This window comes from Conger conger, chromosome 12, assembly GCF_963514075.1.
Source record: "Conger conger chromosome 12, fConCon1.1, whole genome shotgun sequence".
NCBI lineage: Eukaryota > Metazoa > Chordata > Actinopteri > Anguilliformes > Congridae > Conger > Conger conger.
Window position 1 is genome coordinate 15462366 of NC_083771.1, and position 66059 is coordinate 15528424.

The 66059-nt window shown below is 43.5% G+C and overlaps 3 protein-coding genes across 3 annotated transcripts; 2 read left to right on the forward strand and 1 right to left on the reverse strand.

Annotated features, from left to right (window-relative positions):
* The first annotated feature begins 6685 nt into the window (after window positions 1-6685).
* LOC133141505 (protein turtle homolog A-like) lies at window positions 6686-35101 on the forward strand. Its single transcript, XM_061262075.1, has 19 exons — window positions 6686-6746; window positions 7038-7229; window positions 15895-16041; window positions 17758-17885; window positions 18481-18625; window positions 19187-19328; window positions 20542-20687; window positions 21250-21392; window positions 21914-22054; window positions 25192-25308; window positions 26281-26431; window positions 27250-27361; window positions 29174-29349; window positions 30929-31170; window positions 31532-31616; window positions 32065-32232; window positions 33473-33509; window positions 33771-34726; window positions 35097-35101. Exons 1-19 carry the CDS (start codon window positions 6686-6688, stop codon window positions 35099-35101), a joined length of 3294 nt encoding a protein of 1097 aa, XP_061118059.1.
* Window positions 34784-39450, forward strand: LOC133105479 (uncharacterized). The gene is made up of 3 exons (XM_061215614.1): window positions 34784-36470; window positions 36592-36740; window positions 37195-39450. The coding sequence occupies exons 1-3, from the start codon at window positions 35101-35103 to the stop codon at window positions 37290-37292; spliced, it is 1617 nt and encodes a 538-aa protein (XP_061071598.1). The 5' UTR covers window positions 34784-35100; the 3' UTR covers window positions 37293-39450.
* A 3926-nt stretch (window positions 39451-43376) lies between these two features.
* Window positions 43377-48113, reverse strand: stc1l (stanniocalcin 1, like). Its single transcript, XM_061215630.1, has 4 exons — window positions 47999-48113; window positions 47427-47569; window positions 44405-44616; window positions 43377-43665 (listed from the first exon to the last, which is right to left on the reverse strand). The coding sequence occupies exons 1-4, from the start codon at window positions 48111-48113 to the stop codon at window positions 43377-43379; spliced, it is 759 nt and encodes a 252-aa protein (XP_061071614.1).
* Between the last annotated feature and the right edge of the window lie 17946 nt (window positions 48114-66059).

Consider the following 66059-nt stretch of genomic DNA (forward strand, 5'->3'; position numbering starts at 1 on the left):
CAATGCATTTATATACTGCAGAAAAGTGTTGGAAGTTAATGTTTACGTTCACGTGATCTTTTAATGGTCGGAAATGGGAAAAAGGGAAAAAGGACCTTTAGGTATTCTGCTCCTTCTGCTTGGAACATGTTGCAAAATAACCTAAAACTTAAGGAGCGGGTCTCATTACACGCCTTTAAATCCCATATGAAGGATTAAGAGGCAAACTCAATTGTCTTGTCTCTGTTTTGACTAGCCTATTTTGTTATATTCTAAATTGCCCTGCTTAATTACCTAGCTTAAGTATTGTATTTATGCTTGTTGGTGAAATTTGTGTAATTTGCTGTTTGTGGTTTGTATGAAACTTTAAAATGTAATGTTGTCAGATGGGTTCAGTCGCTGATTTAAGATCAGTATCTAGTCTTGGTTCTAGATTTTTGATTGCTTTTGGAGTCTGTTATGGGCTGTTAACCCCAATAGATCCTTACAGTCCTGGGGTGTTAACCCCAATAGGTCCTTACAGTCCTGGGGTGTTAACCCCAATAGGTCCTTACAGTCCTGGGGTGTTAAACCCAATAGATCCTTACAGTCCTGGGATGTTAACCCCAATAGATCCTTATGGTCCTGGGCTGTTAAACCCTCAATCTCTCAATGGGTGGAATTACACCAGTAAGCAAACCTTAAGGTAAGAAGAACACGCTACTCTTATATTAAGGTTTACTTGAAGGTAATCAAGTGCTACTCTTGGGTCACCATTGACATGCTCCACCATGCTTTGGGAAAAGGGGGAGCCCCCAGAATATGGAACTCTAAAGTGCCCTGCTTTGCAAATACCAATTTTCCCAGGAATTTTTACCATGACTCACTAACTGCTATATTGTGGTCATAGTGATTAATTTCATATGATATCATTAGTGTACTTTGATGAATGTGGATGTGTGTACAGTGTTTGAAGCTAAAATGGCTGGCCAGTGGTTTGGAGCTGTGGACATATGATTTAGACAGAGCTCTGACAGGATCAGACTGCGTGGGGGACTGTATAGTAGTGTAGTGGATTTTTCACAGCCATGTGAATTTCACCGCATTGAGATGTCTCTCCTCTATCCTGACCCCAAACCTTTGCTGATTTTAAGAGAGTGCAACCTGCGAAATAACCATTGAACTCTTCTGTCAGGTTTGTGTCACATGCTTACCCCTAATACGAAAAGTCAAGGGCTAAAGGTTGTTTCTTACCTCCATGCTTGTTCATATTGACTACATTGATATTACCATAAAGGTGGTATGTGTGTGTGTGTGTGTGTGTGTGTGTGTACACAGATGGAAACAGTTTTTTAAGAAGCTTGAATCCAAAGGAAAATGTATTTACAGGTAACTAGTTGCCTGTACTATTTACAAGTGGACCAGTGTCTGTATACAAGTAGGTGTTACTAAAGTTTTTGTACAGGTGTAGTTTTGTGTCATTGTGTTTTGTGAGCAGGCAGGCCGCCTCACAGATTATAACGTGTATTCTGAGGGTGAATGTGTGCGTGATGCTGCAGTGGATGTCAATACTAGTGCTCAGAGAACTCACTGCTTACTCAAACACATTTGTCTAATGACTATATCAGCTGAGAGTCACCACCTGCTCCAATGCATTAGGGGCCAGAGTGGGGGTCATGAGTATGGCTCTCTGTTATTTATTGTTGGGTTTAATTTATTTTCTATTCAGACTAGCAGACTGGCTGTTCATGTTGGAGATCAGTGTCTGCTACTACAAAGACGAAATTAGACTGTAGTAAGGAAGAACTGGGATTGATGTGTGTGTTTGTCATTCTTTTTTCTTTTTTTTTGTGGATTCTCAAGACACAGCGATGAGCTGTGTGCCTCTCTGGTCATGGAGCGTCAGACTGGCAGCAATGCTTTAGTAGTGTTTGTCTTTACACATCATCTCCACTCCCATGTGGGTTTCCTCTGAGCGTGCTGCTGATTCCCTGGGGGTCGACTGTGTTTCTTCAGTAGTAAAGGGATTGGCGGTTGCCAGGAAGCGTGATGTTGCTCAGTGCAGCCAGGCTTCCACGCAGCGCTCTACACTCACACGTAACACCAGAGACTATTTCAGGGCCCTGGTCCTGATTGGCCACATTACCTACAAAGCTGCTCATGCTAGATCTTGCAGGGGCTCTCCACTCTGGTCCCGGAGGACAACAGAGCCTGCAGGGAATGGATTCCACCAAATATAAAGAAATAGTTCAAAGGCAAAGTCCAGACATTGAAGTTGAAGAGAGGGTATTCCAGCAAGAAAATGAACCAAAGCATACCCCGAAATCAACCATGAAGTACCTCCAGGAAAGACGAATGAAGGTTTTGGAATGGATACCACTGTCCCCAGATTTGAATATTATTGAAAATCTGTGGAGAGATCTCACATATGCTGTAAATGCAAGGAGGCCAAAGAATATTTATGAGCTAGAAGTGTTCTGCCAGGAAGAATGGGGAAAAATTGCAAAAAGTCAAGAATTGAAAGATTCTTAGTTGGCAACAGGTAGCATTTACAAGCTGTTATAGTTGCCTGAGGAGGGGTTACTAGTAATAACTGACAGGGTTACCAAGCTTTTGCACAGGGCCTTTTTCCTTTTTTAAAATAATTTTTTTACTTTCAAATTTGAAGAAATGTGTCATTTTTAACGTTGTATCATTTAAAGATCAGGTTCACTTCTGTTCACTTGGATATTAATTGTAAACGGCTTTTTGACTAGGGATGCCCAAATCTACCATTACTAATGGTTGCTACACTCATTGAGCATTTTATTAGACTTATTTTTAGACTTCTTCGGCTGTAACCTATCTACTTAGACTTATGATGCGTTGTGTGTTCAGAGATGCTCTTCTGCATACCACTGTGGTAATGTGTGGTTATTTGTATTACTGTCACCTTCCTGTCAGTTTTGACCAGTCTGGCCATTCTCCTCTGACGTCTCTCTTATTAACAAGGTGTTTCTGTCTGCAGAACTGCTGCTCACTGGATTTATTTTTGTTTTTTGCACCATTCTCTGTAAACTCTAGAGACTAGTGTGCTGAATCCCAGGAGATCAGCAGTTTCTGAGATACTCAAACCACCCTGTTTGCCATAAACAATCATTCCACGGTCAAAGTCACATTTCTTTCCCCATTCTGATGGTTGATGTGAACATTAACTCAAGCTCCTGACCCGTATCTACATGATTGTATGCATTTCACTGCTGCCACACAATTGGCTGATTACATAATTGCATTAATAAGTAGGTATAATAAAGTAATAATGTGTTCCTAACAATTTACCCTGCTCAAACCCCCTAATCTTTATTGATTGTTGACTCTGATGCTTGGCAAAATTTTGTTTTGGTCTGATAGAAATATTTTCTGTGACGTGCTTGTTTTTTTAAATTGTTTTCTCATGCCAAGATCTTGGTGTGACAGAAAAAGCACCACACTGTGAGTAATAAAATACAAGAATTTCCCTTTTCATTACAGTTCACATGCATATAATACACTTAAATGATTGATTGTAGATGAGATTATTCTGAAAGAAATGAGCCATTGCTTGATGGTAAAGGTGAACTACATTTAAAATGAACTGAGGGTTAACTGCCCGAGACTTCAGCGGAGTGGCTCTGATGTTTATTTACCAGCATTTTACTCTCAGCCCACCTCATTTTCCTTCATCACTGATATCTAACGTGCTCTTGCAGCAGACCATTCAGCTGGTCACAGCTGCACAGCTGCCTTCAGCTTTCTGAAGTAACTGCCCTTATTCTGTTTCATCATCCAAGACATACGGAAGCACTGAATTTGGACTCAGCTGCTGTTTTTCCAGTCGTTGTTTTGTTTGCTTGCTCTTAGTTAATAAGGTTTGATTTAGCTGTTAATTGAATTGAAGTGTTGATAGGGACGCCTGGGTCCAGGAGCACAGTGTTAATGTAATTACGTGGCAGATGCCTGTCTGTTGTGCTCTCCGGTCTAACGACGCCCCCTCCTTCTGTCAATGCCGAGATGCTTCTTTCTGCGACCTGATGATGACCATGTACTGTGATGTCCACAAAGCAAAGTGATAAAATTGCTTTATCAATGCAAGGCTGTACAACTGCAGTGTTTCAGCAACTTTCGTTCAAATTCTCACCCCCACTGCAAGCAAGTAAGCGGTAAAATTATCCAATTTCTCATCAATAATCTTGATGTTGTTTCTGTGTGCAGCTCTGTTCTGACAAGGACCCAGTAGCATACTTCCTGACACACAGCCTATCCAACGCCCTGCCCCGTCCTACTCACGTCATGAAACTATAGCGCATCTGAAACCCCGATGAGACCTCGCTATCAGATCAAGATTGAGAAAGGCTGACGAGCTCATTGAGCAGCGTTTAGAAATTCGACATAATATCAAGCTCGAAAATATTATTTTTGCTTTGTAGCTAGTTACGGATTGCTTGAGTAGAGGTATCTACTGTAGGCTACTCAAGCCAACAAATGTGACTGGTGTAACACTGTCAAATTCATGTTGTGTGTCATGTAGGCTAGAAATTCACTGTGGCAGCATAATTCAAAGCTTCTTCCTAAAAATGTTCCTGTGTAAGCTCGGGCCTACACACAACTGTGAGCATACGTTAAAGCTAGGCTATCTTTATAATTTACTTTTGTCAGGCCGGAACTAGCCTTTAAATTGCAAACGCAGTCTTCAGGGGGAAAAAAAGCAACAGCAATATCCTGGACTGATTTATTATCATCCAAAGTCGTATGATCAAAATACCAATGGGAGTTACAGATTCTCTTGAAAACCTATAATCGTGTGATACAGTAAAACCTATGATCCTGTGCTACATTAAACATATAATCCTATGCTACAGTAAAATTAGCTATAGTTTCACATAGAGTTGGCTGTGCTACAGTAGAATTACCCATAGTTCCACATAGTTGGCGATGCTACAGTAGAATTAGCCATAGTTTCACATAGGCTTGGCTGTGCTACAGTATAATTACCCATAGTTTCACATTGGCTTGGCTGTGCTACAGTATAATTACCCATAGTTTCACATAGAGTTGGCTATGCTACAGTAGAATTTGCCATAGTTTCACATAGGCTTGGCTATGCTACAGTAGAATTAGCCATAGTTTCACATAGGCTTGGCAATGCTACAGTAGAATTAGCCATAGTTTCACATAGGCTTGGCCTGTGTGTTAGCATTTTAGCTAATTGTGAAAGACTCTTCTAGAATGAATGTCTTTTTTGGGTGCGTATATTCAAAGGTCTAGAGAAGGGCTGTGAAGCACTTCTCCAGAACTGTAATTAGCAGTGCAATGAGGAAGTATTTTAAATCACTTCATTAGTTTATGATGAAACTGTGATTATTAATGTCCTTTATATGGATGTGATATCATACTAATAAGGGCGTTATACTCTACATGCCTTATGAAGACTTCAGAAATACATACTCCTTACGGACCATTGTCAGTTTTTTAGGGGAAGAATTACGTCAGGTGTTTATGATCGCATGAGGCAGTTCACATCACCACAGCCAGCACACACACAACCCTTTCCAAACCCTTCAGTAGTCTGGTAGCAGCGTTACAAGATCCCAGCAGTGCAGTGCTATGGCAGTGTTATGGGGATCTTGTTTCTGTCACAGTTGCTCACTTAACCTGCACCAAGCACCTTTGCTGTGTTAACAGGAAGTTATATGATCTTCAGTGCTTGTCCTTTGAAATCCCATAAATTTCACAGTAAACTGGGTTGGAGATAAGAAATGTTTTTCACTGCTTCAGTTACATAGACATTGGAAGCTGTCACCCACCAGGGAAGGGTAGGGAGTCATGGCAGTACCTGCCATAATGGTACAGTCTGTGGCTCCCTATAAGTAGTTGGTATCGTCTACCTATGATGTCATGTGTAGAGCACTTGGCTGCTCGTGAGCGGTTGCCAGATGGCAGGTAATGAATACAAAGACACATGTATTGAATGTCAACTGGCATTGTTACAATTGATTCAGATCAAGTTACTTTTGGGACCTCCCCACAAAAAGACGAAACTAGGTCTGTGAAACGTGTCCTGAAAACGACGCCATTACCCACTGAAAAAAATGCTTAATTGGATAAACCAAAACATTTACTTACAATTTGTTGCACCTTTATTTCTTCTGTGCATGACCGATTTGGTGCCAATAATTCTGTAGCCCACTTAATGTTGAGTCAACTGCCAGGTTTCATTGGCCTGACTACATTTTGTCTGCCATGACAATCGCAGTAAGGGCAGAGCCATATTAAAGCAGAGGCTTCTCAAATGGATCATTGAGGTCATTGCATATTCTGTCATGTCAAAGGCCTTCCTGTACCTGAGAGAATTACAGCCCATTCCACCTGGAGTGTATCTACCTCTGGGGCTGGCTTGGATAACGCACCGCTGAAAGAGATATGCTCTGCAGCTGGCCAGTGCCATGTTCTGTTCCCCTTTTCACTGTCGCTGCTGTTCTTGTGGCTTCAGCGGCCATGTTACCCACACCGTTTACAGTCCTAAGATGTTTTACGTTTCTCTAGGAGGGGGTGACACAGGTAAAGGTTTGCAGTGGGGGAGGGGGTGACTCAGGCATCGGTTTGCTGAGGGGGTGGGGGATGACAGGTGTAAAGTTTTGCAGAGGGGTTGACAGAGGGTACTGTTGTGTCTGCAGGTTGGGAAATGCGCTTTGTGGAGTGAGCCGTTGCCATGGGACCTGTGAGGCTTCAGCTCTTGGTCGTCTGCGTGGCATGCGCCATCTGCATGCTCTGTAAGTACAACTTCACTTCACTTCACTTCATGCATGAGTGAAGAAACGCATTTTAAAAGCTGTAAAAATGCTTCATCTGCAGTCAGGTAAGACATGACAAGCATAGCGTATCCATATAACATGTTTGTGTTGATTTTTTTAGTTATGTCAGCATATTGCTTAGACCTTTATAAACACTGAGGTGCATTCCCAGTGTACATTCACTGTTATGCTGCAAACAGTAAAGAGCACTCCTGCTTCAGGCTAATGTGTAGTTATATCTCCCCATTCCCCCATCCCCCCGCCCCCTAGGTTTTGCCCAGGATCAGGAGTCAGCTGTCCATGCTAAGACCGGTGGAGCGGCAGAATTAGGGTGCAGCCTGTCCCTGCCGACCCCACCCCTCCTCCCACTGCATGTGGTGGAGTGGGTGCGGCGGGACTTTGATGTCCCGGTCCTCATCAAGTTTGGACCGTACGCCCCCCGCGTGCATCCCAGTTTCGAGCGTGAGTCCACACCGTGATCCTAATCTGACAGTGCAGCCCCGTCTCATTATTAGCTTGTGCTAGTAGGTGGAATCAAACCAATACATTGCATTGCATTGCATTTAAAGCATTTAGCAGACACTCTTATCCAGAGTGACGTACAATGAAGTGCAAATGGAACACAGGGACAAGTGCGATGAGGACCCTAGAGGAAAGTATGATTCCGAGGCCTAGTGTGACCACAAGGATACAACTTGAACCCTTGAAGAGTACATCAAATTACCAACTAGCATACCTCGGTTGGCAGCTAGAATACCCCGAATACTACAATAACCATACATAAGTGCTATTATAAACTATGGCATACACCAGACAGTGACGCATCAGGTGCGTAGCCATCATTATCAAAGTACTAGATACTGAATATAGAGCTAAAGAATGATCTAGAAAATGGAACTTGAATGGAATAACAAATGAGCAAAACTAGTCTAAAGAGAAAAAACTAAACGTATCACCTGGATGGCAGTACATGGCTTTTTTTTTTTTTCACAAATTGTCTTACGATTGATCTTTCATGGCTCTATGGATCTATGAAATTCGATTTTGTTAAACACACTATCACTGTGAACTATTGGGACACTACATCCTTCAAAATAATGTGGACTGTGGACTATGAATCACTGTGAACTGTGGAGGTGTTTAAATACAACTTTTGTTATCTGGAGCCGGGCAAGCAAACTGAAAGGGCATGTTGAGTCTCTGTTTTAAACCGGTTATGTAGCTTGCTCTGCAAAGTCGTTAGTTTTTTTATTGCTAACCTAAGCATACACAGTTGGTCAGGGCCCACCTTTTCAGATGCAGTACTATCGTACCGTAGGGCGGGCTTGTGGGTTCACCATAACCTGATCTTACCTACCCACAACCACATTGTGACCCAATCTTATCTTCTTTACAACTTCATTGGAACCTGATCATAGCCGCATTATCTCCGCTGAGGATGATGGTCTAAATTCTGAACCCCGGCTCGAAGCGTTTCCCCAAAACGGGACCCGTTTCACAGCACCCACTTTCTCTGTGAAACTTTCCCTGGGTTTAGGGTATCACTGGGAGGAGAGTGTGGTTGTAAATGCGGCCCTCTCTTTGTGAATGTTTTTCTCACTTTCTGTCACTCTTTTATCCGGATTCTGTCACAATAGTGCTAAGCAGGTAGCGCTTTGTGTCTCCAGACAATGAGCTGGAGCAACAATCTCAGATTGCAGGGCATTAACATTCTCAGGCTGTGGTCCTTAAAGGGGAGAGCTAAGTGCATATGGTGCAGTCGTCCAACCCTCTGTGCTATGAGCAGGCCTCATGCATTGTGTTTCAAATTAAAGAAGATCCAGAATTTCAGGGGAAACAGCAGGTGTAATAACTGTCAAAGCAATGGAGGCAGGCTGGTTCTCACATGTCTAACGATGGCTGTCTCTGAGATACAGTATGGTGATGAAATGACACATCAGATTTCGAATTTATTGCCCAGAATTGCTTATTTATATCAGAGTAATGTTGTTTTTTATATATAAACACCTGTGTGGATTGAAGGCTAGATAGTGCCTTATTCAGGCAAACTAGTCAACCATCCTGCCCAAAGGGGCTTATTTTTTTATTTGTAGAGGGCAAGGGCAGTTTTGCCTAGGTGTCATGTTTTATAATTTTTCATATGTTTGGCAAGCAAGACTCTGGAGACCATCAAGATAAGAAAACCATAAAACGAACATTGCAGAGTTCTGGTGGCGCAGGAGTGAGCATGCTCACTCACTTGGCTGCCCACTCGCTGGTTGGTTGGTGTGAATGAGAGACTGTTCTGAGTGCAGATTGTTTTATTGGCATGTCAAGAGAAATCTTATTTTTCTACGACAAATACATTTACAGCCAATCATAAAGTGAGGATAACAATAATTAAGTCATGATTCAATTAGCTAACGATAGTTAACTTGATACTATAGAAAAGAACAGCGATTAATGAATGATCCATACAGAGCCACTCTCTATATTCCTCTCCTGCCCCGCTTCAGTCTCTCTTTCTCAAGCTATGTGCTTCTACCATCCAGTAAAAATGCCTTTTTGAACAATATTATTTTATCGCCCAGTTGGAAACCCCTCCCCATTTTGCTGTCATGTGTCCATAGCAACTGAATTTAAATCCAAACTGTCAGCTGTGGGAATTCTCATGCTGGGTGACATACATACATACATAACATAAAATCATTGAATTGGAGACAGTCACTAGTGGTAGTCTAGATGGACAGGAGCTAAAGAAGGTTAAGTGAAACACTATACAATCCCCTTGCGCTGGACAATTTGCATTGTGCTTACAGCTGGACTTCATATCGAGGTGAGAGAATTTGCATGTGTTTTACTGAGCATGTGAGTGTGAGCCCTTCAGTAAATTCAGGTGTGTGACATTTGTCCTATTTTTTTCTGCTAACCTGGGTGTTTGGAAATGTGTACAGTAAAATGGTAAATGGTTGGCATTTATATAGCGCCTTTATCCAAAGCACTGTACAATTGATGCTTTTCATTAACCCATTCATACAAACACTCACAGCGATTGGCTGCCATGCAAGGCACCCACCAGCTCATCAGGAGTATTTAGGGGTTAGGTGTCTTGCTCAGGCGAGCGAGTGATAATTCCTACATGGATTGGCTAATATGGATGTAAATACCATAAAATTACAGCCGACAGTCTGCACTTTAACCTCATTGTTTTATTTAAAATCCAGTGTGCTGGAGTACAGATCCTAAAGAACAGAACTTGTACCACTGTCCCAATACTTATGGACTGCAATGTATGTTGTGGCCATTCTGCTGCATTTGCAGTGATCACCTGGGTAAATCAAAGTTCAACCCGGAAACCGTAGCAAAATGTTTTCCCATAAAACGGGGGGGCTGTATACAATGGGATATAATTCCTACATGGATCATCCTACAATATGGATGTAAATACTGCACTTTATAACCTCATATTAATTCTTACATTTCAAATGCAATCTGCTGAAGTACAGAACCAAATTAATAAACAGACCTTGTACCACTGTCCGAATATTTACAGACTGCACTGTACCTACTCACTTTGATTTAACCAGGTCATCACGCAAATGTGAAATGAGGGTTAAATGAAGGCAATTTGTCATTATTATTATATCTTTCAGAATACAGATCTGTATGATCTTAGTCAGTTTTTTTCTTTATGATTTCATGTTGAAATTGGGTGTTCAAAGTTTGCAGTGGATCACCATGTAAATCATTAACAAGTAATCAGTCAATATTTTGCGAGCGGTTTTCTTTTTGTCCCAAAAGTGACTACCAAATGTTTGTAACTTTCATAGAGTATGACCTGCCCTGACCACAGTACAGTGTCTTTCAGCTCTTCTGAGCAGTGAAACTATAAATGTCCCTGCACAATAGACGTGACTATTGTATTTACTTTCAAAACTGATGTGGCTGCCCTACCATTGGCAGGATCTGTGTTCAATAGACATAAAATACCTTATCATTGTAGAGGCTGTGTTTGAAAGGAGTGGCGAGACACAGACAGAGGGATTGAGAGGAGGGTGGAGATCTGTGGTCCAAAGACCAGGCTACAATTACCATGCAACCAGAGCTCATATTTCAAAGTCCAAACAATGGCTGTGTGTGTGTTAGTGCTGTTTTAGCTGTGTGATATGTCTCTGTCAGTGCTGATTTTAGTTGTGTGATATGTCTGTGTTAGAGCTGTTTCAGCTGGGTGATATGTCTGTGTTAGAGCTGTTTCAGCTGGGTGATATGTCTATGTTAGAGCTGTTTCAGCTGGGTGATATGTCTATGTTAGAGCTGTTTCAGCTGTGTTATATGTCTGTGTTAGAGCTGTTTCAGCTGGGTGATATGTCTGTGTTAGAGCTGTTTCAGCTGGGTGATATGTCTATGTTAGAGCTGTTTCAGCTGGGTGATATGTCTATGTTAGAGCTGTTTTGGCTGTGTGATATGTCTGTTAGAGCTGTTTCAGCTGGGTGATATGTCTGTGTTAGAGCTGTTTCAGCTGGGTGATATGTCTGTGTTAGAGCTGTTTCAGCTGTGTGATATGTCTATGTTAGAGCTGTTTCAGCTGGGTGATATGTCTATGTTAGAGCTGTTTCAGCTGGGTGATATGTCTGTGTTAGAGCTGTTTCAGCTGGGTGATATGTCTATGTTAGAGCTGTTTCAGCTGGGTGATATGTCTGTGTTAGAGCTGTTTCAGCTGGGTGATATGTCTGTGTTAGAGCTGTTTCAGCTGGGTGATATGTCTGTGTTAGAGCTGTTTCAGCTGGGTGATATGTCTGTGTTAGAGCTGTTTCAGCTGGGTGATATGTCTGTGTTAGAGCTGTTTCAGCTGGGTGATATGTCTGTGTTAGAGCTGTTTTGGCTGTGTGATATGTCTGTGTTAGAGCTGTTTCAGCTGGGTGATATGTCTGTGTTAGACCTGTTTTGGCTGTGTGATATGTCTGTGTTAGAGCTGTTTCAGCTGGGTGATATGTCTGTGTTAGAGCTGTTTCAGCTGGGTGATATGTCTGTGTTAGAGCTGTTTCAGCTGGGTGATATGTCTATGTTAGAGCTGTTTCAGCTGGGTGATATGTCTATGTTAGAGCTGTTTCAGCTGGGTGATATGTCTGTGTTAGAGCTGTTTCAGCTGGGTGATATGTCTATGTTAGAGCTGTTTCAGCTGGGTGATATGTCTGTGTTAGAGCTGTTTCAGCTGGGTGATAGGTCAGTGTTAGAGCTGTTTCAGCTGGGTGATATGTCTGTGTTAGAGCTGTTTCAGCTGGGTGATATGTCTGTGTTAGAGCTGTTTCAGCTGGGTGATATGTCTGTGTTAGAGCTGTTTCAGCTGGGTGATATGTCTATGTTAGAGCTGTTTCAGCTGGGTGATATGTCTATGTTAGAGCTGTTTTGGCTGTGTGATATGTCTGTTAGAGCTGTTTCAGCTGGGTGATATGTCTGTGTTAGAGCTGTTTCAGCTGGGTGATATGTCTGTGTTAGAGCTGTTTCAGCTGTGTGATATGTCTATGTTAGAGCTGTTTCAGCTGGGTGATATGTCTATGTTAGAGCTGTTTCAGCTGGGTGATATGTCTGTGTTAGAGCTGTTTCAGCTGGGTGATATGTCTATGTTAGAGCTGTTTCAGCTGGGTGATATGTCTGTGTTAGAGCTGTTTCAGCTGGGTGATATGTCTGTGTTAGAGCTGTTTCAGCTGGGTGATAGGTCAGTGTTAGAGCTGTTTCAGCTGGGTGATATGTCTGTGTTAGAGCTGTTTCAGCTGGGTGATATGTCTGTGTTAGAGCTGTTTCAGCTGGGTGATATGTCTGTGTTAGAGCTGTTTCAGCTGGGTGATATGTCTGTGTTAGAGCTGTTTCAGCTGGGTGATATGTCTGTTAGAGCTGTTTCAGCTGGGTGATATGTCTGTGTTAGAGCTGTTTCAGCTGGGTGATAGGTCAGTGTTAGAGCTGTTTCAGCTGGGTGATATGTCTGTGTTAGAGCTGTTTCAGCTGTGTGATATGTCTATGTTAGAGCTGTTTCAGCTGGGTGATATGTCTATGTTAGAGCTGTTTCAGCTGGGTGATATGTCTGTGTTAGAGCTGTTTCAGCTGGGTGATATGTCTATGTTAGAGCTGTTTCAGCTGGGTGATATGTCTGTGTTAGAGCTGTTTCAGCTGGGTGATATGTCTGTGTTAGAGCTGTTTCAGCTGGGTGATATGTCTGTGTTAGAGCTGTTTCAGCTGGGTGATATGTCTGTGTTAGAGCTGTTTCAGCTGGGTGATATGTCTGTGTTAGAGCTGTTTCAGCTGGGTGATATGTCTGTGTTAGAGCTGTTTCAGCTGGGTGATATGTCTGTGTTAGAGCTGTTTCAGCTGGGTGATATGTCTGTTAGAGCTGTTTCAGCTGGGTGATATGTCTGTGTTAGAGCTGTTTCAGCTGGGTGATAGGTCAGTGTTAGAGCTGTTTCAGCTGGGTGATATGTCTATGTTAGAGCTGTTTCAGCTGGGTGATATGTCTGTGTTAGAGCTGTTTCAGCTGGGTGATATGTCTGTGTTAGAGCTGTTTCAGCTGGGTGATATGTCTGTGTTAGAGCTGTTTCAGCTGGGTGATATGTCTGTGTTAGAGCTGTTTCAGCTGGGTGATATGTCTGTGTTAGAGCTGTTTCAGCTGGGTGATATGTCTGTGTTAGAGCTGTTTCAGCTGGGTGATATGTCTGTGTTAGAGCTGTTTCAGCTGGGTGATATGTCTGTGTTAGAGCTGTTTCAGCTGGGTGATATGTCTATGTTAGAGCTGTTTCAGCTGGGTGATATGTCTGTGTTAGAGCTGTTTCAGCTGGGTGATATGTCTATGTTAGAGCTGTTTCAGCTGGGTGATATGTCTATGTTAGAGCTGTTTCAGTTGGGTGATATGTCTATGTTAGAGCTGTTTCAGCTGGGTGATATGTCTGTGTTAGAGCTGTTTCTGCTGGGTGATATGTCTGTGTTAGAGCTGTTTCAGCTGGGTGATAGGTCAGTGTTAGAGCTGTTTCAGCTGGGTGATATGTCTGTGTTAGAGCTGTTTCAGCTGGGTGATATGTCTGTGTTAGAGCTGTTTCAGCTGTGTGATATGTCTGTGTTAGAGCTGTTTCAGCTGGGCGATATGTCTGTGTTAGAGCTGTTTCAGCTGGGTGATATGTCTGTGTTAGACCTGTTTCAGCTGGGTGATATGTCTGTGTTAGAGCTGTTTCAGCTGGGTGATATGTCTGTGTTAGAGCTGTTTCAGCTGGGTGATATGTCTATGTTAGAGCTGTTTCAGCTGGGTGATATGTCTATGTTAGAGCTGTTTCAGTTGGGTGATATGTCTATGTTAGAGCTTTTTCAGCTGGGTGATATGTCTGTGTTAGAGCTGTTTCTGCTGGGTGATATGTCTGTGTTAGAGCTGTTTCAGCTGGGTGATAGGTCAGTGTTAGAGCTGTTTCAGCTGGGTGATATGTCTGTGTTAGAGCTGTTTCAGCTGGGTGTTATGTCTGTGTTAGAGCTGTTTCAGCTGGGTGATATGTCTGTGTTAGAGCTGTTTCAGCTGGGTGATATGTCTATGTTAGAGCTGTTTCAGCTGGGTGATATGTCTATGTTAGAGCTGTTTCAGCTGGGTGATATGTCTATGTTAGAGCTGTTTCAGCTGGGTGATATGTCTGTGTTAGAGCTGTTTCTGCTGGGTGATATGTCTGTGTTAGAGCTGTTTCAGCTGGGTGATAGGTCAGTGTTAGAGCTGTTTCAGCTGGGTGATATGTCTGTGTTAGAGCTGTTTCAGCTGGGTGATATGTCTGTGTTAGAGCTGTTTCAGCTGGGTGATATGTCTGTGTTAGAGCTGTTTCAGCTGGGTGATATGTCTGTGTTAGAGCTGTTTCAGCTGGGTGATATGTCTGTGTTAGAGCTGTTTCAGCTGGGTGATATGTCTGTGTTAGAGCTGTTTCAGCTGGGTGATATGTCTGTGTTAGAGCTGTTTCAGCTGGGTGATATGTCTGTGTTAGAGCTGTTTCAGCTGGGTGATAGGTCAGTGTTAGAGCTGTTTCAGCTGGGTGATAGGTCAGTGTTAGAGCTGTTTCAGCTGGGTGATATGTCTGTGTTAGAGCTGTTTCAGCTGGGTGATATGTCTGTGTTAGAGCTGTTTCAGCTGGGTGATATGTCTATGTTAGAGCTGTTTCAGCTGGGTGATATGTCTGTGTTAGAGCTGTTTCAGCTGGGTGATAGGTCAGTGTTAGAGCTGTTTCAGCTGGGTGATATGTCTGTGTTAGAGCTGTTTCAGCTGGGTGATATGTCTGTGTTAGAGCTGTTTCAGCTGGGTGATATGTCTATGTTAGAGCTGTTTCAGCTGGGTGATATGTCTATGTTAGAGCTGTTTCAGCTGGGTGATATGTCTGTGTTAGAGCTGTTTCAGCTGGGTGATATGTCTGTGTTAGAGCTGTTTCAGCTGGGTGATATGTCTGTGTTAGAGCTGTTTCAGCTGGGTGATATGTCTGTGTTAGAGCTGTTTCAGCTGGGTGATATGTCTGTGTTAGAGCTGTTTCAGCTGGGTGGTATGTCTGTGTTAGAGCTGTTTCAGCTGGGTGATATGTCTGTGTTAGACCTGTTTCAGCTGGGTGATATGTCTGTGTTAGAGCTGTTTCAGCTGGGTGATATGTCTGTGTTAGAGCTGTTTCAGCTGGGTGATATGTCTATGTTAGAGCTGTTTCAGCTGGGTGATATGTCTGTGTTAGAGCTGTTTCAGCTGGGTGATAGGTCAGTGTTAGACCTGTTACAGCTGGGTGATATGTCTGTGTTAGAGCTGTTTCAGCTGGGTGATATGTCTGTGTTAGAGCTGTTTCAGCTGGGTGATATGTCTGTGTTAGACCTGTTTCAGCTGGGTGATATGTCTGTGTTAGAGCTGTTTCAGCTGGGTGATATGTCTGTGTTAGAGCTGTTTCAGCTGGGTGATATGTCTATGTTAGAGCTGTTTCAGCTTGGTGATATGTCTGTGTTCGAGCTGTTTCAGCTGGGTGATATGTCTGTGTTAGAGCTGTTTCAGCTGGGTGATATGTCTATGTTAGAGCTGTTTCAGCTGGGTGATAGCTCTGCGTTGCTGCTGTGTTTGTGCCGTGGCGCATGGCCTCTGACCCCCTCCCCATCTCCTCGTCTCCAGACCGCGTGTCTCTGTCCCGTGACGCCGGCCTGCGGGTGCAGCCGGTGCAGCTGCTGGACGAGGGCTGGTTTGAGTGTCGGATCCTGCGACTGAACAGAACCACAGCCGGGTCTGTTAATGGGACCTGGACCTTCCTGTCTGTCTCAGGTGAGAGTGTGTGTGTGTGTGTGTGTGTGTAGAGAAGTGGTGGCCACATGTAAAAAGTGAGCAAGGGTTCATTGAAACATGCAAACACATGCAGGGCTTGGCTGATATGGCCTGCACACACAACTGTTAACCCTTTCTTCTCCACTCATGTTCGCAAACATGACAGAACTGTGCTTGAGGGAGTGAGTGGCTAGTTACACTAATCCCAAAAATATGTAACTGCCATAATGCAGACATGGACCCACCCAATCAGTCTGGCCAAAATCGCTCTCTACTGGTATCTTGACTACCATGGGCAAGTTGCCAAACCATGAACTGTGGTTTGAGGATAAAAGGGGGTTTGAAGTGAGAACATACAGGAGGATTACAGCTCATTCATTATGTTATGGTCATGGAGGGTTTGTGTTTCCCTGTAGGTGATTGGGTGTGGAGGGTCAAATTTCTGCTGATTGCCTGGGCCTTGTCACAAGGATACAAACAAGGAAGGCAGTGTGTTTGGCTTTGGTGTTCAGTGTCTCACAGAGATGAACACTGTGATCGTACATCCCTGATAGAGGCCACGGAAATGCAGGGTGTTGTGGTCAGAATACAAATACAAACCAGGCAGAAATGGGCCGCTTAATTTTAATCCATGTTGCAGTTGAATAAAATTTGCATCATCTCACTTATACCTCATTTTGAACATAATCTATGCCATCTAAAAGGGACAAACACAGACTGCTCAGAATGCAGTAGTGTAGCCACTAAAGAGGCTATCAGTATGGCACACAAGGTTTGTGCTTTAACTGCTTTTGGGTTGAAAAGGACAAATCCAGCCTTGTCTTGTAATAAGGTCCAGTCAGCTAAACACTTCACACCAGTTACCTCTTTAGGTCGAAATGCGGTGTTGCCAACTCTCCCGAGACAAAATACCAAAACCTCACCATCAAGAACAAGCCCGAAACATAATGATCGCCCCGTTATAATTCTCTGGCCTCTGTCGGGGGGTTGCGGCCATCCCTCGAGGTCAAGGATGATGGACTTCCGTTAATCTATTCATGGGCTCTCAGGTGTGAGTCCGAGTCATTGAGTACTGAGCAGAATAGCTGAATTAATACGTTCGCTTATGTCTTTGAAATTGCAACCCTCCCCCCTTTTTTGAGCAACTTGAAATAACAAGCCAAGATATTTTGGTGCCTGACTCAGCCAGCCCCGATCAGATACAAAATAATAATAATAATAATACATTTTATTTGTGAATCGCTTTTCCCAAGCTCAAAGATGACAAACAATGTTGAATATGGTAGAATACATTCTTTTATATAACCTGCAAACTATATAAATAATAATAATAATAATAATAATAATAATAATAATAATAATTTAAAACATGATAACTCTTCACTAGTTCTTTAGGTTGGGGCACTCGGAAAAGATTCTTAACTTGACGTAAGGCACAAATGCTTAACTTGACGTAAGGCACAAATGCTTAACTTGACTTAAGGCACAAATGCTTAACTTGACTTAAGGCACAGATGCTTAACTTGACGTAAGGCACAGATGCTTAACTTGAGGTAAGGCACAGATGCTTAACTTGACGTAAGGCACCATGTATTAAGACTCCCTGAATGAGGGATTGGCCATAAAAACTCACCTGACTGAGGTCCTGGCTCTGTGATTGCTGGGCCTTTTTTTCCTGCTGAATCCCAGTTCACTCTGACCACTCATCCCCTGCAGCTCCGCCCAAGTTCACAAAGACCCCACCCCCTGTCATCCAAGTCATGCAAGGTGATTCGCTGGGCCTTACCTGCGCTGCACAAGGCAACCCTCATCCAACCATAACCTGGACAAAGGATGACATGGCAATCGGGAAGGGTCAAGAGACTGTGGTGAGCCTGGGAACCCTGGATCCTGTCCTACAGATGGTTTAACTATTATGATCTGTTTGCATACTAGCACATGTCAAGCTGTTAGCCTGGGTCAGATATTCTCAGGACAGATGGTTTAACTATTATGTTGTGTTTGCTTACTAGCCTGGATCATATGCTCTGGACAGAATTGGGATTGTAAAGGAATACAGAAATAATGCATTTTTTAATGCAAAAATGCTCAATATACAGTATATAGTATATTGTATATATCTGCTTGATCACATTTAACAATGAAAGTATCATTCATTTGTAATAAATATGAGATTTATATTTTTATAAATAAATAAATTGGAATTAATTGTATACATTTATATAATATATTTATGATTTAAAATTAAGTATAATGCAGGCATGGGGGAAAAAATTATATTTATTTGTGAAATAATCACACATTACAACAGTGGTATGCAGAAGAGCATCTCTGAACACACAATGCGTCAAACCTCTAAGTGGGATAGGCTACAGGAGCAGAAGACTTAATGAGTCTAATAAATACCTGATAAAGTGCTCACTGAGTGTATAATCTCACACGCTGTGTCCCTCTCATTCCCTCCAGGTGGTGGATGGCACATTGACTGTCGGGGCAGTGACCAGGCAGATGGCGGGCGCGTACAAATGCCATGTATCCAACACCGAGGGGAGCCTGACTCACGCAACTCAGCTCAAGGTCAAAGGTCAGGCTTCTTCTCCGTCCCCACTGTCTTGAGCCACAAGGTCCCTGGGTCCCTGGCACCTTAGGAGGAATTATGTTTGCGAACTTGCGAATGGGACAGCACTCAATGCCTTCCTGCTTTAGAAGACTGTCTAAGAAGGTAGCGTTTTTGCCATTTGAGATGTCGCCCCCGTTTAAAGACTGATTTATACTTATGCGTTGAATCTATGTAGAGGCTACGGCGTAGCCGATGCCAGCATAGCCTGACGCACACCTTCCATAACTATGTGTCGTAGCCTCTGCGTAGCCTATGGCGTAGGGGACGCAGCTACGTGTAGATTATGCCGTAGCCTCTGCGTAGATTCGGAGCAGAAGCATAAATCATGCTTAACAAGGGGTCATCCTCCCTGTAAAAGCTGAGGAGCCACAGGCCATGAAGTCAACAGCACTGCTAGTAACAGTGAAGTGCAGCAATGAAAACAGCTCAGTATTTTCTTTACTCCCTGCCAACATGTCAGCTTCTTGGCCTATACCATTACAGCTCCCCCATGGTGTGCATCCCTTCTCCCCTGCTACAAAACAGGTCCTCCAGCCATCCTCCTTCCCCCGAAGGACACCACGCTGAACATGTCCCAGAAGGCAGAGCTGCAGTGCCGGGCAGAGGCTTATCCCCCGAACATGACGTACGTGTGGTGGAGGCACGGGGAGAACGTCTACCACATAGAGTGAGTGAAAACCTGCCCTCTCTGACACCAAGAACACTCAGGGAAACGCATCATAAGCTGGGATTCAATCAACCGTTGTCCTTAGGGTGAAGCCAAGCTTTTGCGCCCGCAAAGTATTTTGGGATACCTGGAGATGCAAGGCGAGCAGGGTGAAGCCACTGGAAGATTAAAGCTCTGATGTTTAATTTGTCCCCGATTTATGATTTTTAAAATTCTTTTATTTTTTTCCCCATTCCATAGTTCTGTCAAGCAACACTTGTTATTTATTGCTGTGTCTGGATTTCTAAATACCCTGGCTCTAGAAATTAACCTCACCTTCAACATATAATTAGCCTACTCTCAACCTGTTTCCATTCACTTTTCCTGATCAATACGTACGACCAATGGGTCAATTTTCTTGTGCACATTTATTTGTGAATAAGCTTTGTGCTTTGAAGTTATTTGAAGACTGCAGTTTAAATGCTGGTGAAATTTGAGTGAATTTGCTCGTCTGAATTAAAGCCGTTTCACACCTGAAATCATTTTGATGAATTCAAGCACTGTGTTAAAATTAATTAACCTACGTTCAGCTATGTGATGAGAAGAAAACACTACAATGGGAGATAGAATTCAGAATTCCTTTGGGCTTTTTTGCTAATTAATAATTCAGTTTATAATTAACTCAATCATTATAGGCTACATATTGGTCTGGTTATTCGGTTTTAAGGTAATGCTTTAGCCTATCCACTTAGAAGTTTTTGTGTTCAGAGATGCTCTTTTGTATGCGACTGTTGTAATGCGTGGTTATTTGTGTTACTTTCACCTTCCTGTCAGCTTCTACCAGTCTGGCCCTTCTCCTCTGACCCCTCTCTGACAAGACGTTTTTGCCTGCAGAACTGCTGCTCACTGGATGTTTTTTTGTTTTTCACACCATTCGCTGCAAAGTCTAGAGACTTGTTGTGAAAATCTCAGGAGATCAGCTGTGACTGAGATACACAAAGCACGCTGTCTGGCACCAACAATCATTCCACAGTCAGTCATTTTCAGGCATTTAGTCTGAGAACTGCTGAACCTCTTGACCACGTCTGCATGCTTTCATGCATTTAGTTGCTGCCACATGATTGGCTGAATAAATATTTGCATGAATAAGCTGGTGCGCAGGTCTGCCTAATAAAGTGGTCACTGAGTGTATATATTCAGTCTGTCTGACTGCCTATGGGTCTGACTGTCACAGCTCACTGAAGTCCCGTGTGAAGATTCTGGTGGATGGCACCCTCCTTATACCCAACCTTATCCCTGAGGATTCTGGGAACTACACCTGTATGCCCACCAACGGGCTGCTGACTCCGCCCACCGCCTCTGCGTACCTCACTGTGAAGCGTAAGCATCAGTGTGTGTGTCTACATCTGTGTGTGCGTGCATGCATGCATGTCTGTTTGCATATGTGTGTACATCTGTGTGTGTGTGTGTGTGTGTACGTGTGTATGAATGTGTGTGTGTGTATGAGTGTCTGTGTGTGTATCTGTGTGTGTACATGTGTATGAATGTGTGTACACAACGTGTGTGTGTGTGCATCTGTGTGTGTGCACAAGTGTGTGTGCATATCATACTGCATCTACTCATCTCTGTGTGTGTGTCTCTATAATTTATATAATATTGGATGATATTGTGCTTGTGTGTATCAATACCAATTCTATAATATTGGATGATATTGTGCTTGTGTGTATCAATATGCTTTTTATTATATTGTATAATACTGTACCTGTGTGTACCTACATAGTTTCTATAATATTGTACTTGTTTTTATCTATGATTTCTATAATATTGCATAATAATTGTACCTGTGTGTATCGATATTATTTCTATAATATTGTATAATACTGTTCCTACATAGTTTCTATGATATTGCACTCTTTTATTGTACTCTTCTGTCTCCTATCAGACCCCGCCCAGGTGGTGCAGATGGCCCAGGTGACTTATCTTCCAGCAGGTATGGGGGGCAGGATCATCTGCCCCGTGAGAGCTGATCCCCCCCTCCTCTCTGTCAGCTGGACCAAAGACGAACGAGTCCTGGACCTGAACATGGTAGAATCTGAGCAACACCACCTTCCTCTGATACCGCACGTTCACCTGTCATGTCTTATAACAGAGCTGAGCAGGTAGTGAATCTGACTGAACTGTACTGGTTGCTCTCAGAACATCAGGTGAATTAATTGTGTTTTTATTGATTAGAGCTTTTAAGGTGCTCTCAAGTGCCTTCTGTTCACAACAGCTGCACCAAGATGAGTTTACTCAAATCTGGATTTGAACCTAATATTTTAATCCAAAATTTATGATAAATATAACATCAGCAGTTATCCTAGGTAGTAATATCAGCTGCTACAGAAAACAGATGCCTCAGACTGCACAGGTGTGTCAGAGCTCATAGGTCCGAGGTCATTGGCTCAGAGCTCATAGGTCCGAGGTCATTGGCTCAGAGCTCATAGGTCCGAGGTCATTGGCTCAGAGTTCATAGGTCCGAGGTCATTGGCTCAGAGCTCATAGGTCCGAGGTCATTGGCTCAGAGCTCATAGGTCCGAGGTCATTGGCTCTCTTTCCTCTCTCAGTTCCCTGGTTGGATGCTCATGGCAGACGGGTCCCTTTTCCTGGCAGCAGCCAATGAGGATGCAGTCGGGACGTATTCCTGCACGCCCTACAACAGCTATGGGACCTTGGGCCCCTCCCCGCCCACACAGGTGGTCCTCCAGGTGAGTGCCGAGGAGTTCCGCCACCTGTCACAGCTGCGTGGGTGCAGAGGCACTCTGCAATTCACACACTCCGTCTGCCAGTTAGGGCTGAATCTCACACGCTCTGTCTGCCAGTGAGTGCTGAATCTCACACACTCTGTCTGCCAGTTAGGGCTGAATCTCACGTTCTGTCTGCCAGTTAGGGCTGAATCTCACACGCTCTGTCTGCCAGTTAGGGCTGAATCTCACACACTCTGTCTGCCAGTTAGGGCTGAATCTCACGTTCTGTCTGCCAGTTAGGGCTGAATCTCACACGCTCTGTCTGCCAGTTAGGGCTGAATCTCACACACTCTGTCTGCCAGTTAGGGCTGAATCTCACGTTCTGTCTGCCAGTTAGGGCTGAATCTCACACGCTCTGTCTGCCAGTTAGGGCTGAATCTCACACGTTCTGTCTGCCAGTTAGAGCTGAATCTCACACGTTCTGTCTGCCAGAGAGTGCTGAATCTCACACACTCTGTCTGCCAGTTAGGGCTGAATCTCACACACTCTGTCTGCCAGTTAGGGCTGAATCTCACACGCTCTGTCTGCCAGTTAGGGCTGAATCTCACACGTTCTGTCTGCCAGTTAGAGCTGAATCTCACACCCTCTGTCTGCCAGTTAGGGCTGAATCTCACACACTCTGTCTGCCAGTTAGGGCTGAATCTCACGTTCTGTCTGCCAGTTAGGGCTGAATCTCACACGCTCTGTCTGCCAGTTAGGGCTGAATCTCACACGTTCTGTCTGCCAGTTAGAGCTGAATCTCACACGTTCTGTCTGCCAGAGAGTGCTGAATCTCACACACTCTGTCTGCCAGTTAGGGCTGAATCTCACACACTCTGTCTGCCAGTTAGGGCTGAATCTCACACGCTCTGTCTGCCAGTTAGGGCTGAATCTCACACGTTCTGTCTGCCAGTTAGAGCTGAATCTCACACGTTCTGTCTGCCAGTGAGTGCTGAATCTCACACACTCTGTCTGCCAGTTAGGGCTGAATCTCACACACTCTGTCTGCCAGTTAGGGCTGAATCTCACACGCTCTGTCTGCCAGTTAGGGCTGAATCTCACACGTTCTGTCTGCCAGTTAGAGCTGAATCTCACACCCTCTGTCTGCCAGTTAGGGCTGAATCTCACACACTCTGTCTGCCAGTTAGGGCTGAATCTCACGTTCTGTCTGCCAGTGAGTGCTGAATCTCACACACTCTGTCTGCCAGTTAGGGCTGAATCTCACACGCTCTGTCTGCCAGTTAGGGCTGAATCTCACACTCCCTGTCTGCCAGTGAGTGCTGAATCTCACACTCTCTGTCTGCCAGTTAGGGCTGAATCTCACACGTTCTGTCTGCCAGTTATGGCTGAATCTCACACACTCTGCCTGCCAGTTAGGGCTGAATCTCACACTCTCTGTCTGCCAGTTAGGGCTGAATCTCACACGCCCTGTCTGCCAGTGAGCGCTGAATCTCACGCTCTGTCTGCCAGTTATGGCTGAATCTCACACGCTCTGTTTCTCAGTGCGTGCTGAATCTCACACGCTCTGTTTCTCAGTGCGTGCTGAATCTCACACGCTCTGTTTCTCAGTGAGTGCTGAATCTCACACGCTCTGTTTCTCAGTGAGGGCTGAATCTCACACGCTCTGTTTCTCAGTGCGTGCTGAATCTCACACGCTCTCTTTCTCAGTGAGGGCTGAATCTCACACGCTCTGTTTCTCAGTGAGGGCTGTATCTCACACGCTCTGTTTCTCAGTGCGTGCTGAATCTCACACGCTCTGTTTCTCAGTGCGTGCTGAATCTCACACGCTCTGTTTCTCAGTGAGTGCTGAATCTCACACGCTCTGTTTCTCAGTGAGGGCTGAATCTCACACGCTCTGTTTCTCAGTGCGTGCTGAATCTCACACGCTCTCTTTCTCAGTGAGGGCTGAATCTCACACGCTCTGTTTCTCAGTGAGGGCTGAATCTCACACGCTCTGTTTCTCAGTGCGTGCTGAATCTCACACGCTCTGTTTCTCAGTGAGGGCTGAATCTCACACGCTCTCTTTCTCAGTGAGGGCTGAATCTCACACGCTCTCTTTCTCAGTGAGGGCTGAATCTCACACGCTCTGTTTCCCAGTGAGGGTTGAATCTCACACGCTCTGTTTCCCAGTGAGGGTTGAATCTCACACGCTCTCTTTCTCAGTGAGGGCTGAATCTCACACACTGTTTCCCAGTGCGTGCTGAATCTCACACGCTCTCTTTCCCAGTGAGTGCTGAATCTCACACGCTCTGTTTCTCAGTGAGGGCTGAATCTCACACACTCTCTTTCTCAGTGAGGGCTGAATCTCACACGCTCTGTTTCTCAGTGAGGGCTGAATCCACAAGGGAGTGGACTGCTCTCCTGTGCCTCGCGGTCTGTAGCTGATGGAAATGTGATGTAAATCTTTTGGGGACAGAGTATGCACAAGGTTCAGTGTGTGCACTGACCTACTTTATTGATGTAGATTTGTGTGTGTGTTTGTGTGTGCATGTGCATGTGTGTGTGTGGGTGTGTGGCTGTTTTTGTCTTTGTTTTCTGTCTTTGCTTCTGTGTTTTTGTTTGTCTGTCTGTGTGTGTATGTGTGTGTTGCTCTCTTTGTAATTTGGTTTTTGTATGTGCTTGTGTGTTGGGTTGTGTATTCATGTGTGTGTGTATGTGTATGTATATGTATATGTATATGTATATGTATAAGTATATGTATATGTGTGAGTGCGAGTGCGCGTGCGTGCGTGTGTATATGTGTGTGTGTGCGTGTGCGTGTGCATGTGTATGTGTATGTGTATGTGTATGTGTGCATGTGCATGTGTATGTGTGTGTGTTTGAGTGTGAGTGTGTGTGTGTGTGTTTGTGTGTGTGTATGTGCATGTGTATGTGTGTGTTTGAGTGTGTGTATGTGTATGCGTGCGTGTGCGTGCGCGTGCGTGTGCGTGTGCGTGTGTGCCTGTGTGTGCCTGTGCGTGGGTGTGCGTGGGTGTGAGTGGGTGTGAGTGGGTGTGAGTGGGTGTGAGTGGGTGTGCATGTATGTGTGTTTGTGTGTGTGTATGTGTGTATGTGTATGTGCGTGTGTGTGTCTACAGCAGGCTGCAATCTTAACGAGACCATCCCCTCCCTGTACTCAGGACCCTCCCGTGTTCAGTGTGCACCCCCAGGAGGAGTATGAACAGGAAGTGGGCACCAAGCTGGTCATCCCTTGCCATGCCCATGGCGACCCCTCCCCCAGCCTCACCTGGGCCAAGGTGAGTGAGAGCAGGTGCCACGGAGCCACGAGGGGGGCAGAGCTGGGGCTGAGCTGGGGCAGAGCTGGGGCAGAGCTGGGGCTGAGCTGGGGCAGAGCTGGGGCAGAGCTGGGGCTGACCCATGTGCCAATAACAGACAAAGGCAATCAAAAGCTTAGAATCAAGACTAGATACTGTGAAAGCCTCTTATACCTGCACTAAGGCAGTCATTGAGTCCACCTGACTAATCAGAATTAGTCATTATTATAACAGAATTACAATTAGAAACAGCTGTCCTGTCCAATTACTTTTGGTACTTTTGGGATAGTGTATTAAAAAGGGATGTAAGTCCTACACGCATCACCCGGTATGGATGTTTACCACATTACTGGTCAGAGAAGCTCGTATGTGGGCGCATCATGTCTCAGAGAGTCCAGACAAAACGTATATCTGTCTACGTTTCTTCCAAGTTTTTAGAATTGCATCATTATGCATTTGGTTCACTGGAACCTTGCCATGAAAAGGACACTGACCCTTATTTTGTGTAGTATATGGATTGTCAAAATGCGAACAAGGTATTGGAAGGCATAAGGAGCTATTGTCACTAAAGCAGTGGCATATTAAAATAGGTTGTACAGATAGAACCTTGAGTATTAAGTGTCAAAAACGGTATTTCCTGTTACCATAATGATTGAAAATTGCCCTTTAAAAAAAGGAATGAATGAAAAATAAAAATGGCCACACCAGCCCAGCCCTGGGGGTTAAAGCACATAACTGTTCAGTGAGAATCATGAATACTTAACATCATTACCGCATAACTCAATGATAACTCACATCATTACCTCAACGATGTGCAGTCATTGACCAAAGTCTTGTTATTCATTGTGACCTCTATCCATTATTCATTCATATATTCATTTTTCCCTGTCTCTTTCTTTCTCTTCTTCCCTGCTCCTCCCGTCTCCCCCTCTCTCCCGTCCTGTTGGTCTGCAGTTGGACCGGGCCGCGCGGTCTCCGTACACGGTGGCGGCTAACGGCTCGCTAGTTGTGGAGCCGCTGAGTAAGGACCACCACGGGGTGTGGGAGTGCGTCGCCACCAACCGCGTGGGCAGGGTCACCGCCAGCACCACAGTTTCAGTGCTGGGTGAGACAGGCACTGCAAAGCAGCAAAGGCAGATACGCACACACACACACACACACGCACACACATCCAGCCCGCACTACACACACATATTCAGTCAACACACACACGCGCACACACACATTCAGCCATCGCGTGCACACACACACACACACACACACACACACACACACACACACATCCAGCCCGCACAACACACACATATTCAGTCAACACACACACACACACGCGCACGCACACACATTCAGCCAGCGCGCACACACACACACACACACACACACACACACACACGCGCACACACACACACACAAGCAGTGAACTGACAGATTTGTTGTTTTTGGAAGTTGAGTATTAAGCTGTATACTGATCAGGGATGCTAACAGATAATGTGACTGAATAGTTGGTTGAAATAACAGTACTATGGCAAGATTTTTTAAAAAGTGTTTGCTAATGTCAGCTATGTTATTTCCATATGCTGATGTTATTAATATTCTGAATATAACTTACCTTTAAGTAGTATCTGATGTATCTGTGTCTGTATACGGTACTGACATTAATCTGCATGTCATCCACAACATACTTCTCCAAGTTTGTCTTTGACTTGATCTGCAGAAACATTGTTACTTGTAATAGCTGACACAGTTGATATACCTCAAATAGTTCAATTTGATTGTTTAATTTGATCAATCAAATTCTTAACAGCAAATAATTGATCATTGATTAATCATTAGCTTCCCTAATACTGATATACCTAATACTGACATATGCTATGATGTGCTTTATTACTTTCCTCCCGCCTGCTGTTATATCACCTCTCCCAGGCACCAGCCCCCATGCTGTGTCCTCTGTGATGGTTTATCCCGGGACAAACCAGGTGAATGTGTCCTGGGAGCCAGGCTTTAATGGGGGATACACTCAGAAATTCACTGTCTGGTAAGCGTATCCACAACCTTCCTCTATAACTGTCTGGAATGACTCTTTAAAATCCTCTATCAGAACTCTCCAGTGCCCTTTCTCCTCACTCCAAGTTGCCATGGATCAATTTCCTAAAGCTTCAGAAGCACGAGCTAAACACTTTGAAAAGTCAGTCAGATAAAAGACCCAGTTGTAGGCTTGGGTGGTATCCAAATTTCCACACCTTCATACCGACCTTGAAATATACCATGGTATTGGGTACACCATTTTCATAATGAGGTATATACACTCAGTGACACTTTATTATGATTTTATTAGACTTCTACTGCTGTAGTCTACCCACTATCTTCTGCATACCACTGTTGTAATGCGTGGTTATTTGCATTACTGTGACCTTCCTGTCGGCTTTGACCAATCTGGCCATTCTCCTCTGATGTCTTTCATTAACAAGGTGTTTCTGTCTGCAGAACTGCTGCTCACTGGAATTTTTTTTTGTGTGTGTCTTTTGCACCATTCTTTGCAAACTCTAGAGACTAGTGTGCATGAAAATACACAGTTTCTCAGACCTCTCACTCAAACCAACCTGTCTGCCACCAACAGTCATTCCACGGTCAAAGTGACTTGGATCACATTTTTCCCCCATTCTGATGGTTGATGTGAACATTAACTGAAGCTCCTGACCCGTATCTACATAATTGTATGCATTGCACTGCTGCCAAACAATTGGCTGATTAGATAATCGCATTAATAAGTAGGTGTAATAACATAAGAATGTTCCTAATAAAGTGCTCGGTGAGTGTAGCAGCATTTGCGTTCTGTGAACACATTTCATCAAAGTGGCATCTCTGACTCTCACTGACTCACACCGCGTTTCCCTGTGCCATTATATTTGGAAAAAGACATTGCCCTTTTTTTTTTTTTTAGAATGTAGCATTTCTGCGCATTGATTGTCAGAAAACAAGCGGTCCATAGAGGTCCATTATTCACAGTGATCTGGTATACCGCCCAAGCCTTCCCAGTTTTTTGCCAAACATTTGGAGACAGTAACACTTGCATCATATCAACTGCCATGGAAAATTGCCCATGCTAAAAAGCCATGTGGTGAGCCATATCAATGCTGCACTCCAGATCACTATCTGTGCTGTTTACTGCATGTCCACATGTGGACTGCACTACAGATCACTATCTGTGCTGTTTACTGCATGTCCACATGTGGACTGCACTACAGATCACTATCTGTGCTGTTTACTGCATGTCCACATGTGGACTGCACTACAGATCACTATCTGTGCTGTTTACTGCATGTCCACATGTGGGCTGCACTACAGATCACTATCTGTGCTGTTTACTGCACCGTAAGGGTGCCAATATTACTGGAGCTCTTTCCATTAAAAGAGCAATAGATCTAGCTCGGTGTTCTCTGTTCATTCTTTATTTATACAATAATCCACTAGAAGGAGTTACTTGCCATGAGATATTGCTGTGCTATTGTAGAGCACAGCAGTGACATTCGGGTCCCCAATTCACCACTTCGAGTGTATTATTACGATTATACGAGAGTTTTACCCACACGTTTATACTTTTTAATAAGGAAAATGAAAGAACGATACAGTAACTCGGAATTTTGCCTTTTTATTGACAGAAAGGAGTGCTTGTGATGCGATGCTAGGTTAGGAGTTATATCTCTGATACAAGGAATCAACCAAATATAAACAAAGCAGTTTGGTTTTGCTAAGTTAGGAGTGACTTTGAATGTCTCTCAACGAAATCAAATTGCGCGGTGGGGACTTACTGTTGTATAATGTTACTTGCGTCACTTCTCTTTCTCAGGATGAAGCAGACGTTGGAGCCGAAGTCGAAGTGGGTATCCTTGTCCACCCCCGTCCCCGCCCCGCCCCTGCTGGTGACGGGGCTGCTCCCGGGCACCCAGTACCAGTTCAGCGTCCTGCCCCACAACAGAGTGGGCACTGGGCCCTTCAGCGTGATGGTCCGCGTCCAAACACTAGGTTAGCGCTGGTACACTGTAGGGTACTGACTTGCACTGGGTCTATTTTATCCCAGTCATCACAACACAATCTACACATATGGGTCACAGATTTATTACTATTATTTAATTTACTTAAAGCCATACTATGCACAATTTTTAACCTTGAAAATGAAACAACCATGCTCAGTCAGTACTATGATACAATGCCATCCTTTGTCTGTGTTCACATCTGCCCAATAGCTTGCTTGTCTACATGTATGTGCTATTATAAAAGTGGTTTGGAACCTTTTTTGGGTGTTCCCATTTTTTTCTTTCTGTACTGTATTAGAAAAGCAGGTGTCCATTTGAAGTAGGAGGGCAAGAGGACATGTGTATGGATTGGCTACTACAGTGGAGTGTTAGCTGGGTTTGCGAGATATTGTCTTGGTGGCTAACCGTTAAGCAAGTGGCTGGCCAGCGATTCCTAATATTATGTAGCTGCCATTATTAGCTAACTGAATTCGGTTTTGTATGTTAGCTGGCTGGCCCTGATAGCTGGGTTTCAGGAGATTCTATTTCGGATTTCCTCTGCTGGGCAGTTCATGCCAAAATCCAAAAGACTGCTGGATGTTCCACATTGTGCTAGAAATGGCTACTGTATGCATGCCACAGAGAATATAATTTCCATGATCATATAGTGCATTTTTACTATTTTTCTTTTACAAAATGTATAACATGTTTATATATTGTGTATTTTCACACCTATTTTTTTCCATCGACTTCCTGGAAAACCAATTTTTACAAGTCTGGTTTATTTAGTCTGTCAATTTTCTGTTCCCCTCCAATCAATATCCTTTCACACAGCGGTGCACATTCTTCCACCCAGAGCCGTAGGCTATGGCTCTGCTTCCCCCTCATTTTAAGCGTCAAATCGACTCCCCATCCTACCAAAATCCCCCCCAAAAGAGCCCTTTCACTAGCATATACGTCATATCAAGGAAGCTAGTGCTGCTTCCATTTCAGTGTCTCTTTAAGGAAAAAATCATGAAAGAACTTATGCAATCTTTGAGCAACCTAATTAGGAACCTGTTGATTAACCTCTGTCTTTAATTTGATCAGTTACAGTTTTGTTGCTGCTGTTTGTGCAAATTGTTTGCAGCTAATCACAATAAGCGCAATGTGGACATGGGACTTTTATTCCTCATGGGGATGCATAACTATGTCTGACATAATGTGACTTAGAGTAAATGATCTCTCTGAACATGACAAGCTCCTAATTAAGAGTTTATTAAAATTATGTGATTACAATTGTGATTGCGCGCAATGTGTATGCAAACCAGCATACACAGGGAGGCCTGGGGACCGACATTGGCAACCACTGATGTAGTGTGCAGTCCACAAAGACTTAAAGATGCCTGCGCGTGTTTGTGTTTACTTTGTCGAATATTACGTTTTCTCTAAAGATCTGAAAGCATTCAATGTGACAAATACGCAAAAATAGAGAAAATCAGCAAGGGGGCAAATACTTTTTCACAGTACTGTAAATAAAATCCTATGGATGTCCATTTTATACTTTTGAGTTAATAACCTTTTTTTAATAACGGCTCTCTTTCTCACAGTACCTCTAACAGACCTGCCTCCAACTGTTACTATGACTCCTGAACTGGCACCGCCAATATCACTCTCGGCCAACCAGAGCATGATTGGGATTGTTCTGAAGTGGGTACCTCCCCCACCTCAGGGCCCGCCCCTCACTGGCTTCATCCTCCAATCGCGGCAGAAAGGGGAGATAGAGTGGAACATTCTGGAAGGGGACATTGGAGCCAATGACAGTGAAATACTGCTGCAAGGACTGCAGAAGGTAGAACACAGTCCGCCAAGAGACTGGCCACACACACGGCACAACAACAGCACTTTCTGACTATCAAACAGGGGTTTAAACTTGTCTTTATTCTTTGGACTTTCAGAAGAAATAGGATTCAGATCCATCCCTCCCACCACACAGATACTGAGCAGCATCAGCTGCCTGTTTCTCTGTCCTGGTTTTGCACTTATTTCAGTATGTTGCTATCACACAGAGATCTAGGATTTATTATGTGTTGCACATGATGTTTAGATTCTGTAGGCTGGCTGTATTTAGCCTTTAAATGATACATTCCTGGGTTTTAAAAGCTGAAAATACTGGGCCCTGTTTGTGTTGAGGTTCTGCTCTCTCCCCTCAGGACTGCAGCTATGAGTTACGGATGCTGTCTCTGAGGGACGGCGTGATGAGCATGCCCAGTCAGCCGCTCAACATCTCCACTGCTGGTAGGTGTGCTAGAGTGCTTTGTGTATCGTTAAGTACACTACATATCCCAGAGTGCTTTGTGTATTGTTAACAGCACTACATGTCCCAGAATGCTCTGCATGTCCCAGAGTGCTTTCTGTATCACTAACAGCTGTACATGTCCCAGAGTGCTTTGTGTATGACTCACAGCTCTACATGTCCCAGGGTGCTTTGTGTATGACTCACAGCTCTACATGTCCCAGGGTGCTTTGTGTATGACTCACAGCTCTACATGTCCCAGAGTCACTCCACATTGTTTATGGAGGAGGTGTAGACTGTCTGTGTGCAGATTCTGACAGGAGATGCTTCACTCAGGACTTCATAAGATTGGGAGACTGTGACTGTCTGAGCCCTATTTTACTGCTGTGCCTTGTGAGAGTGAGGTCCTATCAGTGGTATGAAGGTGACGGAGCGATGATGTCATTGCAGGAATAGGGGCGCTCCATGTCAGGCTTCTGGAGGGCGACCCCGAGCCGCACGTGGCTGGCGTTCTGGCCGGTGTGGGTGTGCTGTGTGCGGTGGTGCTCCTGGTGATGGTTACTGCGTGTTTCCTGAACCGCAACAAACGCCGCCGCCAACGCCGGAAGAAGAGGGAAGGTACAGCATGCTTACGAATCCAATTATAAATGGTTAAAACAAACAAACTTGACGAGAAATGCACATATTGCCAGCCTTGATAAAAATAAAGAAAAACATACCTCAGAATCCACTCAGAAATGGTTGAGTGAAAACAACCTCCATGTTCTGTAATGCCCATCTCAGTCAAAATACTTAAATCCCATCAAAAACCTGTGGTCTGAACTGAAGAGGGCCGAAGGCTATCAGTGATCTTGAAAAGTTCTGAATGGTGAAGCATCCCTCCAAATGTCTTCACATCATCAAAATTTACAGGAAAAGACTCATGGCTGGCATCTTTGCCAGGGATGGTTATATAAAGCATTGAACCAGGGGTGCCAATAATAGTTTGAATCGATTGAATCATTAATAAAGCACTCTACTTTACACATATTGGAGAATAATAATTCTATAATTCTGGACCTGACTGTAAATACAAGGCCTACAAAAAGCATGTGCTCTGAATAACACGAGCAGTGTTGTCATTTTTCCTGAATGTACAATCACAGATTTGTGTATAAAATGATCCTGTTATACAGAACAGAATTACCTACAGTACAGCATGAGGAGCATTACGCAGTGCCTGGTAGGGCCAGTGATTAATCTCCAAGTGCCATGAACACAGTGACAGTCAGGAATAGTCTACACAACATACACTTTATTCGGAACATTTTTACTTTATTACACCTACTTATTCATGCAGTTATCTAATCAGCCAATTGTGTGGCAGCAGTGCAATGCATACAATCATGTAGATACAGGTCAGGAGCTTCAGATAATGTTCACAAAAACCTAGAGAATGAGGATCTAAGTGACTTTGACAGAAGAGCATCTCTGAACACACAACGCATCATAACTCCCAAGTAGATGAGCTACAGCAGTAGAAGCCTAAAATAAGTAATACATATCTAATATATTGCTCACTGAGTGTACATATACATACTTAGCATGGACCATAAAGCAAAGCATACATTCAACTTAATCCTCAGCAAGCAGTCAGAGCGGTCATAACACTTGGGTCCAAGTGCATCGTGGGCATGTGATGAAGTCTATGGCCCACGTGAGGTCTGGTGCTGTGGCTAGTGCTGCTTGGTTACCATGGTGTTTTTACAGTTCTTGTGTGTCGGCATTGTATCTTGTTCTTGTTTTAATTAGTGGCAACAGTATGTGATGTGTCCCTCGCCTTCAACCCTCCCCCCTGACCCCATTCCTCCATTTTCAGATATCTCCAGTGCCCTCCAGAAATGTCCCTCTGACAAGTAAGTTCCTCCCCCTGTGCCTTTTTCAACGACCTCACTGGAATATATCATCTTTGTCCTTTAGGAAAGGCTTAGATACAGTGTGAAAGGTTAACTGTTTGTTTTGAATGCCTTTCTTCTGTGTCTTTACTTTGGAAACATTCCTTTGCATTATTATTATTATTTTTTGCAGTTTCTTGTAATTTATCGTTCACTTACTTTCTTTAATTTCATTGGAAAGAGAAAGCTGAGCTGAGTTGTTTTTCTCCCTCTCTCCCTCAGCAGGTCCGGCGCTCGACCTGACAGCCCTGACAGCGTTCTGAAGATGAAGGCCTGCCTGCTCAACACCATCCTTCCCAAATCCCATCCTGACCTCTCCTCCTCAGACGACAGCGGCAGCAGGGAGGATCAGGACCAGGACAAGCAGCTGCTGTCCCAACTCCGCCCCAAGAGCTCTCTGTGGGGGTGTGCAGAGGGCGAAGGCGCCACCGCCCAACCTACCGCCACCCTGGAGTCCATCTCCCGAGGGCCAGATGGCCGGTTCGTCGTCCGGCCCTGTAAGGACGGTCCCGACATCCCAGAATTCCCTGGGGGCGGCAGGGGCAGCGGCGGTGGCTTTTCCCACTGGGACTGCCGCCGATCCTGTTCGCTGTGCTCGGAGCGGGACGACCTAGCCGTGGTGCTCGCGGTGGACCTCCCTGACATCAGCACATCGTGCTCTGATTCTGACTCTTGCACGGACTCCAGCGGCTCCAACCCAGCTGGCACTTTCGCCCAGTGGAGCCGGAGGCACTCCAGCCTCCTGCCCCAGGACAGGGCGTGGGACGTGGTGGACGGTGGTGCGCTGGTGACGCAGATGGAGCGGGAGAAGGAGTCGGGACACCTGAGCAGGTGTCTGACGCTGGTGCGGGAGAGGGAGGCCCTGGAGAGGGAGCTGGAGCACTGTGAGGCGCGGCTCAGCTCACGGGCGTGGCGCAGGGAGACGGGCGGGACGCCCGGGCCCCAGGAGGGCCGCCGTCAGGGTGACCCCCAGCTCAGGGAAAAAGACTGCCATCCACCTGATCCCAGAAGAGTGCACCACTCAGGGGCTGATGCAGCTAGGCCTAAGGGGTCTGACTCTTCCTGTAGCCCAATGCGCAACACCCACATTACCTCCGTCTCCAGCTGTGTCCCAGCCCCCCACCTGGAGTCAGGGGCAGGGCCCTACACCTATGCCTCCCTCCCCACCAATCCTGAAAGTACATGCTTGCTTTCAGATAGCATGAAGGCACGGAGCTGCCACTGGGGGACTCCGTCTGAGGGGTCGGTTTCCAAGCCAACAAAGGAGGCTGGATCAGGCAAAGGGAGAAAGGACAGGGACTCTTTTTCCCAGAATTCCACTGATCCATTCCAATGGCACCTTCTCCAGGGAGGAGATGAAGAGGGGGGTTGGGATAATGAGGGTCTTTCTTCAGGCTCCACCTGGCCATATAGGAGAGGAAGAGGTGGGGAGGCACATAAAACTAGGGTGGCAGAGAGTTTGGGAATAACCCTTGGTGGCAGCAGCACCCCGTCATTCCCTGAGTCTGAAAAAGAGGTTGTCCGATGTGGAAAATCCCCTTTGACCAGCCTGATGGCAAATGACGACTGCAGCAGCCCGCCAGACTTCTCTGTGAGCCAAATCTCTGGCTCTGTGAGACCCAACCTGACACCACAGCACTACGAAATGTCCCAGCTGCACACAGATCCAATTCTGAAGTACCTGAGCCTCCCAGGGTTTGTGGAGATGAACGTGGATGAACCCGTGGATGAGAACGACACCGCGGCCTCTGGGCTCGAATCCAGCCAGAGGCCCGGGGACGTCTTTCCCAGTGAGTTGAAAGTGGTTCCTGCAGTCCGGGTGGCCAACACACAGAAGGACCGTGAGGCTGGATTGAGAACCCAAACGGGAGAGCCGATGGCTGCAGGCCCAGGTCTGAGCTCCCGAGAAGAAAGCCACCAGTGCCCTGCACAGTCTGGAGCTGCTGGTTTGTGCGGGAGGATGGGGTCTTCGCAAAAGCAGCTGCCCAGCCCAGACAGAACCCTCCGTCACCTACTCAAACGCTCACAAAGCTTGACGTGTGAAAGCCCAGCTGGGCGGGGTGGACGGCCCCTGTCCCACCTCTCAGACCAGACCGGGCAGTCAGACAGGGAGAGACCAAATTGGCACTGGAGTTTAGCCTCAGATCAGGCTTTGACATGGACCACACACGATCCCAGAACGCAGGGCAGCAGGATACATCTGTTACCCTCTCTGTGTGATCCAGTACCCCACGGACGTAGTCAGGGACTCCGTGGGTGTGGTCAGGCTACCACAGTCGACATGAGTAAGACCTTAAGCAGAGGACGTAGCAGGACCAAAGGAAAATTACCGCCCGACCCGGTGGTATGGAAGACAGCCAGTCTCAGGATGCCAACCAGGGAACATCGTGCCATTGCTGAAAATCCCATGTCCCAAGCCAGCTGTGGGGCACAGTTCCCCAGCCCGGAGGTTTGGGTCCGCTCCCTGAGTTTGGGCTGCACCTCCAAGTCCAGACCGGAACCTCTCAGGGGTACGCACCTCAATTCAGAGGAACCCCCCACTCGTTCATCACCCCTCCAGCATTTACCTCCAGTGCAACAGAGGCCCCCAGCTTCAGCCGATCCTCATCGCCCCTTTAATCCTCCAAACTGGGCACCGGACCACCCAGTGCCACTCCCGCCCAGCTGGTCCCGGCCTGGCCATGCCCCATACACACAGAGGGAGCCAGTTGAAGAGGACAGGGTGAAGCAGCAGAGCAACGCGGGCAGGTGTATAGAGGTGGCGATGGATGGGTCCAAGGAGGAGGAGGAGGGACGGGGTAGCTATGCCAGCCAGAGCAGCGGCAGAGGGAGTCTGGGGCCGCTCTCAGGCCCAAGCCCCTCCCCCTGCCCCACCCTGCCCAGCTCCCCAGAGACCATTCAGGAAAGCAAAGCTGGAGAAAGGTGTGTCTGCTTTCTATTAGCTGATTATTAATAGGTATTTTGTCATTCATTTTAATTGTTTTTTATGAAGTGCATTTCATGGTGCTTTCCACCTGGCCTGATGTTTGTTGTCTGGATACAGGAGACGTGTGTCAGTGGATGAGAATTACGAATGGGATGCAACCATCATATACCTGGAGTCTGATGCCCGCAAGGCATCAGGTACCGGCCCAAACCAGGACAGGGAGGGGGTGAGGGGCTGTCCACATCCTAAGGACCATGACAGCAAAGGTGAGTTTATCATACCCTCTCATTACTGTAGTGTGTGCGTATGTGTGCACCTTTTCAGCTTTTATGTAAATGAGAGATCTCAGTTTGAGATTTTTCATTTGTTCTATTAATATCTCACCCTTGTATTTCTTTGCTGTTATTCATTTTGAAAAAGCAAGTTGATAACAATTGCTACAGCTGAAATAACAGTCATATTTTGCCAGGCACCATTGAAGTTTCGTACCTGCCTGCCTGCAGGCGAAATTACCGTTTTAGTTTCAATATAGCAACTTCTTAGCAACTTAGTTGTTTTGTTACAACAGCTTTGAAATTCACGGTCGCAAAACAAGCATGTAGAATGCTGAGGGAACCCATGGCTCAGAATTGCTAACTCTCTTCTGGGTTTTCGGATTATAAACTGTAGCACTCTATTCTCACTCTATGCTCATTGACTACTCTGGCTGTTTCCCCTCAGGTGACCCCCTGAGACTCTCCTCCTGTGTGCTGAAGTACCAGATCTCTCCTGGGTCCACCTGCTCTAGAACCCGTGACCCTGATGCCGTGCTATTCTGACTGCCCACACGCGAAGGTCCATCCCCTTGTGTCTGTCACACTGTCCTTCTTACGAACACACATGTCCGGGTACCATACCTGTAGCTCATGACACTTAATGCAAGTGTGCGTTTTTTACACGTTCATGGTTTATTTCACCGAAATGAAAGATAACACATAAGTAAGGAAGATGCTAGTTCGAAGTTAGATGCTAGATGCTCGCCGAAGTTAAGGACAAATAATCTTTGACATCAGATGTTGGATCACTGATGCCTCATGAAAGAGATGAGGATTTAAGACTTGAGTAAAAGACTCAGAGAAGTTGATTTCTGTGAACCGAACAGGATTAAGGTAATTCAAAGGTAAATTGTGCATTGATGATAGGAGAGGTTTTTCCACAGTTAGCATGGAAATACTAAGACCTGTCATTCTTTCTCAGCAATATTTCTGTGGAGGCTATATACCTGCCTAAAATCACATAATTAACTGTAATACACTGTTAATTATTAACATAATTAACATAATTAAGGTCCCACCTCTTCCCCTCTGATTTATGGGACCCAAAGATAGCTGAGCCTCTTCCTCTCTGTGGGAGCTGAAATGAAATGGGACATTTCAAATGAAAGATTAGTAGCAGTTCACTGATCTTCACCCACTGATTGGCACTTTTTTTACGTGGACCGGGGCCCAATGACCTGTGGGCTGCAGGGTGCTGGTTGATTCCGTTGTTTCGACATGTTCATGAGCTGCTGTCCTGAATTTGGTATCTGGCCTCCAGTATAGCGCATGTGGCACAACTGCAGCGTTTCCAGTTATATCCCACTGAAGGTGTTAAAAAGACTGTTAGTACGAGAGACCTACATCAGTCCTCAGGCTGCCAGTAATCTAGTCATCAAGGGCAGATGTATTCTGCTGTCCTGCCATGGTGGAAAGTGGAATAATAAGATCAGCTGTGGACGTAAGAGACTCATGTCCATGTGACTGGAGGACATGCCTCTCCATACAGGGACTGTCCCACCAATCAGAGGAAATGTGTTATAATTGGTGTGTTCATTACATCTCAGAAGTATGAAGTTTCCGACTGCCAAGTAGGAAAAGTCCTATTGACATCCATTATCGCACGAACGTGGTTGGGCCGGAGTTCCAAACTTCTGACATGTGCATAAGTTCTGATAGAAGATTGTACCAATCAGATGTCTCTCTCTTTGACAAAATTCTGGGCTCCACCTCCCTGTCCTATCTCCAGATTATTGCCACGAGGGAAAGTAAGGGTAGTGATACGTTTGTGGAGCATCAGTTCAGATGAAATTATTTGTATTCAGGCATTGTTATATTTTTTGTTTGTCTTTGTGTGTTCATTTTTAATCCATTTAGTACACTCATAGAATAACCTCCATCTTGTTTATTGTGATGATGTATATGGGGAGCAGAGTTTTCTGTTTTCTGTTCGTCTTTTATATTAGATATAGGGCAAAAAGCAATTGTTCTCTTTTAATAAAGGCACATTAATAAGATATTTCCATGAATTACTTCTATTACTACCAATACTAATGCAGGCTATAGTGGTTTTCATGCAATCAAGGTTATCCATTGGTCGTCTTTTATTGCATTTGCTATATCTGATGGCTTACCTGTATATTTTATTTTGATTGTTTATTTTTTTAAGTTACTAAACCATATTTTTTACTTTTATACAGTGTGATATATAAGTATATATAGAAAGAAAGGATGTTCTGCATCTGGAATTTGGTCACACTTTACAATAAGATGCATGAATTGGCATTAACTAATGTAGTTGTTGTTACATTAATTTACTGATATACATGGATAAGCATTCATGTATTTAACTACTAACTAATGTATTGGTTACATGAATATTTATACTTTAGCAAACCATAGGGTAAACTTAAAATTAGTTGACCATTAAGAAATACATGAACAGTTTTTTTCATTCCAGTATGAATTGGCATTAACTAATGTACGTTAGTTTTACATAAGTTAAAGCCAATTCATGTAACCTTATTGTAAAGTGTTACCCAAAATGTCTTTGGAAAAATATGGTTGGGGAGGCATACTCTGCTGTTTGTTTGTGCGTTTGCTTTTTCTTTTGCAGTTATTGATGTAAAACTATTTTTATATATTTTCTTTGTAAAAAGATTAAATAAAGCACTACATTTAATTGGTCTGTGCATTGTCTGTTTTATTCCACAATTATGGTATGACTTTTCTTAATGCATTTTCATGAATTAACTGTTTCATGTTAATCATTCATTCTTTGATGATTGGGGTCACAATTCAACGTCAATTCATGTTACAATTCATTACCTCAGCCCAACATGAGATATCAGCAACGTGTGCAGGAGCTTTGGGGCACAAAACCAAGGGGCCAGCTTAAGCAACGTGTGCAGGAGCTTTGGGGCACGAAACCAAGGGGCGAGCTTTCGACTTATAATTTTCACCAATTGATATGAAGTCACCTCCTAGAGATGCCTACGGTGGCGTCAGAAAATATTCAGACCCGTTCACTTTTTGCACACTTTATTGTGTTATAGATTTCATTTTTAATGGATAGAATTTCCATTTTTGCCCATCAATCTACACTCAATAACCCATAATGACAGAGTAAAAACATGCTCTTCTTTAAATGCTCCTTTAAGCTCCATGAGGGCTGTCATACAGTCCCCTCAAAAAGTATTGGAACAGCGAGGGCAATTCCTTTGTTTTGGCTATTTGTTTGAATTTGAGGTCAAAAAATGTACATGAGATGACAGATTCGAATTTCAGCTTTTATTTCCTTGTATTGTTATGTAGATTTGTTAAACTTAAACTTAGAACATCACGTTTTTGTATCAGACCACTCCAAAGTATTGGAACATGTGACTGACAGGTGTTTATTGTTGCCCGGATGTGTCCTGTTAAATTGATTGGTTAAACAATAAATAGTTCTGAATGTCTACTCTTGGTTTTAGCCTTGGGTTTTTTCCTGTGTTTATCATTAAACCAGGGATATCCAGGTTGCTATACCAAATTGTGAACTGTTGTTTCGTCTTTATTTACCTGGTACACATTTACACGGCCGGGAATTTCAGAAGTTCCAATTCATGCTCCTTAAACTATTATTAGCAACACAAAAGTATGTGACTAGCCACTAATGCAAACAGGAAGTGGTATCAGGAGGGACCCAGACCGCAGCTCCCTCTTGCTATGCCTGCCAAGGTGACTTAATTGCCAATGTAATTTAATTCCAGCAATTGATTTGTTCAATTGGCTACATTCCCATTTGAACAAAATTCCCCTGTATATAGACATGAGTCCCACAAGCCTTGGATCTTACCTCCCTCTCACCAGGTGATTCTTCAAGTGCCATTCTTCCAGGCAAGGATCAGTCACCTGCTGGTTATGCTTTTGATTCCACTTTACAGCCTTGGTTTTCCAGTCACTGCAGGATATGCTCTTGTGCTACTCTGAAGCATTCCTGGTGCTTCATTCTTCTGTCATTTACCCTCTGGGATCTTCTTGGTCAGTACCAAGGAGGAAATGAACAGGGAGCTGGGGTTCCCGGCCAAACATAGTATAGTATGGGGACCATCCTGTGGATTGATGTGCAGTGGTGTTGTAGGAAGAAGTTATCGGCAACAAATACTGCTGCAAACACTACTTTGCTGGTGGTATTGTGCGGAGAAGATCATGGAGAGTACGGTTGAATTGCTCACACTGCCCAATGTCTTCAGTGTGGTACAGAGTCATTCTGGTTTTCTTGATGCTGGAGGTGTTGCCGATGAAGCTGGGAGCACCAAACAGGTGAAACCCCTGGTAGCTTGTTGACCAGTTCAGGCCAGCTCCATACTCAACATGGTTTGATCATTTCAAGCTATATTTTACACCAGGGTGGACAGAGTTACAACAGTTGTCTGCCCAAACTAGCTCTGCAGGCAATGCATTCTTTGGACAGGATAGCAGAGAGGGAGAACACAAAGGAGGGGTTTTAGCTTCTGAATGAAATGAGATTACACTCGATGACTGATGTAATACCATATGCCAGATATGATCATACTTTATTTGTTTACAGCCAAAGGACAAACACAGATGAAACAATGGTGTTTAATCATTATAAATACACAGCTGTATTTGGTAGTACATAGAGAAAATTTTAGAAAATCTGCTGCTGAAGAGCCAATTAATCAATCAGGTTCAATCAGCATTCATTTTCACAGAGATAATAAGAATTAACAGATGATTGGTAGTTCATTTCTTTCATTTCTGTCACCAACCAGGAAGGATGAAACTTATGGATTATAATGTGAGAAGACAAATTCTGATTTCAGTGTGTGCGGGAACAGATCAGAACAAGAACAGATTTGGATCCACCCGAAATTAGTTACCCCAGTGAGTTCCCGTGTAGCAGAAACTGCTCACTTTACTCAAATCGTAAAACCATTTAAAAAATTGGGTATCTCCTCCTTCACAAACACATTCAGATATTTCGATTGACATGAACAAACCTTTTACAATTACACTTACAAACATTCCACATGTAATAAACATCCCACTTTGAAAAAGATCTGGCAACCTCAGGGTCTATACGTATTTCTTATCACCACATGCATACCAGTCATCTCCCAGGTGAGCAGAACTCACAGGCTCACAAATGCAGCTCATGAAGTGTGCCAGAAAACAAAACTATTTATCACCAACAGGTGGCAGTGTATCATGAAAAAAAAACATCTTTACAGAAATTATCCCCACAATGTGCCTATATGTGCTCATTTTTGCCAAAATAATCCCTGATCAAAAAAGACATTCATTCACATCAGCTAAAGATGTGTGCCTTTTAAACTCATGAAAGTAGGCAACTCATAAATTCTGTTTAACAGCAGCTCCAAGGGAAGGAAAAGGGGCTTTAAACCCAAACCAATGTGCTGCAGCTTATTTAAAGGCTTTTGGTTCACATCCAAAGTGAACAGACTGATGTCACTTCCAAATGGTCACCTTCTAACAGCTGGAAGACAAAAAATTTTGATCACAAGAGACACAAAGTACACATTCATTATAAATGTAATGATGTCTTTCTTTGCATTGTACATACAGATTTATTTTGGTTGTTGTTTCTTGTTTCTTTTCTTCATGTGTGAAGTTATTGACCTAATTACTGATTAGCCCACAAAGTCAAGTAATAGCCATGAAGCAAATTGAGGTTAATTCTGGAGTCTGACCCCATGGAGCTGTATGCCTTTGCTATTGCTCCAAAGAAACAAAGAACCATCTGCTGTGCTGAACCCTCATGTCCAGCACGGGATCAAAGCACACTTCCTGTTCAGATTGGCTCAATGGCTGGGTTTCAGGATTCAACACCGGGGCCAGAAACTCAACTGCATATTACCATCCTGGTAATGTATCAATTTAACCATGGTAATTCAACCAAATAAAATAAAAAATAATAATAATCTAAATAAAAATATGATTGACTAGTCTTGTTGTTTGTCTTTGTGGCTGCATATGAGCAAAGGATCCTCATATTTTAGATTTTTTGGGAAAAGATGAAAATATGTGATTGGTTAGTCTCAGTAAAATCCATGCTTGGACTATTATCATTTTCTCTTAACTACACTGATACACATTGCACATAAGGCACTTTAACACGTTTATCTTTCTTTCAATTTTTCTTTCAGAAACATTTTACATTTAATTCTGCACAAGTGCTGTAGGTTTTCTTTAAATTAAATTACATATAATTTAAGGGGAGGCAATATTTTGAATGTATAACTAGAAAATATTTATCTTAGACATCACATAATGTACCTTCAAAAAAACAACACAGTGCAGTCTGAAGTTTTTTTCTATTACTTGATGATATATCATGATGAAATACCACTTGAAACACAAAGCTTCACATTAGTGGCTGAGTGTCCAACTGGTACATTCAAGCACAGTTCCACTATCAAATATTTCCATCAAGTAGACCACATGTTGTTTTCACTGGAGGTTAATTTGTTGTACAAACCTACTTAGGAGCTTATTTGATCCCTTGTACGTTCAAAGGAATAGGCCAATTTGTCGTGAGCTGTTTTTGGAGAGGGGGTTAATGGTAGCCTTGGCGGGTGGTAATTAGGAGCTGGTGGAGCGTTTCTTCGCAAAGAGGTGGGTGGGATCCCTGGTGCGCAGGTTGGGCTGGATCTTGAACATGGGCGGCCCCATGGGCCAGCGCCAGCCCCCGTTGCCTCCTGGCCCTGCTGGCCCGGTTTCCGCAGCGCTGCTAGGGGGGCAGGTCTTTGTCTGGAACAGCTGGAACAGCGCAGTCATCTCTGGCTCCAGGTGGGACACCAGCCCCGCCCTCACCTGCCCCACTGTGTCCTCGTCACACTGCATGAGGCTCTGCAGCAGAGTGCTGTAGTACCTGCAGCCGGCAGCCAGGAAGGGAGGTGTTTTATTTGGCTGGGTAAGCATTGTTTGGCTGGGTAAGCAGTTCATACATTGTTCATACATTTGCGTGTTGCAGTACTATGATAAAAAAAAAAAAAAAAAAAGTGATGATCAAATAGGCCCTGGTCCTTATCTTTGTTGTGCAGGTAGCAGTTGAAATTGTACTTCCCTCTAGGGTCTTTCAGTGCACTTATCCCTGGTATGGGTATGTACTTTGCACTTTGTGCAATTTGGCAAGACTCTGGATAAGAGCGTCTGCCAAATGCCATTAATGTAATGCAATGAGATGGGGAACTGTCACCACATATTCAGAAGACTACTTGGATGGTTAGTTCCCCTGGGTTCCTTCCATCAAGTTTGGCATCAGGAATTTGAAGCGGTATGTGGCAGTTCAGAAGAGTTTTTGCCACAATACTGTTCTTGGACATACTCTTTTATGAATAATCCTAATACGCATTGGATTGGAATGTTTTGGCAGCAACAGAGAACATTAAATGTTCAGAAGCAGAAGAATTCTATAATATATAATATTATACCATAGCTTCGACTTCCTGCTTGTTGTAAGCCATTAGCATTATATTAGCCGCCAAAATGTCATAGTGGGCCTTTATCTGGTATTGTGGTGTACTGGGTAGCCTATGTTTGAGATGAGGAGTTAAAGGTCATTGTGTGTGTGTGTGTGTGTGTGTGGCGGGGGCGGGGGGTTCACTTACCTGTTGGGGAACTGGCTGGGCACCTGGGCCACCTCTCCCATGGCCTCTGGGTTGCTCTGGGCGACAGAGCAGAGGCCTAGTTTGCTATAGCACTCCTCCTGAACTTCTGAGATCATGCTTTGGAAGGACGAGCAGCGGCGGATTGTGAGGAACACTTTGGAGGTGATGCCATTGGCGATGCACTTCAGGCTCTCCTTCACAAAGGTCTTGCCCTGTGTGCATATAACGTGCAACACACGACATGTAACATACAACGCACAACACACGAGGATCAGATCAACATGTAACATGCAACGCACAAGGATCAGATGACTTCTCATGTTCTGCTCACAGTCCTCAATGGTATCAACTAGTACTACAATTCTATTTTATTTGTATAGCGTTTTTTACGAAGCAGCTTTACAGAGCTCCGGGCCTGAACCTCCCAAGACCAGCCCTAGGGTGACTGCAGCAAGGAAAAACTAGAAACCAGAAAATAGACAGAAACCTAGAGCAGAACCTGACTCAGAGGAGGAAGCCCATCTGCCTCTGGCTGGCAACGGTTAATTGGAAAATGGCTGATTCCAAAATACATGTACAGTCAGGTCCATAAATATTGGGACATCGACACAATTCTCCTCTTTTTGGCTCTATACACCACCACAATGGATTTGAAATGAAACGAACAAGATATGCTTTAACTGCAGACTTTCAGCTTTAATTTGAGGGTATTTACATCCAAATCAGGTGAATGGTGAAACAGTTTCTATATGTGCCTCCCACTTTTTAAGGGACCAAAAGTAATGGGACAATTGGCTGCTCAGCTGTTCCATGGCCAGGTGTGTGTTATTCCCTCATTATCTCATTTACAAGGAGCAGATAAAAGGTCTATAGTTCATTTCAAGTGTGCTTTGGAATCTGTTGCTATCAACTCTCAATATGAGATCCAAAGAGCTGTCACTATCAGTGAAGCAAGCCATCATTATGCTGAAAAATCAAAACAAACCCACCAGAGAGATAGCAAAAACATTAGGTGTGGCCAAATCAACTGTTTGGAACATTCTTAAAAAGAAAGAACGCACCGGTGAGCTCAGCAACACCAAAAGACCTGGAAGACCACGGAAAACAACTGTGGTGGATGACAGAAGAATTCTTTCACTGGTGAAGAAAAACCCCTTCACAACAGTTGGCTAGATCAAGAACACTCTCCAGGAGGTAGGTGTGTGTCAAAGTCAACAATCAAGAGAAGACTTCACCAGAGTGGATACCATTGGTAAACCATTGGTGAGCCTCAAAAACAGGAAGACCAGATTAGAGTTTGCCAAACAACATCTAAAAAAGCCTTTACAGCTCTGGAACAACATCCTATGGACAGATGAAACAAAGATCAACTTGTACCAGAATGATGGGAAGAGAAGAGTATGGAGAAGGAGAGGAACTGCTCATGATCCAAAACATACCACCTCATCAGTGAAGCGTGGTGGTGGTAGTGTCATGGCGTGGGCATGTATGGCTGCCAATGGAACTGGTTCCCTTGTATTTATTGATGATGTGACTGCTGACAAAAGCAGCAGGATGAATTCTGAAGTGTTTCGGGCAATATTATCTGCTCATATTCAGCCAAATGCTTCAGAACTCATTCGCTTCACAGTGCAGATGGACAATGACCCGAAGCATACTGCAAAAGCAACCAAAGAGTTTTTTAAGGCAAAAAAGTGGAATGTTATGCAATGGCCAAGTCAATCACCTGACCTGTATCTGATTGAACATGCATTTCACTTGCTGAAGACAAAACTGAAGGAAAAATGCCCTAAGAACAAGCAGGAACTGCAGACAGTTGCAGTAGAGGCCTGGCAGAGCATCACCAGGGATGAAGCCCAGCGTCTGGTGATGTCTATGCGTTCCAGACTTCAGGCTGTAATTGACTGCAAAGGATTTGCAACCAAGTATTAAAAAGTGAAAGTTTGATTTATGATTGTTAGTTTGTCCCATTACTTTTGGTCCCTTAAAAAGTGGGAGGCACACTTTTTTTTTTACAACAGAAACTGTTGTAATTCCTACACCGTTCACCTGATTTGGATGTAAATACCCTCAAATGAAAGCTGTAAGTCTGCAATTAAAGCACATCTTGTTTGTTTCATTTCAAATCCATTGTGGTGGTGTATAGAGCCAAAAAGAGGAGAATTGGGTCGATGTACCAATATGTATGGACCTGACTGTATAAGAAACAGAAAAATGACAATATGTACATGAAGAATGCGGTAGTATTGTGTGTGGTATATTTAGTAGTATTAATGGTCTTGTTATAGTTGTGAAACTCCCTCTGTGGATTGCTGCTTTAGCTTCCGTTTAAAAGTAGTTTTGTCCTGAATTTGAAGTTTAGGGCAGAGCTCAAAACAGGAACTTTTTTCCTTGTTGGGAAGCTCACCCAATCCTTTGTTCTTCTACAAGAAGACAATTGGATTTTTTTCTTGTGTATATTGAGAAAAGTATTGTGTAGCTCAGTATAGTCAGCTCAGTGAAAATTAGCTCTATGGTGGGAGAAATATGCCTATGAAGAGTATATACATCCAGACTTGAATTGCTCCCTACACCCAAGCAAGACCACTCCAGTCTGCCAGTTCTGGTCGCCTTGTGGTTCCTTCGTTACGAGCACCTGGCGGTCGAGCTGCACGTTCACGCCTGTTTTCCGTTCTGGTTCCTCAGTGTTGGAATGACTTGCCTACCACTGTCAGGACAGCAGAATCCCCCCCATATTTCAATGCAGACTGAAAGAGTGTGCCTTAATCCTTCCTCCTGATTTACCCCCCCCAATATCCCTTGTGTATACCCAATATAAAATAAAATAAAAAACACTGCACATGCACTTATGATGACAATTTTTTGGGGGTTAAATCTGCTCTCCATGCGTATTATGCTATTTATGGATTTGATGCTTTTCACTTCTTGGGGAACTTACGCACTTGTAAATTGCTTTGGATTAAAAGCGTCTGCTAAATGACAAATAAAGTAAATAAAATAAGTAAAGTACGTATGCCGGCACCTGGGTGTCGAATTTGGCGGCGCCGTGGAGGAAGGACTTGCAGATTTCGTGCATGCCGTCGGTGTTGCAGGTGGAGTTGTCGAGACAGGCGAACGCACTGCAGCCCACCTGTAGGGCGGCGTTCAGGCAGCGGGTCACGTCAGCTGCCGAGAGAAAGAGAGAGGCCTTTACACGACGTCATTTTAGACACAACATGCTCCCTGGCGCCCGGTCACACGAAGCCACCATGAAAGTCCGCAGGGATTTTGTTACAGTTTGCATGTCATCATTCCTGTTGAGAGCAGGATCTGTATATGCAGTCCAGTGTTACCTTTCTCCGTCCAACACAAACCACTTACGAAGCAAATGCGGTGACATTTTGGAGACCACGTGCGTGTTTGCGCTCAGTCTCTCCTAACGGGATCTGCGGACTTGTGGGTAAGTATCCACATGCTGTTAAATAACTGTGTACAGATAGGAATCCCAAGACATCGGTGCACATGTGGACGTCATTTTTTGTCATAAGAAATTACAGCAACGAAACCATGAGAATATAAGGAACACAGCGGCTGCACTGAGGATCTGGTACTTACACGGGCTGCTGGGTGAGAAGCGCGCTCTCCTCGGAGATAAGGCGTCGTTCTCATCCTGCTCATAGGCTGCCGTCACCAGCACCAGCATCAGGATTAGTCCAGTCATTCGCATCATCTTTTAGGCTAGGATATTCTAATCTGAAAACAGCTGGCTCAAGGTGCTTTCTTGTCCGATTAAAATGGTTGTGGTTTTGACCTGCGGTGGATGCTCTTGCTGCACTGCACTGAGGGCTTTCTGGAGCTTATATAGGAGTACGGTCAGTGACAACTTGCTGGACATCAGGAGGCGTCAGTTCTAGTCCAATCAGATCACAGCAAACTGGACAATATGTGCATGTGTAACCACGTTTAAATCGATTTTCCAATGAAGTGCCATTCAGGAACTTTTTCGTCCTTATCTTGAACCATTATCTTTTAAGTGTCTGCTAATGGTTCTCCTCGGTAAAACAGTTCCGTTTACGCAACTGTTTAATGCATTACCTTGACTATTAACTAAGGCAGGCAAAGTTTAGGTGATGTCAGTCGAATAAGCAGTTACCTTAGGGGTGAACAGATCTGCTGTCTTTACCATATTGACCATATTATATATTAAAAATACCTTTAGGGCACATATTGTAGGGTAGGTTTAGCAAAAGTGGGACACTTTTTGGTAGATTGTTTATTACAAAAACACACACTCTTGTGAAGTTTTGAGAACAGTATGCTTAAGCACTAAATATTGGTATAATATTGGTTTACAACTGCAATAAAGGTAATAACAATTACACCTGTTAATTTTACCTTTGCCAGTTAATTTATTGAATTTATTCAGCACTGCTGTAAAAAACATCAAGAATAAATTACAGCCTGTCTAAACAAAAGAGAGAACAGTTAAAAAAGTAAACTGATTTAAATGCACTTGCAGTCATATAACACACTGTGTGTGTGTGTGTGTGTGTGTGTGTGTGTGTGCTTGTTCGCGTGAGTGTGTGTGTGTGTGTGTGTGTGTGTGTGTGTGTGCCTTTGCATTTGATGACAGGCAGTCCTCAAGTACTAAATATGAAAAAATGTATTTGAGATTATATTAATTGCTCCAATTAATTCTGCACCCCTAAAATGGGGGGGACTATGTATAAAAAGGGCTGTTGTTCATACAAAGATCACACCATATGTATCTCTAACCCAATACTATATCATGTTTATTTTTATTTTTAGGAAAGTAAGACAATTAAAATAGGAAGTCATAATAATCTGTAGGTCTGGGGTTCAAAATTCTGGTCATAGAGGGCACAGTGTGCTCACTTTTGTTCCAATCAGTCTCCTTGTTGTACTTTTCTGACAGCTCTATAAACTATGTTTGTTCACTCCTGCACTTGGTCAGAGAACCTTACATGCTTAGCTGAGACTGCCAGTTACAAACCCCCCAAGCACCCCCAAGACCAGGCCCCTGACCCCCACATTCCAGCCATGATGTTATGTCGACATGTTTAATTCTTTTAATAATTTGCTGTTGATCATTTCATTAATTTCCCTGAAGCTGTGCATGAGTCTGATATTTTATTATAATTTGCTATTGCCTTTCTGCAGTTCTGCGGACGTTCCTTTGCTGACAGTGTTAAATTATGTGCAGTCTGAATTATTGATTGATTGATTAGCTTTGAATTTAGTATAACTTGGTGTTCCTTCTGAGAAATAAACTATTGCTATTGGCAATGATTATCAATGATTCACCATAAACAATCAATGCAAATCAGTGTACAACTGGGAGGTGGGGTCCCAGGATTCAGGTCAGCTTCAGAAGTCACAGGTCATTAAACAAAGACACACGCACACATACGTATGAACAGTTACACACACTCGCACTGACGCACACACACATGCACACACACACACACACACATATACTACCACACACACACATTCACATATACCTAGATACGTACACTGGCACCGATACACACATATGCACACACACATACACATACACATACACTCAGATTCACACACTCGCACTGATACACACATACGGACACACACATGTTCATATACACTCACTAGGCACTTTATTAGGAACACTTCCTTGTCTTGCGATTGTCTAATCAGCCAATAATGTGGCAGCATTCTAATGCATACAATCATACAGGAGCTTCAATTAATGTTCACATCAACCAACAGAATGGGGAAAATCTTTGATTTCAGTCATTTCGACCGTGGCTTGATTGTTAGTGTCACACAGGCCGGTTTGAGTATTTCTGTAACTGGTGATCTCCTGGGATTTTCACACACAGTCTCTAAAAGAAAAAAAACATCCAGTGAGTGGCAGTTCTGCGGACAGAAATTCCCTGTTGATGAGAGAGGTCGATGGAAAATGGCCAGACTGGTTTGAGCTGACAGAAATGCTATAGTAACTCAGATAACCACTCTGGACAATTGTGGTGAGCAGAAAGTGTTGAAACTTGAGGCGGATGGGCTAACAGCAGAAGACCGTCGGGTTCCACTTCTGTCAGCCAATAATAGAAAGCTGAGCCTGCAGTGGGCACATACTGAGTAATTTAGGGTGAACTAGTCTCACCCACATCTTCGTTTTCTTTCCCATGTCCAAAGCTCAGTGATGGGTGTCAGTGGATGTAAAAGAATAACAAGGAATTTTTTCCTTTTCCCAAAATGGGGAAGTTATTTTTAAAACCGCCTAGGGACATATTTGCTTGATTAGCATGTCCTCCCCCCGGGAACAGGATGGAAGCAGTGTTTTCTTTCTGCTGCTCTTCTTGTCCTACTCGGTCAGCCAGCATGTGCAGAAGCCCAGGGGGGTTATTCACAGGGTCTGTAATTTGTTTATTTTTAGAAATGGGTGAGAGTGAGAAAAAAAGTCTAAAATTAGACTGAGCTAATTCATGCAGAGTGGTTACCTGGCATTATTCATCTATCAGGGAACAGAATTAAGCAGTGATTTATCATGGAAACAGGCCTTATAACATAAAAGGTTCTGTTTCAGTTCATTCATGCAGTCAATTAATTGAACACTTTATTGCCTGACCGGTACTTTCATGCAAAGTGACTTCAATATTAGTTATATGCCTGAGTACCTGAATACTGAAGTATTCCGATTGAAACACTTTGTTCAGCAATACAAGTGATGTTATATTGGGTCACACACTCTGCTAACCAAATAATAATAATAATTTAATATAATCAATGACTTTCAGTGTTATTGCATTCATTTATTAATATTACCTGTTGGACATGTGCTTAAATCTAAATATAATTGATCACAGTGTCCTAAAATCCTTCCTACAACATTTTATTCCCTTGGGTTTGTACTGTTATGTTCTTCTGTTATGTTCCCTGTGATTTGAACTCATACCTAAAGTCGTATGCAAAGATTTGGGCACCCCTAGTCAAAAAGCCTTTTACAATTAATATCAAAGTGAACAGAAGCAAACCTGACCTCTGAATGGTACAAAGTTAAACTTGACACATTTCTTCACATTTTAAATAAAGATTTTTATTTGTCTTGTAACTCTTCCTCAGGCAACTATAACAGCTCTGAAACGCTTCCTGTAGCCAGCTAAGCATCTTTCAATTCTTGCTTTTTTCCTAATGCTTCCTGGCAGAACACTCCTAGCTCAGAAATATTCTTCGGCATCCTTGCATGTACGGCATGTTTGAGATCTCTCCACACATTTTCGATAATATTCAAGTCTGGGGACTGTAGTGGCCATTCCAAAACCTTCATCCGTCTTTCCTGGAGGTACTTCATGGTTGATTTTGAGGTACGCTTTGGATCATTGTCTGGCTGAAATACCCAAACTTCAATGTCTGGACTGACCTTCAAACATTAGCTTTTAAAATTTCTTGATATTTGGTGCAATGCATTCTTTTGCGTACTTCAGACATTTAATTTTGTGCTGAAGTTGCAGGAAATGCTTCATTCTGGCAACTCTGCTATGTAGGTCTTTGTTGTCCATCCATTCTAGACTACCTGCTTGCTCAATACCTGAACTGTTACCATCTGAACCTATAGGCCAGCAGAGGATGGGCACGCCCCTATAGTTCCTCTTGAGATTTCTTCCCATCGGGGAGTTTTTTCGCACCACTGTTTCCTCCTACGAGGGAGTAGTTTACCTCACGTGCTATTTGGGGGATACTGTTTCCCATTTTTCTTCACCTCTGTTCATGATGTAAAGTGTCCTTGTGACAGTCTACTGTAAAAAGGGCTAAACAAATAACATTTAATTTAAGTGAAATTGAATTGATGTGTGGCTTCTGCTGAGCATTCTGAGCAGACTCAAGGTAAGGTGCAAAAACGGCCGGCACTAATAATAAAGGCAGATCCAGGCAGGCAGATGTCCAAAACTAGCAAACAGGTATCTACAGGGAAATCAGTGTGTAAAGGTAAACAGGCACAGTTCGGTAACTGGTCGGCAGTCCACACACAGGCGAAAGTACAAAAACAGAGTCCAAAATAACAGGCAGAAATCATGAACGGAATATCCAATAAACCAAACAGAACCAATAACAGAATGAAACACAAGGCTAGAACAGACAGTATAAACCTAGCACAGGGAAGCAGAACTGACAAACAAGTAAAGCATTACAAACAGAGGCAGGTTAAATACAAAACTGATGACCAGTGTAAGGGTAATTTTCTTAATTGATTCTTAATTGACAATGTGTGTTAACATAGAGACAATCACGTGATTAAAAATAACAATTTATTACAATTAGACCACTTTCTGAATTAAGTGCTTACTAGGAGTATTTCTCTGTCTCTCACACCCCAGCAGACAGATAGAGATTATATCACCTTTCTATCATAGCCAGCATTAACTTTTTCAGCAATTTGGGCTACAGTAGCTCTTCTGTGGGATTGGACCACCTTCACCACCACCACCACCTCTGTGCCTGCCCCCTGTTTCTCCTCTTTCTCTCCCCTCACAGATGCTGATGTCTCACCTCCTGCTCTCCCACCGGCCTACTACTTGTGCCCTCGAACCAATCCCCTCAAACTTCCCTCAAGCAATCACACCTGACATCCTCCCATTTGTCACCTCCCTTGTGAGCTCCTCTCTGTCTTCTGGATGCTTCCCCTCATCCTTCAAGAGGGCCTACATCACCCTATTGCCCATTCCGTCTCACGTTGCTCTGGATAAGAGCATCTGCTAAATGCCTGTAATGTAATGTAATGTAATGTAATGACCAGATGGGCTAGCCTTCCCTCCCCATGCGCATCAATGAGCCTCAAGCACTCTTGACCCTGTCACCAGTTCACCGGTTGTCCTTCCTTGGGCCATTTTTGGAAGGCACTAACCACAGCAAGCCAGGAACACCCCACATGACGTGGCACTATTACAGTTAGTAGTACCTAATAGAGCCTGCAGAGGTCTGGAAAAAGGTATTTTGCGCAAATAACGACCAGGGGATGTCCCGTGTTTGCTGTTAGGGCCAACCCAGGATATCCGTCCCAGGACCTTGAAGGTCTGTTTTATGTATTACACGTTTTGATTGCTAGTTAGGAGCAATTCGGCGTTAGGTGTCTTGCTCAGGGACACTCGGACACACCCAGAGCGGGATCGAACCAGCAACCCTCTGACTACCAGACAACTGTTCTGACCTCTTGAGCCAATGTCACCCCATGTATTGTGGGTAACTTTTAGAACACAACTTGGTCGCATGTGGTCCTCTGACCCCGCTCCCTTACAACCGTATATCACCTCTATCTCAAGTGCTTAAAATAGCTTATATCACCTCTGTCTCAGGTGCCTAAAATATGTTTTTACTTTATACTACTTAATATACTACTTTTTTCACTTATGTTTTATGTATTTTTTTGTGAAAATAAAAAACTATATCAATTAATTTTTACTGGATCTTCTGGAACTGCAATGCTGCACCCTGCATCTTTGGTGATGTAAGTAATGTTTGTACGATAAATATGATTGCTGTGTTATAGTGTGTGTCATTTTCTTTGCATTGCCTGCTTTTGCATTGATTGGAGTAGAGCTTATCCCATCGTCCCAGTCAATTGTATAGTCCTGAAAAAAATCCTATACTTTAAGTCAGCCCTTGTACTATGCCACAGAAGAATAGCCCTAAAACCGGTGAGACTGTGTTTCAGCTGGCCTATAAGTGGAGTCTGAATTACCATGAATGAGTAACAACCATTACATGAAGTTTCATATTTACATCTACTTTGAACATTTCTTTATAAAAGTTTGGCGAGCTGGGAGAGCCGTTCGCCATGCTAAATGAGTCACTCCAGCCATGAAGATGCTTTCATGGCTGGAAGGTGAATGCTGCAGCCAATGTCAACAAACTGCTGTTCCGGTCTTTTACCAGCAGATGGTGAAAACGCACCTCAGAAAGTTCAGCCTGTAGTTCCGTTCACAAGTGCAACCAACAGGTTTACACGACAGAGTGTCCTCCAAGAAGCTAGCTTTCATTATATTCATATGTTTACTGAGTGTCGGGAACACTACCGTCTGAAAATGAGGTTTTTGCTGTGATGAGGCTGTGTGCTCTTCCACTTCAGAGACTGTAAGCTGTGGCGCAGTACTTGTCTGATCATCCAGTTGGCATTGCTGAACTACAACAGCAACAAGACTCTGTGGGGATCAGATAGTTACATCAAGTTCTCGTTGTAAGATTTGTGTCCTGGCCTGGTTTTGTTCACAATACATTTTACACGGCAGATTGAACCAGTTGACTACAAAACCCTGAAAAATCAAAGCGGAGTTTATGTTGGTGTGCACTTCATTAGGTGCTACACGCAGCAGAGAATGAGTCTTTGCTCCGGAGGCTGACATCAGTCGTACGTTTTGCGATTGTATTAATTTCATCGAGGACGAGGGAGATTTTTTAAAACTCTTTATTCAGTTAACATCAAATACTGGGCCGCTCATACATTAATTCCAAATTGATCTGAGGCACGCGCAGATTGCGGCAGCCAGAGAGACAACGACGGCGAATCATTTAAACCCCCCAAGTTGCAAGTCCCTGAAACTCATTAAAAGTGGCTGCAAATCCAGGGAAACGGTGGGGAGGGGGGAGAGTTGAGTTCAGTCGCTGATATGAGTGGAACAGCACTATAGGAGCTGCGAGTTCCTGAATAAACACACAGAAATTAAATTCTATTTATACAGGCCCTGACGGCTGCTTCCACCGCAGCAGCCCGGCGGAGGGGCTGGAGACGTGTTCCGCACTGAGCGATCGGAGCGAACTCCGGCTACCGCATAATTATCACCACTGTGAACCGGGATCACAGCGGCTGCAGTCCTGTCAGGTCAACACTGGTCGCGCCGCATGGGGCTGGATCCACAAAGGCGTTTTTAAATTATTATTTCTGTCTACGTTAATGGCGGGTTTTAAAGGAAAACCGTCGTTACATCATCTCTTTCCTTTAGGATTTCACAACTTCTGCCGAAATTGAATAAGTATTCAACGAGGACTCACTATGAGTCCTCATTTCACTCAAAAGAAGACTAGAGAATTAGTGTCTGACACAACTATTGCTGTGATTTTGTACTTTTTGTACGAAATGTGCTCTGTCTGTTATTTTGGCATCATGGCCATGTCTCAGCTGCTGGAGAGTGTTTTGTCTTAGCTTTACAGTATATATATTTTTCAGACACATAAAAGAGGCAGTTTGCCTGAATATTAAATATATAGTATACTGTATGATGAACCTCTATGGGCTGCACTGGGAATTTACCTATATAAAATAAAAATAAAAAGTCTCCTTCCAAATATAATGCCATGGTTACTAACGGACATCAACGGACCTCAGAAATGCATATTTTATTCAAGATTTCAGTAAGCTATGGTGTTCAGTACTGCACTGTAAATGTATGATCTTTTTGCCTTTTATGAAGATCTAGTGTGGACCAAACATACTTTCTCATGTATTTCTTTTTTTATACTTTAGTACACATGTGCACTTCACATACAGCCATCATCTCTGCTATGTGTTGCCACACAGTGAAACAGCTTTATTTAACAATACTGACAACAGGCCAGGGGGTAAAGGGTTAACTGAGTGACCCATGTGCTTGCAACAGGGTCCTGTTTGCTGGGCGGCCATTACTAAATAGCATGTTCCTCCAGGTGTGTTCCTGCTGCAGTAACCTCAGGGCTTCCCCTAATAGCTCAGTTCTTAACACTCTAAGTTACTGAATTTTACCAAATATTTTAACAAGATGGAGGGCAGGATATCAAATGAAAAACTTGATGGGATAAATAGGGCAGAAACATCTTCATACTCTTTTCATGAGTCAGTGCTACCACCCACACACATCTGAGATGTGCAGCCTTTCAATGCCAGTGACGATTCATCCTTCTAGTGCCATTTTGGGAAATACCTGCTATTGAGGAAATGCCTAGTGTATGATTGATTACAGTATTACAAAAACATTATGTTCTTATCTTTATGCTCTTATCTTTAAATTTGCAAGTCATAAACATTTTCACTTTTCAATGTAAAACAACCATTCAGTTTACGTATGAATCTACCCCTGTTTCTGCTGGCACACAATCACACAAAGATTTGTGAGAGGCACAGAAGATTTATTTAATGGCCATAGTAAACAACAGTCTCCTCCTAGGTCTCAGTCCCCAGTCTCTCTCCAGGCAAACCAGATAAAGGTCAGCACTGAGCTGCAGGCTGGCTCAACCAGTCAGCTACACCTCTAGCAGAAAAAAAGACCTTGGCTTTTCCTTCACTGGATGTTGATATACTGCAATAACAACAACAACAATAATAATAATAATAATAAAAAGAATAATAATAATGAAATAATACCTTGAATTTATCTTGAGCTTTTCTCATACTCAAATCACCTGTGATGAGGGGGAAACATGCCAATCACCACCTGTGTGTAGCACCCAGCTAGGTGATGCACAGTATCCATTTTGCACCAGAACTCTTACCTCACATCAGCTGAGGTGGAGAGGGGGAGATAGATTTTCTAGCCTATTTTCTATACACAATATAACACTGAGCACTTTATTAGGTATTTATTAGACTTCCTTTTTAGACTTATTAAGTTCTTCTGCTGCTGTTGCCTATCCACACATGCATTTAAAGATGCTGTTCTGCATACCACTGTTGTAATGTGTGCATTACTGTCACCTTCCTGTGACCTTCGACCAGTCTGGCTCTTCTCCATTGACATCTCTCATGGACAAGGCATTTCTGTCCGCTGAACTGCCGTTCACTGGATGTTTTTTGTTTTTCTTACCACCCTGAGTAAACTCATGGAGATGCGCAAAGCCGCCATCTTTCCCGTGTGCTGCATGATATCGTCTGGTCCGTTTGGTCACTGAAAGGTTCTTTTTCTATGTGGAAAAGTTTGTTAGCTGCAGTTGGAAGTTTGCCCTACTCTTCTGTGCGGTCAGCTGAGGCAGCACGTGCGTGCACCAGTTTCTACTTGATATAGGCCTCTTTAAGTTACCGCAAGGTAAGCTATGTGGGTCTGTGAGGCGTAGTGGTGCGTTGTGGAGAACTTGGCCTCTGTCCGAGTGCTTTGAGCAGGGCGAGATGTAGTTGCAGAAGCCAGAGGCAAGAGAATGGGCTCGAGAAAAGAGCAAAGAGAGGGCTGGACAATGCGACTGTCCTTTTTTTACATAAACCCAAGATTCTAATATAAAACTCAACCTTTTTCTGGAGCTAAAAATGCCCGGAGCTATATGGGCATAGCCCCTCCCACCTGGCACCTTCCATGAACCAAAATAAATAAATAATTAAATCAATTAACAAAATAAAACAGAAAATGATCAAACAGAACCTAACAAACATGGCCATGACAATAATAATAAACAACTAAACACACAAGAACAACAAAGGGGGTACTAAAAGGAAATGAAAACAATCATAATTGTACTGTTCAAATTCCCCCCTTTCACCAATCAAACGGTTGGTAGCTTCCGCTAACCCCCCTCCGGAAATACCACCTGGTTCCCTCCCCTTCCTGCTTGGTAGTGGCACCCAGGATCGAAAGGACCCAGATAAACTTTCTTTTGTAATATTAAGCTTTAAACGGTAAAACCCCAATAAACATTTTTAAATGCACTCGCTGTGGGTTGTTTATTTCATTACTGTTACTGATGCTGGAAAAAATGTAAAAACTGTTGCGGTGTTTGTGTTGCGTGTCTGTAACAGTGTAAGTCTTGTTGCGGTGATAGTCCGTGACAACCGTATTAGGACAAAAACACACACATAATGTATATATAGAATATATACACATTGATAAATATGTCCATCAATGATAGTCAACCTGGTCCTCTTATCCAGAGGGCTACAAGTTCTCATCTATATAATCATCAGACCCTACACCCCTGCCTGACCTCTTCGTTCGGCCTCCACAGGCCTCTTGGCACCTCCCCCTCTCCGAACTTCCACGCTCATGACTACTGTCTGTTCTGGCTCCACGGTGGTGGAACGAACTCCCCGTGGAGGTCAGGACAGTAGAATCTCTTTCCATCTTCAAGCGCAAACTGAAGACACACCTCTTCAAGCTGCACCACTCCCTGTCCCTCCCTACCTCCCTGTAAACCTTAATTGTTGTCTTTCTGTGATATTTACTTGTGTATCCGGATGTTTAGTTTGGCTGGGTAAGCAGTGTTCGGCTAGATAATCGGTCTGTTCATACATTTGTGTGTTGTGGTATTACGACAAAAAAACAAAAAACCTGATGATCAAGTTGTGCAAGTAGCATTTGAAATTGTACTTCCCTCTAGTATCTTTCAGCGCACTTATCCCTGGTTATGGGTATACACTTTACACTTTGTTGTACGTCGCTCTGGATAAGAGCGTCTGCCAAATGCCATTAATGTAATGTAATGTAATATTACACTGTATATTCTCTCTTGTCATACACATGGGGAAAAAACCTCTTTGAATGCCTGATCGATCCCTGGCAATCTTCCAAAGATATGCCCTGGCATGCAGCATTCATTGCATTCAGGAGGAACATCTGATCATGTGAACAGTGGTCATATACCTTCCACCTCCATGAGGAAAGGAGTTCCTCTTTGGGGTTAAGGAATGGTGTAAGGTTGGAGGAAAACTGACATCATCCTTGGATGGGTTTCGAACCACTCGGTGAGGGCAAGGGCATGGTGAAATGCCACATTGTCCCATATGATTATGAATACTTGCATATATTTGTACATTTCACCTCGTGTGCTCCCTTTCCTCACCTGGGACAAGCCTTCCATAGAGGTCACCCAGAAATTAGATGATGTGCTCCCTATGCTATGGGCCAATGCATGTGAAACAGCAGTCTGTCAGAGGATACTGCAGTACCCATTCTTATGTTGGCTCCGCTCCCTCCAGGAACATCCACTTTTGCTCTTCGTCCAACGATAAGGTGAGACGTATAGACATCTTACCTGGACATATTGGTACCTCAGTTCCTTTATTGCTCCAGTTCCTCTCAAAGGAGATATTATGCAGCTGCTTCATCCTGACTTGATGTTTCCTCAGGACTCCAGCAATGGCTGTCAAACTTACATTTTGGACATTTGCAAATGTAACATTGTCTGCTCAGACTCTGGTGGTCTTTTGATTTTTTATTTTTTTTATTTGAGTTTTTCTTTTCTTTTTATGTATATTTCAATATGGTATTACAGAGGAAATATTCAAATTGCTGTCTCTATTGTGTTATGTTTTGAACTCAGGTTTTAATTGTTGAGCTAAAACTCAACAGTTTAAAAAATGGTATGTTAACCTGCAAAAAGTGCTGTAGATACAGTGCATTTTGTGTTAAATCAATGAAAAATGGTCCACAGTTTAGTAGACATAGACTGCTGTTGTGCTACCTGTGTTAAGAGGTAGTGACTGCTGAGTGTAGGTCTAGGCTATCTCTTAGTTACATTGTTATCTTATTTCCGTGGTGTCACCACTTTTAGTAATGCATAAATCAAGAGTATTAGGGTTTAAAATGATAGGTAACGAGGCTACGTTTGAACTAAAATACAGCTGGTGCTGCCCAGTCCTACAGAGTGCACATAGACGGTTGCAGACGGTTGACGTTCCCAACCCTTAGATCTTTGTTTTCTTCAGTTACAGGTCAACCATCCAACCTTTAAATGAAAACTGATATTGACTGGGCACCGTTATAATAATGCCATCTCATCTTGGCATAGTTTAACCCTTGTGTTTTACCACAAAAATGAATGGGTTGCTATGGCCGCTTGTCCTCCAATGCATCATCGTCAAGGAAAGGATTAAGAACGATCCATTCAAGATATTTGTAATGAATTCTTGATGATGATGTCTCATAGTGATTTTTTGTATGGTCTATGTCCCTAGTGTTAGAAAATGTATGAGAGGATTGTAGCAATTGTAGCACTCGTTTTTCATCCCTCCATCATTATTTGTTTTTCATGTTTTTCAAGTCAATAGAACTTGACCTTTCCCCTCTTGAGATGAATAAGGCAATTTTGGAATGCCTCTAGATGAAGCTTTTCTTTTCTTTTTTTAAAATTTACACTTTTGTCTGGAGCCACCGACAGTGGTGTAAATTGAAAGATAAGCTTTAAAATTATATATTATATGTACTGTGGGGTCCAAAAGTGTTAAGATAATTATTATATTATCAGCATAACAATTTGAGTGAAAAGTAGAATCTTTGGAAAATGTACATTAATTTCTGCATTCTTAGTATTTGGTATGTCCACCTTTTGCTTTAATGGAAACATACACTCGAGCTGGCATGGACAAAACCTGATGATCCATGTTATCCCAGCATTATTTTATATAGTTCTTATTTGGTCTTCAAGTAGTTATTGTAAATGGGGTAGGTGTTCGTTTTATATGGAGGATGTGTGTGGAGATGATTTAGAGATGTGGGGTGGTTTTAAAATGTAAGGGGGTAGGTGTTGGTATTATATGGAGGATGTGTGTGGAGATGATTTAGAGATGTGGGGTGGTTTTAAAATGTAAGGGGGTAGGTGTTGTTGGTATTATATGGAGGATGTGTGTGGAGATGATTTAGAGATGTGGGGTGGTTTTAAAATGTAAGGGGGTCGGTGTTGGTATTATATGGGGGTGTGTGTGGGGATGGTTTTAGAGATGCGGGGGTAGTTTTAGAAAGGGCAAAGGAGAGCAGACAGAGGAGGAGGTGCTGGTTCGCTGGTTAGCTGGCAGCAAGAACCTCACCATAGCTGTGGTCAACTTTACATTTGCACAGGCCCCTCATTACTAAACTAAAGAGTTGCTATGGAAACCATACCGTACCCCAGAGCGGTGCTCAAATCTCCCATTCCGAAGCTGCGCTTAAATTTAGACTGCCCCTTTCATCTCCGTGGGCCTGGTGCTCAGATGGTGGTGGGAGACCTCGGTTGGCTTCCCTCAGGCACATTTCAGTCCAGAACGCGAGACGGAGCTTCACTCGTCCCCACTATGTTGTGTGAGTTTTAGAAAAAGGGGGGATGGTGCTGTTTTCAGCCTTCGTTTAATATCACTTCATTTTGAGTACCAGCGTGCATGCTTGTTTCTTTCCTGGGGGATAGAATGAGATGTATGTGGCCTTGGAATTACGGGTCCTGTGTAATACTTTGCCATCTTTGCAGGTGTGCAGCTAACAAACGTGTGTGTGTTAGAATGTTTGTGTTGGAATGTGAATGGGTTAGACTGTGTGTCTATGTGTGTGTCTGTTGGAACGTGTTTGTGTGTGTGTGTGTTAGAATGTGTTTGCGTTAGAATGCACATGTGTTTGTGTGTGGGTTAGATTGTGTAGAATTTTTGTCTGTTAGAATGTGTGTATTCATGCATGTCTGTGTTAGAATGCTCATTGACTCACAGGCACTCAAACATAACCCCCCCTCCCACACACTCACACACGCACATGCAAACACACACACACTCAGACGCACACATACAGTAAACACACACTCACGCACACACACAGGTGCACAGGTGTGCACACACATGCACCTTCACATTTTCCTGTGATGTAAAGTCACACTGATGAATTGGCTGTGAAACACATTTCACATTTTTGAACTGAATTTAAGTTTTTCTGAACAAAAAACTTGTTTTCAGTTTTATTCCTGTCTTTCTGTTTGCAGGTTGTTACATAATTACTGAATAAATACATCAAATTAGTCACCTTCCTTGCAGCTCTAAAAAAATACATTTTGGCTCGTTATCAGAGACTCTCTATCCAAGTAGCCTGTTCTCAATAGTGTATCCACGGCCAAATTTGATGGTTTAAGCAATAAATCTGTTCAATGTGTTGTTATGTTGTACCTGATGTTTACAGCTGTCATGTATTCTAATCTCCATGTCTCTGGGCCCTCTCTGTAAGGGAGCGGGGTCGGAGGACCAAACACGAGTTCTAAAGGTTACTCACAAGCTGTGAGATAACCACTGATATTTTCTGGAGGCATCCCTAGAGACAAGGGAAGGGGTAACCAAAAAAAGGATTCAATAACTCCCCGGCAATTATCGAACCAATAAAATCACCTACCAAAACCGGTCAAGAAGGTTAATCTGAATTCAGTGAGGAAATAACAAACTGTAAACTGAACTTCTCATCCTACTGATTACGGTGGTTGTAAGACGAAACGAGTATGAGATAGGTAGCCTACACAAGAAGCAACAAGGAGAAACTATGTAGGTTCCCAACTATAGCCTACCTTGGACTAGGAACAGTAAAGTGATAACGAAAGACAAACAAGACATCCCGTTTCCTATTCCACTGACAAAGCATTATTATTGACCCTAACACTTTAATTCATGAAAACATTTACAAAAAGCAGTAGGGAGTCTGAGTCAGTCTTAATTACCAGAGGGTCTCAGTACTCCTGGGTCCACTTTAACTCAGCCTAAAGCTCCTTCCGTCCTAAAGGTAGCTTTTAAACAAGGCGGAAATAAACTATGTGGATGAACAGCCAATGAGAGCAAGCATGCGGAAAAAGGGAGCAATAAACTCAAAACTCTAACACTTGTCTAGGAAGCTGCTAACGGGGTCTCAAACTCCCAGCGGAAGCCTGTCTTCCAACTGTCGTGTGTCTAACATTTGAGCACCAAATAAAATGTGGAAGTAAAGGTGTGACAGACTCTCCTCACAACCCACAAAGTGCCTGCGAATCGCTGCATGTTCAGCTCATATAAACCCCGACACCACAGGTAACTGGGACATGTCAGTCACACCTCACATAATTCACAAATGAAAAATAAAATAAATAACGTGCTATGGGGAATGTAACTACACACTGGGCTTAAATCAAAAGATCATGCAGCTGACCATCATAGGCAATCCAACCGCACCTGGCAGTCAATTGGAATCAGTCATCAGCACAAGGGAATTGATTACCTAAACGCTGTTCATTCTCAAATTGAAATGAATTACCAAAATAGGCAGAAATGCAACATGCGCAAAAAGGCAGCGCCTTTTGATGTTCGTATTTTGCATTCTTTTCTAATTTAATAAAAGAAATAGCATGACATTATCAGCCTAACAATTTGTGTGAAAAGTTGAATCTGTCACAGTCCTCGGCTCTTTTCCAGGCACCACCTTTTTTACACTTGTCGTATTTTTGTTGATGATTAGTTCACTTTGGCTATCAGGTAATCAATACCCTCATGCTGACTTATTTCAATTGTCTGCCATATGTGATCAAGGTCAGCTGTGTGCCTTTCTATTTAAGTCTGGGTCTCGTTTGTCATACTTGATCATACTTCATCACATCTTCAGCACTGTTAGACTTTTTAAATTTGTTTGTGCACTAATGTGAGGTGTGGCAGACCAGTATCATTTACCCGCGGTGTTGATGGTCAAAGGAGCTAAACCCGCAGCAGTCTGTCATCATCTTAGGGGAATGTGTATGGTCCGCCTCATCTGCACGTTCACGTTTTTATTTTTAGTGCACAAATGGCAGGAACTTCACAATTCCTTTAGGAATGGAGACACTGTCAGAATCTTCCTTCTGTCTTGGTCAAGTGTTAGGGTGGGAGTTTGTTTCACCCTTTGCTGCACGCTTGCTCTCAGATAGTGTTCGTCAACCTAGTCTATTTTCCGCCTTGTGTTAACGGCGACCTTTCTCAAGTAAGGAGCAGGAGGCTGAGTTTAAGGTGGATGGTGGAAGTGCTGACTCCCGCTTGTAAATAAGATGATTGGCTCTGACTTCCTGTGGCTTTGGGCAAGTGTATTGTTTTTCCACGGCGTGCTGTTTCCAAGGCTGACCGCCCCTTTAAAAGGTGACAGTAATGCAAATAACCACACATTACAACAGTGGTATGCAGAAGAGCATCTCTGAACACACAACATATCATAACTCCAAGTGGATAGGCTACAGCAGTAGTAGTCTAAAAAATAAGTAATAAATACCTAATAAAGTGCTCACTGAGTGTATGTGTGTGTGTGTGTGTGTGTGTGTACAGTATGTGCATGTGTGTGTGAGAGAGTGTGTGTGTGTGTGCGTGTATGTGTGTTTGTGTGTGTGTGCTGCTGCAGTGGCTCAATGAAGCTCTCTCTCTCTCTCTCTCGCGCTCTCTCTCTCTCTCTCTCTCTCTTTGTCCCTTCGGCAGCAGAGTGTAGGAGGCTCGTTTATCATTTCTGTTTTTTCCTCGAGGGGGATTTACATAACGACCCGCCTCTCCATTCCCTTGTTCCACCACTGCTCCGTTCCCCCGTCAACAAACACACATTTCCAATAAAACATCACCTAAACATTTATTATAGTTTTAATTCCCCATTAAACCTGTTGCTCAATACTTTAAACAAGCTATTCTATAAGTAAGAATTTTTGTACATTTTACAAAACTAAATAAAATCAGAGAAGATCATAACACAGGCTACCAAGCCGTTCACAGTACTGAATGACTCAGTATGAACTGTTGCTCAAATGAAAGAAAAAAATTATAACGTACGATTAAATCATGAATTCACATGAATGATATTGCTTATTAAACTGAACTGAGCGAGTTTCTTCAGAGTGGAAAATGAGCATTTGGTGTATGTGTCTTTCTAGTTGGTTTTTTGCATGACCCAAAAGTTTAACTTGATTTTTAGGCTACCTTTCTATGTAGCCAACCCTCCAGGCCATAAAATAATAACAACACGTCTTGTTGTTTATTGGTCTCTGATCTTGAGCACAGCCAGTATCATATTAGCGAGGTAGATAGGCTAAGAGATAATGCAGTAAATGCAGCTTGCATATACAGTAGGGGAGACCGGGTCACAAACTAACACGGGGCATGTTGAAACATGGGGATTTTGCATAGTTGCATTTGTGCAAGAATGATGGGTTTGGTTTCACTCATGTACTATAGCAACCTGCTTCTCGCGTGTGATTGACATGACGATTTTTGATTAAGTTTTTATTAAGTGATGTGCTAATGCCACAGATGTCATTTAAATTACTGTCTTGGTTATGAGACAAAATATAGACAATTTCTACAGGACAATTATCCGATGAAAAATGTAAACGTAAAATGGCTGAATTCACTAATCTTTGACTTGTATTAAAATAAAGCATCTTTTCTGATTATTTTCCATCATTTCAGACGCTGTTGGAACAGCTTCGCTCTACTTTCAACTGATTTGTTATGACCAGGAATGTCCTAGAACTGTACCGATGGTCTATAATCATAGCAAAGACAAATCTTCTTACTGGATGAAAAATATTTGCTCTAATATGTGTATATATTTTTTAACTCAGTGAAAAGTGTTTGGTTGTCTCCCCTACTGGCATGGAAACACTGTGCAGTTAAGTTCACTTAACAGCAAGAACCATACGACTGCTCAGTGTGTGTAGTAACTAGCACTTCATGGTAGGTATAATGATCATTGCTTGTTAAGGGAGAACAACCAACTGAGGGGGTGTGTGTAGTGAGGGAGGGTGGAGGTACACAGAGCAGTGTGTGGTGAGGGGAGGGTGGAGGTACACAGAGCAGTGTGTAGTGGGGAGGGTGGAGGTACACAGAGCAGTGTGTCGTGGAGGAGGGTGGAGGTACACAGAGCAGTGTGTAGTGGAGGAGGGTGGAGGAGGTTCACACACAGAGCAGTGTGTAGTGGAGGGAGGATGGAGGAGGTTCACACACAGAGCAGTGTGTAGTGGAGGGAGGGTGGAGGAG

What these genes read in the sequence shown, in the direction of transcription:
- LOC133141505 (XM_061262075.1), top strand. Translation starts at nt 6,686, where the DNA reads ATGGGACCTGTGAGGCTTCAGCTCTTGGTCGTCTGCGTGGCATGCGCC. An exon ending in CCAGCCTCACCTGGGCCAAG is followed by an intron (nt 25,309 to 26,280) that starts GTGAGTGAGAGC and finishes GTTGGTCTGCAG; the next exon opens with TTGGACCGGGCCGCGCGGTC. An exon ending in GCTCAACATCTCCACTGCTG is followed by an intron (nt 31,617 to 32,064) that starts GTAGGTGTGCTA and finishes ATGTCATTGCAG; the next exon opens with GAATAGGGGCGCTCCATGTC.
- LOC133105479 (XM_061215614.1), top strand. Translation starts at nt 35,101, where the DNA reads ATGGCAAATGACGACTGCAGCAGCCCGCCAGACTTCTCTGTGAGCCAA. An exon ending in GAAAGCAAAGCTGGAGAAAG is followed by an intron (nt 36,471 to 36,591) that starts GTGTGTCTGCTT and finishes GTCTGGATACAG; the next exon opens with GAGACGTGTGTCAGTGGATG. An exon ending in TAAGGACCATGACAGCAAAG is followed by an intron (nt 36,741 to 37,194) that starts GTGAGTTTATCA and finishes GTTTCCCCTCAG; the next exon opens with GTGACCCCCTGAGACTCTCC.
- stc1l (XM_061215630.1), bottom strand. Translation starts at nt 48,113, where the DNA reads ATGATGCGAATGACTGGACTAATCCTGATGCTGGTGCTGGTGACGGCA. An exon ending in CCGCCAAATTCGACACCCAG is followed by an intron (nt 44,617 to 47,426) that starts GTGCCGGCATAC and finishes ATATGCACACAG; the next exon opens with GGCAAGACCTTTGTGAAGGA. An exon ending in CCCAGCCAGTTCCCCAACAG is followed by an intron (nt 43,666 to 44,404) that starts GTAAGTGAACCC and finishes TGCCGGCTGCAG; the next exon opens with GTACTACAGCACTCTGCTGC.